Source organism: Juglans regia, chromosome 6 (assembly GCF_001411555.2).
Source record: "Juglans regia cultivar Chandler chromosome 6, Walnut 2.0, whole genome shotgun sequence".
Lineage (NCBI taxonomy): Eukaryota > Viridiplantae > Streptophyta > Magnoliopsida > Fagales > Juglandaceae > Juglans > Juglans regia.
The window spans coordinates 5,637,601-5,708,619 of NC_049906.1; the positions used below are offsets into that span (position 1 = coordinate 5,637,601).

The window sequence follows — 71,019 nt, forward strand, 5'->3', positions numbered from 1 at the left end:
CTTATGCTTATATCCATGATATAAACATGTTAATGAAATCATTGAAATGTTGAGTATTTTTTTACTAAACATTCAGATTCTGCATTAAACTGTAAGAATTAGGTATATGTTCTAATTGTTGTTATTTATTTTCATTAATTATAGAAAATCAAATATCTCAATATTATTGTTTCATGTTAAAATATTTAACAAAATCCACTAATTATTGTTGTTATTATTTACGGATTGCAATGCATATTGTCACCTCTAGGTTACACGTTGAAGTTGTTTTGCATAAGAGAGTTTGATCGGGGGATTGTTTGATGGACTTGGGACGTGGGCCTGGGCCGGGTTACATAAAAAGTCAATGTAGATTACCCCTACAGGGAAAACAACGTCAATCCAAAAAAATAAAAAAATAAGAGAGGCGAATATAAAAATAATTAATATTACTTATAATTATAAAATATATAAATATTATGTAATTAATTAAATTTATTATTAAAAAATTAATTTATTTTTATATAAATTATATATATATATATTTTTTAAAATGATTACATAATATTTAAACACTCACCTATGTAATAATTATTTTTCATACAAATAGGTGTGCGGATAAAAAGTTATTGTCAATATCATTTAATAAATGCATTGTTGTTTTCATGTACATATTTTCCTTGTTGTCCTTAATTAATTGGAATTGACTAAAGTCAAAGCAACCACCAACCAATGAAACATGGAAATCACCCGCTCTCTGTTTAAAGCCGCTTCACTAGTCTGAAATCCACTGCTCGATGCCATGAATCGCATATCCTCCATCGTCGTCGTCCTCCTCCTCCTTGGCCTCTACGGTTCGGCTGCGGCCAGGAGGTACCCAACTGAAGACCATCTCCGATTGCCCTCAGAAGCCTCTAGATTCTTCGACAGAGTCAGCGGTGTTGTTGATGATGATGATGACGACACATCAGGGACCAGATGGGCAGTACTGATTGCCGGCTCTAGTGGCTACTGGAATTACAGGCATCAGGTTAGTTTAATTTCCATTTTTTAATTATTTCTCTTTCTTGATTGGTGTATGTTTCTTGACTTGTATTTCGCAATTATCTAACTTGTTTCCTTTTCTTAATTTTATTTTCGGTTGTCTATGAATTGTGTCTTGAGATTTTATTGCTCTTGTTTCTTATTATTGGTTTGGGATTTAAGAAACTTCAATTTGGTTTCCGAAAAAGTGAGGTTAACCGGAGATTGATTTTTAACTCTCACTTTGTACTGTTCTTATGGTGTCTAAAAGCACCAAAAATTAACCTTCTAGTTACTATAACGCCTTGTTTATTTTCTCCGATTTCAAATTGTTGGAATTTCTTTATTATTTTCAGTTTTGCGCTTTATTTTGTATCCACTAGTTGTACATATTAAGATATGGTCTAGAGTGGTAAAATTCTATGGGAATTTCAGTTATTTGTCTCACTGTGGATGATATCCCAATTAAATCTTATTACCTTGTAATTGGGCTATGGAGTAATAATATTGGTGAATGAACGAAGATAATACAAGATGGAGAAAGAGGATTAACAAGAAAATCATGTGCTTTGCAGCATATATAGTTCTGTTGACTAGTTTAACGAGTTACTATTGCTTGAGTGAAGTATTTTGTTATTGGTTTTTCTTGCAGTGTATGTCTTGGACATACTCATGTTTTATTTAGAGCTTAGCAAGAAATAATAATCTCTTGTTTATAATTTGATCTTATTGTTTTATTGAGTTTGCTAATGGGCGCTTTTTTTTTCTCATTTTTCTTCCCAGGCTGATATTTGTCATGCATACCAGATCTTAAGGAAAGATGGTTTGAAAGATGAGAACATTATTGTTTTCATGTATGATGACATTGCTTTAAATGAAGAGAATCCAAAGCCTGGAGTTATCATTAACAGCCCGAACGGCTCTGATGTGTACAAAGGAGTGCCAAAGGTTGGGTTTCTTTTCTTAAGGCTTTAAAATACTGGTGATTCTGTAAGTCGTAATTATCCCCCTCATGTGGATTTTGTTATGTTAGGATTATACTGGGGAAGATGTTACTGTTGGCAACTTTTTCGCTGTTATCCTTGGAAATAGAACTGCTCTTACTGGGGGCAGTGGGAAGGTTGTTGATAGTGGTCCCAATGATCATATCTTCATATACTATAGTGATCATGGGGGTCCTGGTGTGCTTGGTTAGTATCCCTCTAGCATTGTGTTTCTTCTAGTATTATGTACCTTGCTTTTGTTTGCATTCATCAGATGACTTACTTTTGTGTTACTTTCCTTTTGCTGGTTCCATGACTTCATCAGTATTAGTTTATAAAAGTTGTTCAGAATTCTAATTTTGAAAGACTTGACCAATTAATGAATTTAATACTCTCTTATCCATATTATAATTTTTTTAGGGATGCCTACTTATCCTTATCTCTATGCTGACGATCTGATAAAAGTCTTGAAGAAGAAGCATGCTTCTGGGACCTATAAAAGTTTGGTACGTAATTGATTCAACTATGATTTCCTTGATGCATACTATGTTCCGGTGGGAACTTAAATTTTAGGTTAACTATGTAAAATTATAGGTATTTTATCTAGAAGCTTGTGAGTCCGGAAGCATTTTTGAGGGTCTTCTTCCAGAAGGTTTGAACATCTATGCAACTACAGCATCAAATGCAGAAGAGAGTAGTTGGGGAACTTATTGCCCTGGAGAGGATCCCAGTCCTCCCCCTGAATATGAAACTTGTTTGGGTGATTTGTATAGCGTTGCTTGGATGGAAGACAGGTATGCTCAGCATTCCTCATAGTATAAGGGAAACAAAGCAGCTTGATAATGTCAGGTTCTTGTCAGTTATACCATGATTAGTTTCCTTTAGATACATGTGCAATTATCTTTGCATTGGTGTCAATTTACTTGGCTAAGCAGATTTTGTACGTGCACAACCACCTAAAAATGAGAATTTCATAAAATATAAAATTTGCATGGTAATTGGATGTTTGCTGAAATCTGTAGCCTCTCTTTTTCATTGGTCTATATGTATCACAAGATGCAGCTTTCCTCTCTAGTTATTTTGATTTTTTTATCTGATCACTGTTGTTGTGCTCTTATTACAAAGAACAATATTTTAGTTGCATAAAAATGTTTTTGTTCACGATATAATTTCTTTTACAAGTCTTAACAGTTTGAGTTTGTGACCAGTGACATTAGCAATCTGCGGACTGAAACCTTGCAGCAGCAGTATGAACTGGTAAGAACCAATTGCATTGTTATAGACTGTTACTGGGGCTAGGAGAAGGGGGAAGAGAGATTGAGAGAAACCACTGTCACTTCTACTAATATTTCTCTCAGAGTTGATGTTTATTACCATTTAAATATTTTATTCTAATTTGAGTCTTGGTGGGCCTGAATTTCTTTCACGTGAGCAATGGGTGTAAATACAAGAACAAAAAATATGTGTTTCAAGGGTCTGTTGTATTGAAAGTGTCTAGTTGCTGTCCTTGCTCTTATCAAGTGCTGATAGCATTTATTGGGTTCATTATTCTGGCATTCACAGGTTAAAAGTAGGACTGCAAATGGAAATTCTGCATATGGCTCTCATGTCATGCAATATGGTGATACAAATCTTAACAATGACCACCTTTACCTGTATATTGGTACAAATCCTACAAATGTTAACCTTACTAATGTAAATGAGAATTACTTGAGGCCATCTACAAAAGCTATCAACCAACGAGATGCTGATCTCATCCATTTTTGGGATAAGGTTTGTTTCCCAACTCCTATGCCTTTTGAAATTTATCTGTTGTTTTACCCTTAACTCCTAGTAATGCAAGTGGCTTTTTGAACATGGGTCATCAGATGTAACCTTTGTAGTTTCTATCTTGATGTCAAATTATCATGCTTTCGTTGGAAATATAAAGAGCTCTCCATTATATAGTGGTAACACGTCAACATTTTTTGTTTGGAAGCTTTCATTCTTTAATGGGTAGCTCTTTGGCAGTTCCGCAAGGCTCCAGAAGGCTCTCCTAGGAAAGTTGAAGCCCAAAAGCAGTTTGTTGAAGCAATGTCGCATAGAATGCATATAGATGACAGTGTGAAACTTACTGGGAAGCTCCTATTTGGAATTGAGAAAGGTCCTGTGGTTCTCAATATTGTTCGACCTGCTGGGCAACCACTTGTTGATGACTGGGGTTGCCTTAAGACACTGGTAATATTACCAATTTCCAGCCTCTTGCTCAGTTCTGTAAACACTGTCTTATTTTGTTTCATTTATTCTAACAAAAAATAACCCAGATCACTAACCCCACATCTTGCTAAAAGGTTGGTACTCAAAAATCCCACATTTTTTTTCTTTAAATTTCGTCTAGATACTCCTGCTATATATGTATGGATTAAATGTGCATCCTGAACAATTACCTGTGTAGGTGAGGACTTTCGAGACACATTGCGGATCCCTCTCACAGTACGGGATGAAACACATGAGAGCCTTTGCAAACATTTGTAATGCCGGGATTCAGAAGGAGCAGATGGATGAAGCATCAGCTCAAGCTTGTGTCAGCATCCCTTCTTGGCCTTGGAGCTCTCTGCACAAGGGATTCAGTGCATGATTAAAGTTTAATGCACTGTCTTCGAAAGACCAGAGCTTGAAATGTGTTGATACATATACATATTCATAATCCTGTTGTATTTTGATAATAGTTCCTAAGATTGCTTCAGTGTAAATAGAATCAAGCAAGCTCCTATAAGATAGACTGCTCTGTACTAAGGGAAATGTTTAAAAATAATATGAAAGTGCTTGTACTACTTTTCTGAACCTGCTCCCCAACTAGAGCAACAATTGTAAGAGAAGCAGGGGCCAAAGCCAACAAAAAAGTGTAGAAGTCTCTTGGAAAAGCCAGAGTTAAAAAAACTAACTGCTACAATATAGAAAGAAAAATTCTATTCTTGAACAAGTGTGTATAGAGCACATCTAGTAATGTTCTTACATAATATAATTTGATTTAAAAGATAAATTTTAAAATTTGAATCTCATATATTAAATTTTATCATTTAAATAACGTGGACGATATGTCTATACACTGGTTTGACTTGTAGGGGTATAAATTTTAACCGAAAAATCGGCCCGAACCGGCCTAAACAAGAGTCCGGTCCAAAACCGATTTCTAAAATGCCAAAACCGGTCGGAATCGGACCCGGTTCTATAATTTTTAGGATCAGACTAGTTTACTATAATATATTTAAATAATGTTTTTTTAATATTATATATAATAATTTTTAATATTATATATAATATATAATAATATAAATTATAATTATATATAATACTATTTTTTTCTGACTCTCTTCTACCTTCTTGAATTCCGGTTAAATTCTTCTTGTTGTACTAATTACTACTCACTGCTTATTTTTCCTTAATCATCACAAACTATTGAGATTGCATATAAAATGTTGCACAAGAGTTAATAAACATATATGAAGCTATCAATTCTGGATGTCATAGACTATGAGCAAGTGTTCTAAAGGCACTAAGGGATATACTAAGGAGACGTTTGGATTCACAAGTCATCTCAATTTATCTCAACTCATCTCACTATTATTTATTACTATTCAACAACTTTAATTCACAAATCTCATTACTATTCACAACTCATCTCATTATTATTTACAATTCATCTCAATTCATCTCAAATCATCTTCAAATCCAAACGTCTCCTAAGGGCCAAGATTCAAACAATTTGGTCAACTCCATACTCACAAGACCTTATGGTTTGTTCCTATTTTATCAAAGAAGAATGGAAAAAAGAAAGAAAGAAAATTGATAATTATGGTTTATTTACGATATTTGAAAACTGTCTCAAAACCAACCATGGTTAGAATCTAAGTCCAAGAAAACACCATGGTTAGAACCACTGACCGTAGTTACCACCTATAGTTCCTTCCACACCCGATCCGCGTCATTCATACCCGCCCACGACAAAGTACTAATTAAATTTTTATCGTTAATTTCTACTGTGAGTTTTTAATTTTTTTATTATTATTATTTTTTATTTAATGATTCGGTAGGTATTTTTTAATAATATTATAATTTTTTTATTTTTTAAATATATTTAAATGTGTTAAAAAAATATATGTAAAAAAATATAAAAAAAAACACATTCTAAATACACTAGTTAGAGCTTTTAACGGTTGGAGTAGTATCGCTCTAAAAATAAACAAATTAACAAAAGGAAAAAAAAAAAAAAAAACAGACGACGTTAAGGGTTCTGTTAGTTCGATTGACGGCGTGATACTTGATTTTAGGGCCAACGAAAGCCATTAAAACGCCGTAACGGGATTTTACAAGAGACGGGGTTGACGGTTTAAGATAGGAGCTTAGGAGAGCCCTACGATCGTCAACGGAGGGTCAGGCTTGCTCACCCTTGGACGGTTCAAGTGTAACGGAGAGTGGGAGAAGGGGGTATATAAACTGGGTTTTGAAAGGGGGAGAGAGTATTTCGTTTTATCAGAAGAACAAGAAGGAAGAAGCTCTCTGAAGTTTTGCTCTTTTCTCTCTGATTTTCGCTACGGATTTTCTTTTTCCTTCTGTCGTGTTTTTAGATGCCAAAGAAGGTAATTCGGGAGAGAATTCATGAGAACTCTACTGAAAGTCTGAAGGAAGGTCGAGGATCTGAAGCTTGTGAAGAGGGAGGAAGAAGGAGGTTTGTAATTGAGCACAGGGTGGAATTTTATAGAGGTCTCGTGTATTTATTCTTCTGAGAATAACTCTCTTTTTTGGTGCAGATAACATTTGAAGAGCTTTGGACGGGGTTCCTTAGAAGGAATTCTAAGTGGATTCTGTTCTTATTTGCGTGGCTGATTGCGAAGATCGGGTTCGTTTCATTGAAGATTACAGAGAGACGGTCGAGAATTTCGAGTTCAGAGGTCTCCACTTCGAAGCAGACTTTGATTTCTTCTTGTTTTCATGGGATTTATCATCTGAGACGTTCTTTGTTTGTGTTCAATTTCTGTTTTGCAGATACATTTCGGATAGATTTGAGTGGTTTTTAGAAGAAATCTGGAACCTTTCTATAAACAATAAGGATAATATCTCTTTTAGAGATATTGGATTCTTGCATGGGAGTCCAAGGTTTGGGCTCTGAAATGTCACCGTTTTGTTGAATCCCGGTCATAGATTTGCATTTTTGTTAGTTTGAAGACTCGAGAGGAAGGCCCGTTTTCTGTGAATTCCCTGGGTGACAGTGGCAGAATCTGTGTGGTGCAGGTGAGAAATCATCATCTAATGAGAAGATCGAGGATTTCTGTGTGGCGGTTTTCAAGTTCAGCTTAGGAAATTTGATGTTGGTTCTTGAGGGGCTTTTATACGGTGAATCGGATTTGAATGCCTTCAACGAAGCATTGATTTCTTTGGTTCTTTGTATTCAGCGTGTCCAACTCTGGATTTTTTTTGGGAAAATAATTCCGATTTTGGACTTTTATCTTTTGAATCAGAGTTGATAATTCTCCGGTAATGACCATTTCCATGGCTTTCCTCTCTATCTTTCTCAACTCTTCTCTCTCTCTCTCTCTCTCTGCGACTATCGGATTGCATTGGGTTCCTCTTCTCTCTGAAAAAATCCCGAATTGAAGACTTTTCCTCCATCTATGGCCTTCTCCAGAAATTTCAGTTCTCCCAACCACTTGGCCTTATATGGGATTTATTTGGTCTTTTGTTGTTTCCTCCATATTTTTTTAGTGTTAGTCTACCCTTGAATTTTCTGCAATGGAAAGGAAAAGCCTTGTGGGTCAAAATTCCTCTATTTATCTGTGAAGCTTTTGCTAGGATCTCTCTTTTGACGGCGTCTGAATTGCGAAGGCCATTTCTGACCCGATGACCCTCTGTTTGGCTTCCGAAAAACCTGAGAAAAATAAAGGAGAGTATAATTCTTGTTCATCTTAATGTCCGGAAAATCCAACACTAGCCACTCCTTTGATTCTTCTGTAACCGATTTGAGGTTTCTAATCTTTCTCAAGACTTTCACGCATTTTCATAGTGACCGAAAAGAGCTTCAATTGAAAATCTCGCACTTGCTCTGTTTTTCGTTATCTCCAATTTCCTCATCACCCATTTCATATCTTCTATGTGATTCCCCCATCTCACCCCAAGGGCGAGATTTCCACCATTTTTTTCACAAATCCTGGACCGTCCGATGCGCATCTTCCACAATCTTCGCTCTTCCCTCGTTTTTTGTTTATTATTTATGGAGGTTGCTGGGTAGCCATTTCCAAATCCAATTTCTTCTTCTTTAATTGAACGTTACCCTTTTTTCATACATAGATTAACCTCAATAATTACTAATTATCTTCTATGGAATGGGACAGCTTTGTACGTTAACGTACAGAAGATGGATAAGGACTCTCTGTCTCTGAGGAGCAGCAATCTTACTAATAATGCGAACGCAATCCATACAAACGGTAGAGAGACAACCGGAACGGACGGAACCTCGTTGCTGAGACCAGCTGGTTCCGAGACCATCACACAAACGACGACGTCGTCGGAATTCGTGTTGCAGTGGGGGAACCGGAAGCGGCTCAGGTGCATGAAGGTCCAGGTCAAGGACAACGACCCGACCGCCCCGGCTCAAAGGACCACGGTTCGGGTGGACCGGCGGGTCGTGAGGGCCGATAAGGACTCGTTGAGTCAGCCCGGCGGTGGTAATCATGGTAATGGGTATTTGAATCTACGTCAGCGACACCCTTCCCCTCAGCCGCCGCCGCCGCCACCATCGCAGCGAATTCTCAGGTACTCTATACAACTCTCTCTCACTCTTGACTTTTCAATGCATGAACACGCATATAATTCTGTGATGTTTCCTGCGCGTGTGGCACACGCTACGCCGAGTCGCCCTGCTCTGCCTCGCCGGTGGGATGGGTGCTAGGCACTTTCATTGGCTGTCGAGTATATAACTTGTTGAAATCTAGATAAGTGACTCGTGGGCGTGCTTTTCAAACCTTTTCTGTAACACTGTCGAAATCCTGTTCGGATCGAATTGGAGGACCCGAAGAAAAGCATCGCCGCCGGATCTGTTGCATAGAGTTAGGAAAGTGGTAAAAAAAATGAATGATAAAATACTAATCCCAATCATCGACAGTGTTGTTTTAAGAGACTTTGAATCATAATGCCATAGAATTTTGTCAAAAAAAGATATTTGAGAATTTGAGACAAAATACAAACATTCATATATTTATGGAATGATATAATTCAATTCCCCCCCCCCTAGGATGGGCTCAATCATAAAGCACGCCAACTTGGACGGACTGTTTAGTGGTGACACAATTTAGGTCTCTAACGTGTGATTTCAGCTACGAACCGTCTTGTTTGGGGTAGTTAGTTTGGATGGACTAGTTTTTTAACCTCAATGCTACATTTTGGGCTGGATAATATCCATAAGGCTCGTTTAGTCATTTTCACCCGCTTTTGTTATTGGGATTACCTATCTAGATATTGGCTAATGAGTTCTTTTAAATTAAATTAAATAAGATTTTTATTTACTAATTGAGATAGCAAATATGAAAATTAAAGAAATATTAAGCAAATATTTAATTCATCTCTGTACCTTATAGCTTGTTGTGTGAACCTCATCTTTAGAAATCAGATAAGGTTGAGCTTTTGGAATCTTCAGCTGCCTTTATTTTCTTCTTTGAGTGTGACTTTGGTTTTATCACAACTGGACATCTTTATCATTTTCTTTCTTGCTTGTACTTGATTTTGCCTAGTGTTATTATGTATGGTCAAAGACTCAAATATTGTTGATGATAAGTCTAATAGTCTTGTGCTCTGTTGCTTCTCTTGCGTGGAAATGATTCTGTTCTATCCTGTCTTCTCCTTTAGGTCCTAATTATAATTGAGACTTTCTAGTTTCTAGCATTTAATGCTCGAAGATCAAATTTGAAAGATTTTTTTTAATAAATAAACACATCATTTAGGCATCATTTAATTTAAAATTAAATAAGATGAGATTAAAATTAAAAATTAAATAAAATATTATTAAAATATATTTATTTAATATTATATTTATTTTAATATTTAAAAAAATTAAATTGTTAATTTTATTATATGTAAAAATTTTAAAAATTATAATAATAAAATAAAATGAATTTAAAAGAATTATAAAAACAAATGAAATGATATTATTTTATTATTATTTTTTATTTTTTTACTATTATTCCCCTATCTTATGACCTCGACATAATCCTATGATTAACAATTATTTTTCGTGTTTTTCTTTTTTGCATTCATTACTAATTAGAGATCATATTCGGGCAAAGTAGAAGTATTCTAAGCAGTCTTTAGGTTTCCAATTAGGCACTTACACGTAGGACAGCTTTAGTCTTTTATTGTTTTCTTACCCGCACCTGATCACATCTCCACTGCATCTGATCCACTATGCCCAACATCGCCTCATGACCTGGACTCGTTGGAAACGTGTAACGGTCAGTTCCGATTCCACGCGTCCTTCCAAAATCTCATTTTTCCATCATCTAATCCATTTCTAGCCGTCAGATGAAATACGATTAAGAATACCGGTCCACCTCCATTCCGCATCACTGTCCACTTTTCAATAACACCACCAAAAAGTTCACTCTCAAATCCAACGGCTTAAAACCTACGGGAAAACCAGGCGTGCCCATCTTATCTTAACCACTCCCTTTCTTAACACCCGACGCGATTATGCCTGCTTCCCTTTGCTTGCCCGCACCAATCTAGATCGTCCGAAGGTCAATTTCGTAATTGTTGTTGGTTCTTTGTGTTGCTAATAGGAACTCGGAGGCATCAGGTGCGATGAGAGGACAGAGCAACGGAGTCGCGAGGGGAATTGCGTCGCCCGACAGGGGTGGTGCCCACGATAAGAGAGGGAATCAGGCCAATAACCATAGCATCAACCTTCACCACCACCACCATCACAACAATCACAATGAGAATAACAAGTCTGCGGCGTCGTCGGAGACTGCGCACGACAGCAAGAAGGGCGGCGGATCGTCGTCCGGGAGCGGCGAGGCGATACCCCCGGTGTGGCCACCGAAATTCGTCATTGCTTTGACTAACAAGGAGAAAGAGGAAGATTTCATGGCCATTAAGGGGTCCAAACTGCCTCAAAGACCCAAGAAGCGAGCAAAATTCATCCAGCGCACCCTCAATGTAAGCTTCAATTTTCTCCTCTCTCTCTCTTTTTTATTAAATTATTAATAAAAACATATATTTTTTAATCACACCGAGAAAAAGTCAAGATTCAACGCTTGGAGCACAAGGCAAAAGGTTCCGTCGATTGCAAGGCCATTTTCCTTTTTTAACGAGCGTCTTTTGGTAGTATAGGATGCGGTTTTTGAGGAGTTTGTTTTGATGTTTTATTCAGGAAGATAAGTCCATTTTTTTTTAGTCTTGGATCTGCTTTGCTTAATATTCTTTGCTCTCGGAAAAGCAGAGAAAGTTTGTGAGGGGACAAGATCCTCGCATGAAAAACTGGGATGCGAACACGTGTCTCTTAGTCCCATGATGCGTACCCAATAGTGATACCGAAAGTTTAGATCATTCGAGTCAGACAAATTAGGTTTACAAAAACAAAAAAAATATATATATATATATAAAATAATTATTTTTTCGTCTTATTGTAAATTTTGCACACTTTTTTTTATATATTTAATAGTTTCGTAAAAAAATTATTTTTTAATAAAAAAACTTCATTTTTTTAAGTAAGAGTATGCTAGACTTGTCCTAAGACTAACTATATTTTTTGTTTTTTAATTTAAAAATTAGAGTATTGAAGTTTAAGAAATCTTGCACGATAAATATTAGTCAAGATGATATTAATTTTATGATTATTTAATAATTATTTCTAAGTAATTAGAAAATTATTAAATATTTGAAGCTATAGATATAAAATGTTATGTTCGGTGAGATGGAAACCTACACGTGTCGGTAAATTCTGATAACACCCGGTCATCACTGGCCCAACAGTGGAATAGAGGACCGGGATAGACGGTGCATAGCGGGCCAGGTGTACGGTTACAATATAATTGAATTTTATATTACAAGTTGATGGAAATTGTATTGTCATTTTGGTTGAGTGTGGCCGACATTAAAAGACATCGACCAAGGAGCCAGTGGGGCCCTTTCTTGTCCATTTTCGTAGAAAAACCCTTTTTATCTTTGAGGATATATTTGGTATTGTGCAGACCCTTTAATTAATCATGTGGTTGCAGAATTGTTTTCCAAGTTGGACCACACTAGCTAGCTAGTGGACAAGTGGAAGAGGCGCATGATTGCCTTTTTTTTATTCACGTTATCTCTGTTTATTATTATTTTCTTTCACCTCTGTTCAATTTAGTGTACAGGAAGAGCTGTCTTTTGTTTGTTTTGTTAGGCTAAAAAATTAAAAATGGCAAGAGCAAATAATTAGAGTGTATTTAAAAAAAAAAATAAAGATGCATCGAATTAAAATAGAAATACAACGCCTTGCTTGTTTTCACAATCTTTATCTTTTTATCTTATTTAATTATTATAATTTTTTTAAATTTTCATATAAAATAAAATAAATAATTTAAATTTTTCAAATTTTAAAATAAAAATAATATTAAAAATATATATTTTAAAAATATCTTATTTCAATTTATCTTATCTCATTTATCTATTCTTATCTTATGTGTGAAAACAAATAAGGCCCGTAGAAGGTGAGGTGCTCATAAAATACTATTACTTGTCCAATAATTGTCGGATTATTTAATTGTATGCTACTAATGAGTTCCATGTTTTGCCCCCTCAAAGTTATCATTAATGTGAAACTACTTCCATGTCGATTGATAATCACTTCCATGTCGATTGAGTTTCTTTTCCCTTGAAATAAAAGCTGAGAATTTGGAAGTCAGTCCCGTAGCTGAAGCGTGAGGAAGAAGTTTTATTTATTTATTTATGGTTTCTCTATAATGAAAGGGTGCAAGATATCTTACATGGCATCTCATTCTGTTTTGTTTGGTGCAATTTGCTTCACAGTTGGTTAGCCCAGGAGCATGGTTGTGTGATCTGACTCTGGAACGATACGAGGTCAGGGAGAAGAAGATATCTAAGAAGGTACCATTTCTTTTATTTATTCAACCTTATTTTGCTTTTCTACAGAAACTCATTTGAATTTTTAGGTCTCGTTTGTTTTCACAATCATTCTCATCTCATTTAATCATTATAATTTTTTAAAATTTTCATGCAAAATAAAATAAACAATTCAACTTTTTTAAATTTTAAAACAAAAATAATATTAAAAAATATATATTCTAACAATATTTTATTTAACTTTTATCTCCAACTCATCTCATCTGTAAAAACGGTCGAGGCCTTAGTTTCATTCTTTTAATAGAGGAGTTTACAAAGTGGACTCATGTGCAAACCAAATTTGAATTTATTCACTTGCTATTCAATCTGTACAGAATTTAAATTTGAATGACAAAAGATCAAGACTTTTAGAAAGAAAACAATATCATCTAAAAGGGTTGGCTTTATTTGGTGCAGAGACCAAGAGGGTTAAAGGCGATGGGCAACATGGATTCTGACTCTGAGTAGAAGATAAATTCTCCTTTGGGAAATGAGCATTGTTGTGGTAGGATTGTGCGAGGAAGATAGTGTTTAATATGATGAGAAATATGTAAGAAAAGAAAAATGTAAGAACTGTGTGAATCATCTTCACCTTTCACTTGTTGAAGGAATGAAAAGAATTTAATTATTTATTCCTTTTATTCTTGACTTCTATCTTTTTCCTAATTATTTTTCTTGTTTTGGTTGGGTTGCAAATGATAAAGTTGGAACGAAGCTTACATTGGCCTTTGCCTTCAATTTTGTCTAAAGATAAAATAAATTGAATTTTAGAATATTTTCAAGTATTATTTAATGATATTTAAACAGCTTGATATAATAATAAATATTGTATGGTTTATTATATGTATCTATTAGTTAAGTTTTTTGAGAATAGTTATCTCATCTTATTATTTGTTGCAAAACATTTCTTGTCAAGAGTCTGTGCACTCATGGATTAACTTCCGGTACCAATATTAAAAAAAAATAAAATTATCTCATCTTATTTCAAGATGGTCTAATGCAAAAGGAAAGACACATATCAAATGCTCATAAGAAGCTTACTTTATTTGAAAATCTTGTACATAAAGTATAAAATGAATGATTTTGTTGTGGGTGGCCTTTTTTTTTTTTTTACATTCTTTATGGTTGGCACATGGCCAGGTCCACATGAAACTTTTTATTTTTCTACTTTTATCGCACATCAAACTTAATAGAAAGGGAGCCGCTATAGCCACCGAAGAAATTTCTACCGACTGTAAATTTTTTTAAAAAATATATAAAAAAATAAAAACCACAACAAATATAAATATATAAGAACTGATGCATATATAAATAAATTATATAAAATAAAACAATAAATTAATATAATTTTATAGGATCTATTAGATCTACGTTATAATAAAAATAATTTTACAATTTGATATACAACATCAAATTACATTAATTTATAAATTTATTTTTATATAATCACTTTGAGACTAAATAATTTTTTTTTTATAATAGAAATTGGTCTCTACTTAGATGTTATTATTTTAGTATGAGTGCTGCTACACTCACCCCTCCCAGTTACAGCTGTGAGCTATTGTTAGTTATAAAGTTTTATTTTATTTTTTTAGTATTTTTTAATATTTTTTTAAAAAATAAAAAATATTATAATATTATTAAAAAATATTTTTTTAATCATTACGTAAAAAAAAATTAAATAAATAAAGCGATAAAGATGAGCGGTAAAATAGAAAAGAAATAGTAGTATTATCCTTTTAGTATATTTTACACGTTAGGCTCGAGTAGGACCCACACGAACAATTTCTCATAAATAACTTATAGAATAGACGACCAAGGTCTTGAAATATAAAATAAGCAAAACTTTGAATCTCCTGATTTTCAAACTTTATGCCCTTTAATTACTTTTTTGTCTGGTCCCATACGCCGAGAAAAGTTTGCAAACCGCGTTTCTTTCCCAAAAAGAATTGAGTTTCGTTAGGTATAATTATTTTTATATATTTTATTAATGTGATTAGTTAAAATAATTATTTTATATTAAAAAAAATTATACAACCAATTATATTAATAAAATACATAAAAAATACATAAAAATAAATACACAAAATTTTTTTAAAAACAATTGTTAAGCAAATTAGAGTGCCACATCAAAAGCTTGCCCAACAAATTTTTTTTTTTTTTTTTTTCGTGGTCCTATCAGTTGCCTGACTGAATCTTCATCACGACTTTTTAGTGAGCGGGGGATACCAATACGGCAATACCTTCAAATCCTAACGCAGCTCAAGGAACAAATAAAAAGCAACCGCCCAAAATAGTCTACATGTCATATGATGTTTCAAAAATTGAATCAATCTTATAATTGTAATATCGTAGAATTATCATAAATATAATTTTTATTTAATAAAATATGTTGAATCTAATCATTACACTCTTATATTCCGCTCGCTTAAATATTACATTATCTTTTCTAAATTCTTAACATTCTCACCTTTCGATATAGGTAGTACGACTCAAAGTAGCACATAAGGAGAAGTTTGGACAGTGAATTGAGATATTTTGTTAAAAAATTTGTGACATTAGATAATAAGAAATCTCATTCACCATCTTTTTATACTCAATTTGGCATCATATCTAAATAAACACCTCACAAGGCACACATCAAGAGCTCGACATCCCTCTTGTGAAGTAATTACATTGGGATCAATCACAAGATTAAGGTATCGTTTAGTTACACAGTTCAGATAAGATGAGATATTTTGTTGAAAATTAAATAAAATATTATTATAATATAATTTTAATATAATTTTTATTTTAAGATTTAAAAAAATTAAATTATTTATTATATTTTATGTAGAAGTTTAAAAAAATTATAATGATTATACGAGATAAGATGAGATGAGATAATTTAATTTTATGTAACCAACGCAGCCTAAATAAAGTTTTCTTGAAAAAATAAAGAGAAGGAAGAATCACACACTAACATATGGACCAATTTAAATCAATCACCAAAAGTCTTCCCTAAATAATTCTTGAAGATGACTAATGTGCCAACTCTTAACAGTGTAATCAATTATTGAAGAAAATAACTTAGGTTCTACTCAATGATTCCAATCTCCAAAAGAATCGCAGTCCAACCACATGAAAGTGCGCCCCCCAAAGCGTTATTCTCCTGTACCCACCACCAATCTTGAGGTTTCTTTCTTTCTGACGGTCAGAAAGAGGCTCAATCGTGTTGGATCTCCATGTCTCTTTAAATGCTCAACGATTTAAAGCCTCAAGGGAATTAATTACTTGAAATATATTATTAATAATTACTTTTTGACATAAAAGTATTCCACTTTCTTCCCCCCCTCTCTGTAAAGAGACAAACTCGTATGACTTTCCGGTGGAAAACCATGTGACTGTTTCAACGTGTCTGGCAAGTAAGCACTTCTGTGCGGAAAAGCATGGGATTTGCTTCGCTTGCCAACAATGTTAGTGCGCACGCATTTAGCAGTGTAGCACCATTCTCGTGCTTTTTTCTCTGAATATATTTTAAGATAAGAAGAGAAAAAAAGAAAGAGATACAAATGCATGTGCGCATTCAAGATCAAGATTCATGGAGATAGAAAGGCAGATCTGTATAAGAAAAATCCATTATTTACTGACAAGAATAATAATAATAATAATAGTCATAATTTCTCAAACCACAACAAAACCCATAACGCATTATATATGTATCGTTTACTGCGTTACTCGTCAAAAAGCTCACCACTAAGAACCATTCTCATCCCTAAAAAAGTAGAACAAACTCTAAAGCATAAAATCCCAATCCACCCTATACGATCCATCCATCCACGCCGTGAAACAATCCACAAAGAGAATGACATGCCTCGAGAGAGAGAGAGAGACTCTTAGACCCTGCGCGCAGATCCGAAGACCAGAGCCACGACGGAGCAGAGTAAAGCCCACCCCAAGGACGGGGAGGTGGAGAGGGCAGCGGAGGTGGGGCTTGGCGCCGGGGCTTCAGCTGTTTGAGCTTGAGCGGTACCGACCAATGCGAGAATAACGGCCATGAGAGTCATCAACAACGTAGCCTTGGAGATAGCCGCCATTGGTGAGAATACCTCTCTTCCTCTAGATCTTTGAAAGAATGAATGAAAGAGAGAGTCCGATGAAGAGGGTTTGTTGCAGTTGTGTGTGAGAGAGATTAATTGTGGAGAGTATTTATATAGGAATAGAAACGTAGGAGGTTAGGGCAACGAGCCACAGGCTGGCGATTCGGGCCGTGACAGCTGTATTCCTTGTGGGCCCCTCGTTCTTACGAATTTTCCAAGCCGAGAACATGTTTTTAAACTTTGAACAAACGGCGCCGTATCTGCCAACAGGATGCGGGTGGGGGAGTAGGGAGCCCCTGACGCGCATGTTTGAATACTCGCGTACGAACGAACACGTTTCCAGAGCGCGTTGTATTAACGGGAACAGGGCCGGTGTGGTGCTTTGTGGAAGGTGGGGTTGTTAAGAAAAGGAGGAGAAAAACGGCTACACAGCGCATGGTAGGGGTTTCCGTTGGCTGGAAAGAAAAAAGGTGGGGACCATGAAGACCAGCCTGTAATGCGGAAGGTAGCGAGTCAGAATGGGACAAGTGGATGGTGGGAACGGAGAGGTTTTTTTAAATTGAGAGGAAAAGATACGACAGGTGTACGTGTGGGATTCGGAGCTGGTTATTGAGGTTTGCTGATTCTTTCGCTTCGCTTCTCTTCTCTCTATGTGGTATTGGTTATGGCAGACAGCTGGCCATCTGTATAATGGGGTCCATTTTATTTCAGTCTATAGGAAAGATAAATGAAATTACCATAATGGACTTGTCGTGAATGATGGTCTCTCTTCTGGATATTAGGGTCCGCAATATTTGAACTAGATATTTATGAGTTTTAAATTAAATAATTCGTTTAGATCTGGAAGTGATATCAATTTATTTTATTTTATTTTTTTAAATTTTTATATAAAATATAATAAAAAATTTAAATTTTTTAAATTTTAAAATAATAATAATATTAAAAAATAATATTCTAACAATATTTTATTCAACTCATCAAAAAATATCTTATCTCATTTTATCTCATCTCTCAATCTAAAGAGGGTCTTAATATATTTATTTTGAAAAAAAATATAAAAATATAAGATTCATGTAAAAATAATAATTTTTTAATAATAGATCTCACTTTTTTTAAAAGAAATATGACAATTATAAAGAAATCTCATAAAAATAATTCTACAAACTAACGTGACTTTATATGATACGTTAGTTCTACTTTATAATAAAAGTATATTTATAATTTAATATATTACATTAAATCACATTAATTTATAAATTTTTTTTTATAAAATATTTTTATATCTAAAATAATTTTCTTTTTCAAAAATAACGTGTGAGAGTTATATAACTAAAAATTGTATCTAGCATTATTATTTTTTAATTTATATATATATATATATATAAATATATATATTAACAAAAATGAAAGGAAAGAACAAGTCAGTCTAGTCCACACGGCTTGTAGTACAAAAATTTCTGATTCTAAAATTTATTGCCTGAATGATATTGGACTGCCCTGAGAAGGTATGCTATGGTTGTCATTGAAGTAACTGACCACCAAATATCTCTCAATCAATGCGCTGGGGAGTCACCAGGACTGCCAATAATGATGTGGTGGAACAATTTTACACATATGTCAAATGTGTCATTCATTTTGTTTTATTAAGTACAAAAGTTCATAATGTATATGAGCATTCATTGCATAGCTTGAGTCCCCCCACCCAAAACAATGTTGCCTTTCAATTTAATGTACTTTTGTTTGAAGGTGAGTTTATTTTGTATACAAAAAAAAAAAAAAAAAAGTTTGATTATGTTTCATTTATCTATTTGTTGGTACTAATTAAACCCATAACATTTAGAGTAATATTATATGTAATCGTAAAGTGTATAAGTATTGTGCGGTCGTTTTGAAAAAGAGCAGGGTCTATTATTAAAAAATTAATTTTTTTCATGTGCATCCCGTATTTATTTACTTTTTTTAAACTGATTGTACAATACTTATATACTCACGACTGCAATTATCATTTCTTTAACATTTATTTGTTATTTGTTTTATTTGCTTTCTAAAAATTTAACTTTAATGCATGTGGCAATACTATGATCGAGATTAGTACATGTTATTTGGGGTCCAAATACGGATTTTCGCTTTCAAATTCAGTGATGCATATTTTGTCATATTTACAACTTTTCATTTTTAGTAATTTTACATTTTGTTACAAATTAGAGAAAGATGATGTAAAACCTTCAACTGAGAAGATAATTTTTATTCTGTATTCAATGTGTTCTGAAGTTACAATAGAACTCTATTTTTATACATGTAAAAGACTAAAGGCTATAAAGGTAAAATCAAGGTAACCGAAGTAAAGTAACTAACTAGTAAAAACAGAAAATCAGTTAGACTTAATTGAAAATAGCCTAATTAAATCTCCAATAGCCCCCCTCAAGATGATGTGTATATATTCATCTTGGACAAAAGAGAAAAGAAAGAACTAGATCCCAATGGTGTTGTTAGAATATTGGAAACTGATGGGCTGAAGACACATGTGGAGTTTGAATAATTCTAGCTTGTATTTTCTCCCTTATGATGTGACAATCAAACACAATATGTTTTGTTCTTCCATGAAACACAGAATTGGCAGCAATATGTAATGCAACTTGATTAACACAGTACAATAATGAAGACTTAGAATGTGGTTGATAAAAGTCTGAAAATAGAGAGAGAATCCATGTGATTTCATACACTCCACATGTCATGGACATGTACTCAACTTCAGCATATGACCTGGATACAATTTTTCGCTTCTTTGACTTCCAAGACACAAGTGAATCTCCAATAAATACATAGAAACCGAAAACTGATCTTCTTATGTCAAGGCAGTTAGCCCAATCTAGGTCTGCAAATTCCTTTATATGAATGGAAGAGGATGCTGAAAAAAAGTCCTTGTCCTAGAGCCTTTTTGATGTACTTCAAAAATCTCAAAGCAGCTTGCATGTGTGGTACTCTAGGTTGATCAAGAAACCAACTTAGATGATGCAAATAAAAGTGATGTCTGGTCATGTGTTTGTAAGATACAATAATCTGCTAATAAGTATTCTATAACTTGTGCTATCTTTAAATAATTCCCCATCTTCCTTGTTGAGTTTACAGCGAATATCCATCGAAAAGTTTACTGATTTAGAACCAAGTAAACCAGCACCATCTAACAATTCTAAAGCATACTTTCTTTGACATATAGAAATGTCTCTTTTTGTTCTAGCAATCTCCATATCCAAGAAATACTTGACAGGTTCAAGATCCTTCAATTTAAACTGATCATTGAGAGTAGTTTTAATTGATTCCACAATTGCCATGTCACCACTAGCTAAAAGTATATCATACATATACTAATAAGGCAACAAATACAGTTCCTTCTTGCCTTGTGAATGAGGAATAATCTGACTTGGACTGTTGAAACCCAAGTTGAAGTAAAACTGTTGTAAATTTCGAATTCCATTGTTTAGAGGCCTGTTTCAGGCCATAGAGTAACTTCTGCAATTTACGCACTCGAGTGTCCCCCTTTCGAAAATACCCTGGTGGTAACTACTTGTAAACATCATCATCTAAGCCTCCATATAGAAATGTATTGTTGACATCAAGATGAATAAGATGCCAACCATGGACTGCAGCTAGTGACAAAAGACACCTTATTGTCACCATTTTAGCAACAAGAGAGAAGGTTTAAAAAAAATCAAGACCTTCCTTTTGATTATACCATTTTGCTACTAGCCTTACCTTGTAGCTCTCAATTGAACCATCAGCATTATATTTGATTTTATAAACCTACTTACAACCATAGGGACTTTATTGGGTGGAAGTTTAGTAAGTTTCCAGGTATGATTTGATTCTAGAGCAGTTAGCTCAAGACACATAGCTTCTATCTAATAAGGATGATGTACAACTTGATGGCAAAATTCAGGTTCTATTTGAGATGAGATGGATACGCTAAAGACATGATGAGAGGATGACAATTTTGAGTAAGATACACAATCATAAATGTTTAAGGAGTACCTGATTGCTTACAAAACATACCTTCAGGAGATGCGTTATAGGTAGAGATGTTGGAGATGTGTTACAAAACATCATCAGAGATGTTGGTGTTTGCATTTTGTTGTTGTGTTTCCACATAATATTTTTTTATGAATAATACTTTTTGAAGAAAAAAAATCTAGCATGTTAAATTCTAGACTATTATCAGTTCTTACATATTGAATTTTTGTTTGGAATTGTGTAAAAACTAAACTGTAAAAGGAGATGAATATGTTCCTCACATTTGATTTACACCATCAAATACACCCATGTTGATCAAGAATGATCATCAACTTTTGTAAAAAAATATCTAAATTCATCATGAGTAGGAATTGAGAAAGGGCCCTATATCACAATGCATTAAATGGAAAGGAAAGATAGCATTATAAGTATAAGTAGGAAATGTCAATCTTTTCTGTTTTGCTAAGGGACATACATAACAATGGTTCATATGTACATCTTTATTTGGAAAAGTAACATCTGAAATTGACTTAGAAAGAACTAGTAACCTAGCTAAAGATGGATGGCTAAGTCTACAATGCCAAAGATGAAGTTTTGAGTCTATCACCGAGTTGATGTTTGGCAAGCTAGAAAAACTGTCAACAACATTAGTTTATGGTTGTTGCAGTAGATATAGACCAGCAATTCTTCTATCCTTCTCAATCATCCTCCATGGGATAAAGCGTTGAATGTAGCAATCATTAGAAATGAAAATAAAACAACAATACTAATTAGATGTTAATTTTAGGGGTGTCAAATCATGTTAACTGGTCGTGTTCATGTCGTGTCAAGACATGTATATTATACTATGTAGGTCAACCTGAACATAACCCGTTAAGCTTATTGTGTCAAAATCTCAAACTCTAACATGACCCATTAACATAACAAGTTGACAGGACATGACCCGTTTTGACCTGTTAGTGAATACTATGAAATAGATTAACACAACACAAGTCGATCCGTTTCAACTCGTTTATATAAATGGGTTGAACAAACCCGAAATTAACTCGTTTGACCTGATTAAGTTTAACATAATTTTATATAAATGTTAAAATCACAATATCTATAAAAATATAAAACTAACTACAAATCTAAAATTACAATCCAAACAATAAAAATATCGAAATTAAAACCTCAACAATTTTATTTTTAGGTATAAGGGTATAATTGTAACTTTAACTTTCTTAACGGGCCATAACGGGTTGACCCGTTAAGCAATCGTGTCTTAACGGGTCAACCCGTTTTGACTCAAACTTGTTAAGACTAAATCCAAATCTGCTATTATCGTGTTATATTCGTATTGGGTTAACAAGTTATGTCACATATTGCCACCTCTAGTTAATTTGCTAATAAAAATCTGATTGTATGAGAAAGATGGCACATACACAACACATCTTTTAGAATTAAGTGATAATATATTTGAACACTTTCAAGATGTGTGATTGGAACACTCATTTGGAAGTTTTACATACGAATTTAGTTTTTGAGTAATGCTTGTGAAAAAATCAATAGAATGTATTATATGGTCTGTGGCACCTGTATCCATGATCCAGGTGTTTTGAATTGAATTATTTGGCATGCTATCACTAGAAGTAAGGTTAGAAAGACATATATGTGATGAATATATACCTGGCAAAGAAGATAACAAGTTTGGAATGGAAGAGACAGTTGCTACTTGATGATTACCATTGGATGATTGTTTACTGTGGATTAAAGCAAGTAATTGCTGACATTTTTCTTGAGAGAGAGACAGTGAATTTTTGGATTCAAAAGGAGTACTTGTAGGTTGAGCCACGACTTGATTGGTTTTGAAGAATTTCCCTTTTTGTTGCCTATAGTTTGGAGGGTACCCATAGATCTTGTAACATTTATCAACCGTATGGTTGGTCATGCCATAATAAGTACACATCAATTTTTCTTTTCTTCCTTGCTACCTCCCAAAATTCTATCTTGGATTCTTTTTTTTACTCAAGAATGCTGCAGTTTCAACTGTAGAACTACGTACAGATCCAACTTCTTGTTGCTTTTCTTCTTGAATTACTAGAGAAAATACTTTGGCAATCAGTGGCAGTGGATCCATGAGCAAAATCTATCCTCTAATTTGGGAAAATTTTTCATTCAACCCTATAAGAAATTGAATAACGTGCTATCCATGTTGATATTCCAAAATCTTTATAGCACCACAACTACAAGATTTCATTGCTCCACACGTATAAGTGGGAATTTGATTGTAGTTAAGAAATTCATCCCATAAGTATTTAGGACTCGTTTGTTTTAGCAGATGAGGTGAGATGAGTTGAAATTAAAGTTAAAAAATTAAATAAAGTATTGTTATAATATATTTTTTAATATTATTTTTATTTTGGGATATGAAAAAGTTGAATTGTTTATTTTATTTTGTATTGGAAGTTGAGAAAGTTGTAATGATTATATGAAATAAGATGAGATGAGATGTTTTCTGAAAACAAATGTGGCCTTAAATTTTCTATAGTAAACACTTACTGACAATTGATCTTGTGACAGTGAAGCAAGATCCTTTTGCAATCGGAAAATTCGTGGCCCATTTCCTTGAGAAAACCTACTCTTTAACTTTTCCCACATTTCTTTTGCAGTTGTTACATATACAATCGTCTCTGCAATGTCCTTCGATACTGAATTCAAGATCCAAGACAATATCATGTTGTTACACCTTTCCCATGCTTTATACAAAAGATTAGAATCAACTAGTTGATTTATTACTCCATTGATAAACCCTATATTGTTCTTTGCCTTCAAAGCAATTTGCATCGGCCTACATCATATGTTGTAATTATCCCCCCGTGAGGACTTGAGAAACCAACACAAGCCAGTTGAATCTCTATTTTGTAAATGATAGGGATTCGCTGATTGATCATCACCATGCATTTGAATATAATTTGAGTTTGGCATCGTAGCAGCCATCGCAGCGAAGAAAGAGACGAAATCCCCTAGAGTTTTTGCTCTGATACCATGTTGCAAATTAGAGAAAGATGATGTAAAACCTTCGACTGAGAAGAGAATTTTTATATTGTATTCAATATGTTCTGAAGTTAAAAGAGGACTCTGTTTTTATACATGTATAAGTCTAAAGACTATAAAGGTAAAATCAAGGTAATCGAAGTAAAGTAACTAGTAAAAACAGAAAACCGGTTAGACTTAACTGAAAATACTTCAATTAAATCTTTAATACAATCTGAAGTTAATTGTAAACAATCTGTATCATTTTAAAACATCTAAAAGATCACGATTCGTCTGAATAACTATGAATTCAAGACTTTGTGAGTTCGAAAATGACTTTTGACTGAGATGACAAAATGAGTACACTTTTCATTTCTCTTCTTTGGGAAGTCGGCTCCGCTTGAGTGCAAATTAGAACACCACATTTGTTTGGACTGCTGAAAGAACTTGGACTTGAAGCTATGTACAGTAGAGACTAGAAGATCACTGGTAAGATCAAAACACACAAAAACAAAGTATAACTATACAAAAATGTATATATTCTGCTAAATGCTAGTCTTTGTACATCTAAAATTGTTCTACACTGTGGCATTGCTAAAGAGCTCAATGGATGAAGGAGAAAAAGAAAACATATTATTACAAATAAAGTTCAAATTTATGATACTATTCAACATGTATGACACAGAATTTAGTCTTGCAGTCTCTGTTGGAGAACCTTTTCGGATCTAATCCATTATTCACTTCAAGATTAAGCATTCCTTGTGGATTTTGTTGTCAGAAGGCCAAAAGCTTTGGTAATAATTGTAATAGAGGTTGCAAGGCACTTGGAGCAAATTTTCTTGCAAATAGGAAACAAATTGAAGAGGTTCCATGATTGTATGTGCAGTTGTGACCTTCTAAAATTCTCTTGAAGAACTCCTTTGTGATATCTGATCGTCCGAATGTAGCTGGGTGAGCACCACCCCTCGACCAATCCACCCAAGTGATGCTTCTATTTGCTAATAGATTCCCTGCTCGGATGGTTAGCATGGTGGGGAAATAATGCTCATCTACGTAACATGCTGGTCTGCAAAATTGTTCGAATTTGGGGTAAAATATGGTATCTTCCACAATATTGATGGCAAGATTCCGGTTAACTTCGAACCATTGAGATCCTTTACGCCACTGGTTAATATGTACCTCTGGTGCCATGTTCGGATTATACCGCCCTCTCCCAAATGGCCCATGATCATCGAACGCACCCATGTAGCTATATCTGGATTTCATTACATAGCGGTAGATGACACTGAAATTATAGACAGGAATGCATGATTCAGACAGGAGAATGAACCATTCGTTGGAGATATCAAGCAAAGCATTAGCAAGGAGTCTTCTCTCAGCATCACACATACTCATCCTTCCCCACTCAGAGACCTGCAGATGAAAAATAACAAACTCATTAACTCCTAAAATCCCAATGGAGGAATGAGCTGGACAAAAATGTTTGATGACCACTTAAAACGAAGATAAGCATTCAAGAGTCTGTTGGTTGGATATTGTTGAGACCAATTTAAAAGTAAATAATAGTAGAATTAAGCCTCTAACTTATGGCGTTGATACTGGTGCTCTCTGTTGAAGTGGGACCTCAAATTGCTACCTGCCTACCCCATTCAATAATGACAGTACGGTTACCATTCACTTGCTACACCATTGCCCTTGCAGTCAGTTGCCTCTAAGTAGTATCTAATTGCTGCTTGATATAGGGATGTGTCAATTGTTAAAGTGCTTCCCATAGCAGCTTACAAGGACAAGCAGCATCTATAGCTGAACACGACCATCAAACCACCACTCCTTAACTATGTCGTGGACTGTCTACTGCAGCACGGGCACAGCATAGCATTCATTCCTAGGTATCCTACAAAGCAAGCTCAATAATATTTGTGTTGGCACGCCGCATGCGTGTGCTCATAACATAACTTGTTTTCCTAAACAATGGAAAATTTCATAACCATTAGTCAACGTCATATACATCCAGCTCACATATGCAAAGCTACATTCTGATATAATCCTACAAGAGGTGTGATCTTGTTTTGTTCTTCAGAAGCAAACACGACTCAGGTAATGCAAGTATCGAAACTTGCAGAAAAGCTATAAGCCCATATTCCTACATCTTTATATGGCTAAACTTCATTCTTTCTCAGAACAGAGCGCTATATATTATTGAGAAAACAAACCAGGACATATCATTTCACCTAAAAATCCGGATCATAAGGATTTCTAGGAAAGATTGGTAAAAACATCAAGCCTTCTTAGCAGTTAGCTCAAATTGCATGGACAGACACTCATACAGTGACTTGAAAAGGCCTCAATCCAGTAGCCAGCAATAACAATTAGAGTGAAGTTCTAACAATACCCAATAAAAAATTGCGATACTCCTGCTATCCCACATCTACAATCCATTTCCCAAATGTAAAATCACTACCCTCAGTGGTATGCAATCGGATTAATGGAGCTCTAAGAAAGTCTCATCTAAAAATGAGATCTTACAATGATGTTCTTCTAGCATGTGTTTAAACCCAGTGAAGGCTGGGCATGCTTGGACACTGAGAATTCTCAAAACTTCTCATAATCTCATTATCACACATCACTCAAACAAAATACTTTTCAATTTCAAATTTTCAAATTTTTCATCTAATCAATTATTCAAACACAAAAGTCAATACAACTTTTACAAACTTCAAAACAAAAATAATATTAAAAAATAATATTCAAACAATTTTTTAATATTTTTATTCAACCTTTTTTTTCTCCTTTCCCAAACCTAATAAAACATTTTCACTCAACAATTTCACAACTAGTTACAAAATTCTGAGATACTCCAAGTGTTCAAACATGCCTTTAGTCTTTTCTGTTTAATGTGTTCTATAAAGGTAGGATCCACTTGGGCCTGATCCTTGTTTCAATCAGTTTTATGATAAGGATGTGATACTAATAAATTCCATTGAGGTAGAATAGATAGAGCTAATGGATCTTCCTAGTGGCTCTTCTCCATGGAATGTTGCTCTGTACATAACTGAGATAGGGAATATATGTATTTGTGAGAATTAGAATAAATAGAGCTCAATAGCAGAGCTCATGGATCAATCTAGTGGCTCTCCACAATCGAATGTTATCTTCCTTAGAGCTGCCCAAGATTGGGAAATTGACACATTTACATATTTCTTCAACCTTGTATAGTTGTAGAGTGAATGAAGGAGCTAATAAGATCTTGTGGTCTCTGTCCAAGAAGGGGAGGTTCACTGTACAGTCATACTAGAAGTCCTTTATGAAACAATCTACAAGTCCATTCCCATGGAAGAACATATGGAAGACTAAGTCCCCCATAAAAGCTTCTTTCTTTGTATGGACAGCTTCATTAGGGAATATTCTCACTTTAAACAGCCCAAGGAAATGCCGAATCATTATGTTGGATTGGTGTTATATGTGTAAGAAAAGCAGGGAGTCCTTGCATTATGATGTAGCCATGAGCTTGTGGAATGATATCTTTGCTAGAGTGGGGCTCCATTGGGTGACGCCACGAAGGGTAGTTGATTTTCTGGCCAGCTAGTGAGGCATCCGAGGTAACTCTTGTTGGGTTTGTGGAGCTTGGTTTATTCTTGTGATGGCCCGAATTGATGACCCAACCCGACAATGATTCGTCACGTCTTTTCTTTTGGTGGAGTTTCAATGAGACTTGGGCTAATGGAAGATTTTTTGACTAGAGATACGCCAAACAGAAAGTTTGCTCGACATTCGTGTGATAGGTCGCTCGAGCAAAGCTCAGGCAGAAAGTTCGCTTGACGTCCATGCGATAGGTCACTCGAGCAAAGCTCAAACAAAGAGTTCGCTAGGCGTTCGCTCAACAAGTCGCTCAAGCGAACATCAAACAAAGAGTTCGTTCGACACCTCGCTCCAGCGAATAATACGATAATTGAAAAATTAGGGCTTCCTCCGTGTAACCTTACATATATGCTTATTATGAACAATATGGCCGGTTCTGAGCATTGTAATTTCGCCCCACAATGTAATTTGACATTCCTCAAGAGAATAAAATCCTCTGCAGCTCCGTGGATGTAGGCACGTTGCCGAACCATGTAAATCTTTGTATCGTGTGGTTGATTTCTCATTCCGCTTTACTTTTCTATCATTGTTTTTCACAACAACTCTCAAATAGCAACTATGTGGAAGATGATTTCGATCTATTTATGGTGGTGCATATGTATGGAGAGGAATGATCAGAGTTTTGTGGATCGTGAATGAACAATGGACGGGTTTAGAACATTTTTTCTTAATACTTTATTCGATTGGTCAATTGTAATAGACTTTTTATTTTTTATTTTTTTGATAAGTAAAAATGTTATATATATCAATAGGAATAACCAAGTACACTGAATGTATACAAGAAAACACCTTGCCCATATTAAAAAGCCCTAATGACCCAAAAAGCCAGTGAAAAACAACCCAAAATACACCAAACCCGACCCCAACCCCTCGTTCCCGTAGAACTAAAACTCTACCTGAAAACCCAACCCCAACCCCTTGTTTTCCCATCTTCACAATGCCCTCCTTTTAAACTTCCCTCTAGTTAAGCTACCACCCTTAGCGACATAGTTGATTGCCCAAGAAAGACACTGTAACTCCCTGCTTTTCTTGAAACTTGATTTGGTTTCAAGCATGTGTCTTGTCTTAATTGCAGTGATTAGTTCTTTAAATTGGACTTCACATCCTCCATGTGAAATTCTCATGAACTGCTGAATCTCGTTAACTTTAGGCAGAATCCAATCCGCTATTGGAGGAAGGGAGACCAGGGGAGCAACATTATCCCCAGACACAATATTCAGCTACACTCCCGACTCTAGACATCCGTCTACACAAGGCACCAACACCAAACCCATATTCAAATCCCATACCTCTTCAGCAACTCCATTGGTTCTCTCCAATGGTATTAGGGTCCCCATTGGAATAGACTTTAATGGCATGAACGTACATGATTTCCTTGTATCTTTCAATACTCATGCATAGTTGTTGCTCTTGTATATGTCCCCTGTACTTGGCTATGCATATTTAATAAAGCAATTATTTACTAATTAAAAAAACAGTGTCTGGTTTCCCTGAAGCATTTAAAAATGGAGCTCCTTTATACGGAATCTTTCAGCGACAATCATAGCTCTTTATGATAATGTGATGGGGAACTGATACTTGGAGTAAGTCAACTTTCTCTCTAAGTCTCACAAATACAGATATTCCCTATCTCAGTTCTGTACAGAGCAACTTACTAGCACCTCAATCTTTGATCAAATGCCTAATCCATCGTACTTTTCTATCAATGCATTTATCCAATCATGTGTTCTTAGGCTGTTTGTTTTAATGGAAACTGCTTTGCAGAAAAGTTTCCGTATTTTTCAGCGTTTGGTAGGGTCAGAAAATGCTGATTAATGGAAAATGGACTACATGGTCAACAAGAAATAAAGCTTCTAAAGCAGAAAATGGCTAACCCCTTCTTAAGGAGGTGAGCCCTTTTTAGACCCAACATAGAAGAACTATCATGAAAAGAAAATCTAAATAAATGTGGAGTCGAATATGGAATAATTGGAGAAAGAATTTAATGGACATAAATTATGGTCCTAATACAAAGATGGAGGAGGGATTAGGATCCTCTAGAGTTCCTGCAGGCCAAGGATTGTGAAGGTCTTACAGCTTTTATTGCTCGTGTGAATCTCCCAAGGCAACACTAACTCAAAAAATGTTGAAGGACCCATGCTTTGAGTCTCTCTCTCTCCAACTCTAGGTTCTAGAGTTCAATCAGGAACAAAATAATGGTTTTTTGGGACATAACGAATTGTTGAGAGAATATTATGTTTATAGGGTAGATTTTTTATGGACACCAGTGGTAAGATGCAAATGATTTCCTGGTCAGCCAAACAACGGGAGATCTTTACCAAATAATGAAAACCGAGTGGTTCACTTTGAAAATATTTTCAAATGTTTTTTTTTTCAGTTTTCCTCATTTTACCCCAAAGCAAACACAGCCTAAATCTTATTATCATGTTTTGTCAGCATCTCTTTTGAAATTAATTCGGGTCCAGTTTGTAATAATATTTTTTTTATTTCTTTCTTTTCCTTTTTCCCTTTTTCTTTCAATTACGCGCTATATTCAAGAGTCATTTTCGCATCAACTTTGGATCTATACAAGCAAGTCTTACAGAGACAATTTAAAAATTTGCTGAAAATCTCTAAACCAGAATCGTATATTCAGCCACCACTTTAGTGAAGAAATTGATGATAGATCAAACCAAAAATGGTGCAGCCAAACAAAATCATTCTATAAAAAAATGAAATGGAAACAAATATGCAAGAATCTGGTACCAAATGCAGAATTTAACTATGTAACCTCATAAAAAGGAAGTTTAACATAAATATTGATACCTGGCTAGGGATCTGTCTCCTATAAAAAACTGATGAAGGTGGGAAGTTGGCCTGGAAAGATGGCAGCGAGTGAACATATATTGAGTAAAACCCTTCATGGCTCTTCAAAAACCTCTCCCATATCGGTGCCAGTGGCAATGGCCCCTTAGTCAAGAACATAAATGCAATCTTACGAACTCTTTGGAAAGGATACTTCTTTATCCGAGGCACAAGAGAGGCCCTCCATAACAGTTCCGTATCAGTCATGTTATGCATTAAATTCGATGGTGGCGTAATCCATTGCTCCAAACTTCTCGGTTCCTCATAGCACGGCCGGAACGTGGACTTAGCCGTTGTTACCACACTATTCATTCCGAAGTACCGAATTGTGTGTATACTAATGATAGAAAAGGCAATACACAGAACCAGAAACAGCACAAGTACCCGAATTGGCCTTAGCGTTGAGGGCTTAGATTGGTTTGTCCTGTTTATAGGCGTGGGTTCCTCGCCTTCCTCTAACGGCACAACCCGCGACTGCATAGTGATACCAAAAGTACACTACAACTCAACTTCTGAGTCTTCTGTTTTCTCTAAAACCGAATCGAAAACAGCCTTTTGGGTCAAACAAGCTTCAAAAGCTCCAAAATTTAGGATAATTACCAACTTTTCCAGTAAAACTGGAAATCCTAAGTCCTAAATTGCATTTTAGATTATAAAACTCAAAAGCACTCTGAGTTATACAACAGGGGTCTTCAACCAAGAACCGTTCTCGGCAGCAGAGACTGTTGCAGATCTAGAGCTGATACTACAGAACCCAGAACCGATTTTTAAACCTTTAAATTAATTGAAAACCAAGCATACAAATATCATGGGTATTTAATGAATACATATTCTCTTGAGGTAAGGGACAGTGTCGAATCCAACAAGGGGTTAGCGTAACGTACCAAGTGGCAGTTGATGTACCATGAACTGCAGATCACGAAGGTTCACGATTCTGACAGTTAACCGAGCGCTGTAAATTGTGTTATCCAAAACTAAAACTGTCACAGAGACCCTGATCGTATGTGAGAAGAAGATAACAAAGTCCGGTAATGGCTCTGCCTCTGCTGCTACAGAAATATAGGGGGCGAGAGAGAGAGAGAGAGAGAACCCAAAAGTGCGGGGAGTGTAACGAGAGGAAGATATAGAGAGAGAAGGGCGTGCGTTTTGGTTTCCTTTTATTGCCTTTGGTTGCCATGTTCGGTCCGGCAACCGCAATGCCTTGGTTTTTCTTTCGCTGTTAGTTTGCTTTCCTTTTGGTTTTGTAATTTCCTTTTTTTATTCACTAATTCCTCTAATAAAAAACTGCCACGGCACCTCTCCATAAATTCTTCAAATTCTAGAAGCATTTGATCATGCCAATACAAATTAAAAAGTCAATCACATTGGAATATTAATCCCCTCAGAAATAATTAATTTTTGAAATCCGGAATATTCTATAATTAAAACTCATTTTTTCAATTCATCTCCCAGCAAAGCTTTAATTATTTAACAGTAAAAATAAAATCTAATTTATTTTTTTAATTTAAAAAAACTAAAAAAAACTTTATTAAAATTGTAAGAATTATAAAATAACTGTGCATGTATGATGTAAAAAAAGTGTTACAATTATAAAAAAAATATATAAAAATAAATCTATAAATTAACGTGTCTTAATGTAGTACGTTAGATTTATCTCAAAATAAAAATAATTTTACAATCTAATATATTAATCAAATTACATCAATTTATAACTTTATTTTTATAAAATTTATTTATAGCTAAAATATTTATCTTTATCCATAATTGGAATGGTATAATTCAATAGTAGATTTGAAGACAAAAAAAAAAATTGCTTGAGATTAGTGATAAGTACACGAAAAAAACACATAAAAAACAAGAAAAATCACTATTCATGCCTCGTTGATCGCGGTTGTTTAGACACATTGATCTTCAACCACCCTACACTCATTGTACAAATTCTTCAGGGGGAGGACACTCTTCCCCATCCTACCAAATATTTATCATTCCTCACTCTTTCCTTTAAAGATATAGGCATAACTATTACACATTTTTTACATAACTCATGGATAATATATATGAGTAATTCTACGTACAACCGTAAAGTGCGTAACTGTCGCGTAATCGCTTTGAAAAAGAGTGGGGTCTACTATTAAAAAATTAATTTTTTTCATGTGGGTCTCATGTTTTATTCATTTTTTTCAGATTACTCGGCGGTTACGCAATTCACGGTTGTAAGTATCTTTTCTCAATATATATAACCTTTTTTTTTATATAATTTATTTGATTTTAATAAGTTCAGATTCAAAAAATAATAATTTTATATTAAATAATATATAATAATTATGTAATGAATTGTTCTATTTTTAAATAAGTGTACAAAACATACCATTTGCATCATTTAAATGTTAGGATTTAATTTGTTTTGTAAAATTTAAAATCTAAATTTTATCTTTTAAATTAAATTATATCTATAAATATTAAGTTTACTAAATATATACAGAATCAATAATATAATTTTATTATTTTCCTATTTTTCAATCTACTACGTTTTCCGCACAAATCCTTTTCCCTCTTCTCCTCACTCTGTGCTACTTGGTTCGTACTGTCACCTTTCCCATAGCAAACCCAAGAGAGCCCTAAGGTCCAATATTCACTGCATCATTCTTGTCTGAATGATGGAAGTATTTCATTTCACTTTATTTTATTTTATAATTATAATTTTTTAAATTTTTACATAAAATATAATAAATAATTTAACATTTTTAAATATTAAAATAATAATAATATTAAAAAATAATATTCTAGTAATATTTTATTCAATTTTTAACTTTCATCTAAAACCATCACATCTCATCTCATTATCCAAACCGCACTTAATTAAGAAAAAAATTCAAGCCATAATAATTAATATATATATTTAATCTCATTTTATAAAATAATAAAAATTTCAACCAAAAAAAGGAAAAGAATAATTGAAAGGGAAAAAACGATTATCATATACACTGATATACATTGTAATCATCAATAAGTTTATTGAGAATATGATAGAACGAGAAGAAAGGACGATCTTTTACATCATCGATCATATATATATATATATATATATTGGAATCATCGATAGCTTTTATTGATGAGATGATAGAACGACGACACCCTCAAGATCGATCTTTTTTTTTTTTTTTATCATCAACCTTAACAAGAAAAAATGTAAACCATTAATGCGAATGCTTCCTTCTATCTTGGCATCCAACAAACAGCGGCGCTTGGACTATTGCTAGCAATTTCATAGGGCATAATTTAGTTACCAAACCCATATTTGTTACTCATATTTTTTAAGAAAAATTCTATTCCTAAGCCTCATACACCACACACCAACCTTTTTATCATTTCTTTAATTTTATTTTCTTATTAAATGTGTAGTATATGGATTATGAGTAGAATAATTCAATTATTTTAAGAATAATAAAACCAAAAAAAACTTAAAAAAAATTTTAAAAAAATAAAAAATTTTTGGTGTGTGGTGTATGGGCTTATGAATAGCAATGCTCATTTTTTAATATGCATTTATCAGTGTATGGTGGCATAAATGTTAAAATTAATGAAAATAAACTCATAAATCGACGTGATTTAATGTGATATGTTAAATGGTAAAACTATTTTTTATTATAAAATAAATTTAACGTATTATATGAAATTATGTCAGTTTAAATTAACTTTTATGAGATCTATTTATAACTGTAGTACTTTTTCTCGATCATATGCCGTATAATTATCTCATGAGGTGTTTTGATCATTTCATTTGTCGACCCAAGTATTTTTGGAAACACGAGGACCTCCCACATGTTTTGCATAGATGCTCTCCTTTTCACCACCCTCCAAAATTAAAGACAAAACAAAAAACAAAACTGACTAGTGCAGCTCATCCATGGGAACACTGATATGCATGCATACAGCATATTCCACAGCCATATCTTATTTGTCTATCGTGGAAAAGGTTCTGCATTTTCTTCCAACACCCACATTAAAATACTTTCATATTCTACCATTCTCCGTAGAACCCGCAACTCCCCCACCTTTATACACATGGCTTGTCGCCGATGTGCGTAAAATCAATAGTACATATTGTTAGAAATATTAGACCATAATACACAGCAAAAGCGATATTACCTTGTCAAAAATATCTTGAATCTAGTACAATTGTTTCAAGAATTTTCCATCATCTTTGGTCATCCGAAATTTTCATGTATCGATAGTAGAATGTGCTATGTGGTAAAACCAAAACAACACCACATATTCCATAACCTAAATACTGGGACTAGAGAGAGAGAGAACCATATTTGAGAGAGAAATTTTCACTTAGTTTTTATTTTATTTTATTATTATATGTAATTAAGAATATATTAATAAAGATAGGTAAATCCCAAGTACACAATATAGTATACAAGAGATAAGACCTATCTAGGTCGAAGTAAGGGAAACTAAATAGTCATGAAAATTCAAGTCATTAAAATCTAAAGCAATGACCCATAGAAATAACGTGCTAAAAAATAGGGTTCGAAGTTCCTCTGGAGACCGCTCCTTGTTTTCGAAAGTCCGATCATTGCGCTCTTGCCATATACACCACATAATACAGATCGGGATGATTTTCCACATCGCCTTGATTTGTTGAACTCCACTTGGAAGTGTCCAGCTAGCCAAAAGATCTACCATAGAAGCAGGCATAACAAAAGATAGTTCAATCCAACTAAATACTTCCACTCCCAAGGCTCTAGATGTCTCGCAATGTAGCAAGAGGTGTCCTACTGTCTTGCCAGATCTCTTACACATACAACACCAGTCAAGTATAACTATTCGACGCTTCCTCAGATTGTCGGTAGTCAGGATCCTCCCCAACGTTGTTGTCTAAGTAAAGAAGACCGCTTTAGACAGCACCTTATTTCTCCAAATTCTCCTCCACAGGAAGGGAATGTTTGCGGCTTGGGAAAGAGACTTATAAAAAGATCGAACTGAGAAAATGCCCTTACCCGGGGGAGTCCACCACATCCTATCACCTTGCAGTCTATTGGGCTTCACAGAATATAGAAGGCTGAAAAAAGCCTCAAAGGTGTCCACTCCCCAATCTTGCGCTGCTCTACTAAACGTAACATTCCACTTGGTCTCCTAATAGAGTCATAAGGTCCTCTATTGAAGCATCCTGGTTACGTGCCACTCGGAAAATAGCTGGAAATGCATCGTTTAGAGCCTCATTCTCACACCATATGTCTCTCCAAAACTTAATGCGAGAACCTCTCCCTAACACCAATTTAGAATGGCTACTAAATACCCCCCACCCCTTCCTAATGTGTTTTCAAACCGCCACACTGCTGAGCCCATATATCTCTTCAGTGCACCAGCCTCTCCCCACATGCTTTCATATTTACAATCCATCGCCAATTTCCAAAGGGCTTCGGGCTCCTTGTTATACCTCCATAGCCACTTCCCAAGTAAAGCCTGATTGAATGTTCTCAGATTTTTTATACCCAGACCACCTGACGAGATTGGTCTACACACTTTATCCCAGCTGACTAGGTGAAATTTGAATTTTTTTTCACTTAGTTGTTACACATTTCATCCAAAAGGGGAAGGGGCTACAACCAACCAATTTTACAGTGCTACTTCATACAATATACCCATTTTTTTTTTTTAAATAACCGTCCGCCATTTAAATTAGACACCTAAAAAGAGTTGCAAAAGAAGTTGTATATGTTGTATTAGTCATTATGAATACTACATGCCATTATAACATCAGTATGATTGTTGCAAAGAATAATGCTTACATGAGCACAAGCTGAACACATTTACACGCTATGTCCAAATTAGCCCCTTTGGAGCAGTCGTGAAATCCTGCTGGTAGAAACCCTTTCCCAGAAGGGCTGGAGTTACAAGGGTTAGCGTGATCTTAACAGATCTAGGTCATCCTCAACCATTCAGGCATTTTCTATGTTATGCAAAGAAATCCATTACTCCTGTTGCCTATATGTCACCATCAATATATCACATGCATGCTACCCGCAAAACATAATTATCAACATAATCAGTTGATAGCTCTAGTCAGAAATTTCATGAACAAATCCAAGTCAAACATGTCACATTCAGCCAATTTCAGTGATAAACCGATCCATAGATTATATAAAGTATCTGAATGCTTTCTACCTCATCCAGAGAAAAAGTGTTATTCATATATACGAAGACATAATGCTGATAAGAGAGTACTACTCTCTACCTCACCACATCAAAAGTAGAACGAAGATTAGATATCATAACTGGGCACTCTCCCTTCTCATCATATTCTGCATATTCCCCTTCTGACAAGTCAATGCTGTGAAATTTAGTTCCTGCAATCTACAAAATGAATAGCACTGTAAATTGACATCAAGCAACAACAAGATGCGTACTTTCAAATGGAGGGTACATAGGAATATATAAAAGATTGTATACAGGTATACTAAATTGCGCAAGGGGAGTGCACTCCAGCAACAGCTGAAATCATTTAGTCATCAAAACAAATATACTGACATAACCATTCAATTTTAGTGCAGAATCGAATATGCAAAGATCTGACACATTATAGGGTTATAAAACAACAGGACATGATCATCCAAACTTGGAAGACATTAAATTGTCAGCCACTGGTAATCATATCAGGAAGTAACATTTCCAAGAGAAATGTATGTCTAGGAGCAGCGTGATAGAATATACAGTAACTTTAGCTTAAAATAATGAAAATCTACGTTATTCAACACATTCATTACGCAAGACCATCAAACATAGATGTGACTTTCTCAGAGAAAAGTTTTCTGCATTTGAGAAAACTCACCATGGTCCATAGGAATCATAGAGAAAAAATTTATTGCATACACTGAAGAATATCTATAAATTCTTGAAGTGACTCCTGCAACATAATTTCTGTTTTCTTATCCATTAGTGACTTACTGATAAATAATCAGACCTTTCTTAAAATATCTGGAATGCTTATGAACAATGAAGGATATCAAGACTTTGAAACAATGCATGCAACTTCATAAGGAATCTGTGTAGAATATATATATATATTTTTTTTAAAAAAAAGAACCCAAAGACATTAACTCAAAACCTTAATAAAAAAAAATCTAGATTGAAGAAGTTGACTCCCACACACATGAACTGATAAGAAGTGGAACACATTTATGAAGCCATTTGTGAAAATGTACCAGAAGTATAGGTTCCCATTCTTATGCAAGAAAAAATGCAAATGCAACAACAATACTGTAACTCCAAATCAAATGCGACATTACAATGGAATATGAAATATGGTAAGAAATGGAATAATATGCTCAGCATAATAATAGATAGGGGACAAGACGAGGAGAGAACAAGAAGAAGCAATTAGCCCTTAAATGGCAACTCCAAATCAAATGCAAGGGAATATTCACCCACTCACATGGTCTCTTTCAAGTTCAATAGGAAAGCATATAACAGTCTTGTATACACCAAAATATTCTCAATTTGTCATGTTCAATAAGAAAAGAATGGAAAAAATGGAGGCTGAAAGAGGGTGGGGAGAGGGACAAACTTACTGATTCAGCTTTCCAGTCACCGCTGAATACATATCCAATAGGCTCATAACCCCTGCAGTCAAACAACATCAAGGGGGCATGCTTCCCAGATTCACTTACTTCTTGAGTCAGTGGTTTACCACGGCCTGGGATCATTGTTACAGTACCATCCCTTCCACAAAACTTGCACTGTAGAAAAAAGAAAGTGTAAAAAAGTAAAATATCCGAATGCCAGATGACAATCACTCAAAAGAATACATAATAAAGAAGAGAGAGACAATCACAAATTGAAGCTACACAATAAAAGTAATTTATAGCCACCAGACTAGATCCAATCATTCATCTTTCATGACACAAGCACAAGTCTGATAGTATCAAGTTGGTTTAATTTCTGTTATCTCATTAATTTACGAAGTTGATTCCACCAAGTCAAAAAGAGTAAAACAAGAGGCTGCTAAGGAAAACTACAGTCTCCAAAAGTTCAATGGACAGAATGAATCCCATCTTTCACAATAATAGTTGAGTGGTTATAAATGGAATCAATTTGGTTCCCTCTCCAATGCTTTGTCATAATATCAACAAATATACCAACCAACAAAATTTGTTGCATCAAAGGGGTTTGAGAGTAACATGGAAAAAAAAATATAGAAAATTAATACTTTTTTGGGTATGAAGAAAAGAAAATTAACATTATCGATCTTTAAGACACAACAAAATCTAAAGCATTCCACTCAACAGAGTTCATGATAGTTTCAGAATTAAAAACTAAAGAAATGATAGAGAATGAGAAATTTTCAGAATTTTATACCTAGAAATTTCATTTTCTTTCCCTTCATTATCAACAACCGATTGAGAGAAAATATGCCAAGAATCTCAATAAACCCATTCAACAAGATAACCCACCGATGCATTAGAAGAGTGAACAATAAATTGAGAAAGATAAATTACCTTCTGAATGAGATTAGTGGTTGCTTTACCAGCTGGGAGAGCAACGGTCTCACTCAAGGTCACACTAGTTTCTTTCTGGCTTACCTCTCCACACCTCCCACATTTCAACTACAAAAGTTAAAAGCTTACTCATAAAACAGAACAAAGAACAGTTCCAAATAAAAATAAGCTAATAAAAAAGCATCACAAACGCTACAAGAACACATGCTTATATACCCACACATGCACAAAAATATTAAACAAAATGTTACCTCACACATAAATGACACGATTTGAAGAATAACAATCTATTAGTAACAACACTGAGTGAGAAATACAGTAAAAGAAAACTCTTAAATCATAACTATAATCAACCATTATTTTTTTTTGATAAGTAAATCATAACCATAATCAACCATTATACCCACAAATGCACAAAAATAACACATAAATGAACACGATTTGAAGAATAAAAATCTATTAGTAACAAAACTGAGAGAAATATAGTAAAAGAAAACTCTTAAATCATAACAATAATCGACCATCGGCAAAAATATCATCAGCATCATCAATAACAAAAATCAAGAACCAGAAATAAACCACGTAATCGAAACCCCTATAATATAAACATTTGCATACACAAAACGATGCAAGAGGCAAGGCTAATTACTCCTAAAACAGTAAAAACTAAAATCCATCAGAAATAAAAACAAAAATAAAATAAAATAAAATGATAAGTGTACCAATGCCAGTCGATTTCTACACAGAAAGCTAAAGAGGAAGATTCAGCAAAAATGATTTTGGATATGAAGCAAGAAACGTAAAATCTGAAGAAAAAAATGGAGACCTTAAAGAGGTAGGAAAAGTTGGGGTCGTCGCAGCCACCTTGGGGCTCAAGGTTGGTGAGGTTCTCGAGCTCCGCAGCTATCATCAGGAGGTAGTTCACCATTTTTGGGCTTCAAATATTCCAAGCTCTCTGCTGGGTACTGAAGGATGACTTTCGGCTTTGGCATCGGAGAATATATACATCCCCAAGCAAAAATGCACAGAATTCTATCAAAATCACGAAATCGTCATCGTTTTCGTCTTATCAAATCTCATTAAGCTGTTAACGTTTTGCGGCGGTCTTTGAGCTATTGAGTCGGAAATGGTCGACGTGGGAAACCACTTTGGTAATATTCCACGTCAATGAAATTTGTGTGTCCTTCTCAATCTCATATCTCTGTCCTGAATTGATGACTTCAGGAAGATTCTAATAGATATATAAGATAGTAAAATAAAATAGAAAAATATGGATAAATTAAAAAAAGCTATATAAATATATATGTTGAACCATATAAAGGGCATAGTTTTTGTTTCGTTATTTATTTGAGATCATTTTTTCTTCTAATTTTACATAATATTTTAACATAGAAATATAAGCAAAGTTCAATTTTAATAACATTATATTATATTGATACTAACCTTTTCAGAGACCTTTAAAAAAAAAAAAAAACAACACAGCACCATTTCTATGACGACTGAGATTCATTCATGTGTTCTTGTAAGATCCATATTACATGAAATTCGAAGATGTAAATGGAAATCTGATGATTGGAAAGGTGAATCATGCAAACTTTGATGATACTGTCCCTCCATATCACCAATAAATTTGAATGTCTAAACTGTAATCCAAACTACATATAGAATTTGGTTTTAGAATGACTAAGTACTGCCTGTGAAAGCTTCATAAAATGTACCTTCTTGGATGCCAGGACATTAAGCTACTTTGAAAGATACTTTCATAAATTTTCCATTAGAAGAGTTTCAAGGATCAATGTTTTTCTGAAGTTAGTGTCAAATTGAAGAAGTTTCTTGTGGGGATAGATTAAAAAAAAAAATGGGAAAAAGGTTCTCTTCTCATGGTTTAAAGTTGAAAGACATGGTTAAGTTTTTCAGGGTGTTACTAATCTGTTATGGGGTTGTGAATGGTAAGACAGTCTCTAGGCAGAAGGTTTTGGAAGTTGAAAGGAGAATAAATCGCATCAGAAGGCATGCGGTAAAAAGTATACTACAGGTACTTTTGTTCTTGTTAACTCTTCCTTCCTTTTCTTTTTCTTCCCTTGTTGGAATGATTTGTTAAGCTCATGGCCAGAAAGTAATATGAGTAGAATACCAGAGGTTAAAAGGCTTGAGAAAATTTGATAGCTTTTGAAAAAGGGGAGTTGAAAAATATTGTTTGAAAAAGTATACCATTTGAAAGCTCATCACCAGCATTGCAAAATGGACTTATTGATTTTAACTTTTGCTTCGATTTTTGGTGGAATCTGGAAAGTATGCTTAATTAGCAGATGGAGATACTATTGATTATTACATAGACATCTATAAGCATATGGTTACAGATACTTGGGAGCAAAAGGAGATATCAAAGTTTGGAACCCCTACGTTGAGTCTGGAGTATGTCTTGTCAGTGGCCCTAACCATGATTTTGAGAGCATTGAAGCTGGATGGGCGGTAATTAGCATAACCACTCTAGGATTACTTGAGCATCTAAGGGTTCCTTGAGTTGCTGCACTACTGCTAATATAGTTGTATTTACTTGTGTATCATGATGAATCCTTAAGTATTTTAGCCTTTTCAGCTCAGTGTATATCTTTAGTATGTAACCATTTGTTACTCTTCAGGTAAATCCAAGCATATATGGGGACAGACAGAGTCGTTTATTTGCATATTGGATGGTAAATTACAGCAATCATATGTTAAAATACCATAAAGCTCTAAATCAGATGTAATGATGAGTGTTTTTGTTCAGAGTACTTGAGTTTGAATATGGACTCCACACTCCACCCCATTTAATGATTTTGTAGTAGTTTCTTTGGAGACAGACACGTAAAAAATATGATAATTCTGTTCTTTTAGGCTGATGCTTCGAAGACAACAGGTTGCTTTGATCTCACTTGTCCTGGTTTTGTTCAAACCAGCCATATAATTTCTCTTGGAGCAGCAATTCATCCAATCTCATTGCCCGGTCAACTTCTACATCAAATAACCATTTACATCTTTAAGGTGAGGAAATGAGCTTCACTACTTCTACCTTTTTTTTCTTTTCGAGTAATGTTATTCATCATTCTTTTAACCATCTTGCTATTTACTATCTTACCTTTTGACTTAGGATCCGAACACGGGTAATTGGTGGCTGCAGTATGGAGAAAGAACCAACATTGGTTATTGGCCACCTGAATTATCCAGAGATTTGAGCTCCCAAGCAGTAGCTGTGGAGCGGGGAGGTGAAGTATACAGCTCCAAACTGGTCATGCTCCCCACACTGCAACAGCAATGGGTAGTGGAAACTTCCCAGAGCCTGATTGGGGCAATTCAGGTTGGATAAAAAGAATGCAAATTCATGACAATTTTGTTGCCTTGAAGTTCCCAGATTGGGTTGAAGCTTACTCGGATGAGTACAACTGTTATGATGCTTATTATGCGAGTGATTATGTTGAAGATCCTGAGTTTTATTATGGAGGGCCTGGAAAAAATTATATATGCCCATAATTAAGGACATATTTTGCTCCACCACATATTTGATATTTTTATTTTTATTGTCATCTTTTGGTTTTGATCAATTTGGATTTATCAATTTTATCCTGCTTGATTAAGGGAAAAAGACATTTAAGACTAAACATTTATAAAATTTAAAAATATAATTTATTCATGTTATTCGGGTTCTGCGGGTTGAACCGCAATTGACACGCTCATTTCTCGTATCTTGTCAAGTCAATTTGTTTTGATACAAATCTATTTTTATCAAATTCAAACCCGCTTAGTTTGTATCGTGTTTGTATCTGGTTCACGAGTCGACGCGAATATTAAAATGTATTGGCCAATAAAGAAAGACTTTTTTGTCTCAAGAATGAAAAAAATTAAAAAAATTTATTTACAAAATGAATTCGTACAGCATTTTTTTTGTTTGGTTTCAATTAGTATAGTTTAAATTTTGCAGCTCATATTTTTGTTTTTAGAAGGAAACAGATGTAAGATTACTCAGGAGAACCAATTATTGATACTCAGTTTTAATGACTTAGTCAACTCAATTAAACATATTATGTTTTTGTGTAATTAATGAGCCACCTCCAATCCTTCATGTTAATTGATTACTGAGCCAGGCTCGTAATTATATCAGTTTTGGTGACATCTCTCTTTCCAGAATTGTTCCATCTAATTAATTGTGTATATCCAATAATCTACAAATAATGGCAAGAGTTTAACTATCCTGACCTTCTATATATCTCCATCTCTCAAGCTTAAACGTCACTCTCATTACATTCTGTTTGTTTGTTTGTGAGAGAGAGAGAGAGAGAGAATGGGGAAAAGAAAGATAATGATTTTGTTGTTTTCAATGGCTTTGCTTGTCTTGAGTTGTGTAGTTGATGCGAAAGCTGAAGCTACAAAAACTTTATCAGAAGTTAATAGGAAACTGAAGCTACTCAATAAACCTGCACTCAAGAGCATTAAGGTATGTGTGTTCTTTTCCTTTATCATTCATTGTGTTACCTATTTCCATGCCAAGATTGTTCTCAATCCAACTATATCTACCTCTCACTACAACATAAATACTGTTTTTGTCCCAAAAAATATCATTTTTGTAGCAAGTAACTCTGTATGGTGTAACTTGTTTCATGTAACTCTGCGATTTTATGTTGTAATTTGTTCTTTGTAACTCTGAGGCTTTATGTTGTAGCTTGTTATGATTAATGATATCGCCCATTGAACCATATAAAGGGTATAGTTTTTGTTTCATTATTTATTTGAGATCATTTTTTTCTTCTAATTTTACATAATATTTTAACATAGAAATATAAGCAAAGCTCAATTTTAATAACATTATATTGATACTAACCTTTTCAGAGACCTTTTTTTTAAAAAAAAAAAAATACAACACAGCACCATTTCTATGACGACTGAGATTCATTCATGTGTTCTTCTATGATCCATATTGCATTTTGAAATTCGAAGATGTAAATGAAAATCTGATGATTGGAAAGGTGAATCATGCAAACTTTGATGATATCGTCCCTCCATATCACCAATACATTTGAACGTCTAAACTGTAATCCGAACTACATACGGTATTTGGTTTTAGAATGACTAAGTACTGCCAGCACTGACAAGTTCATAAAATGTACCATGTTGGATGCCAGGACATTAAGCTACTTTGAAAGATACTTTCATAAATTTTCCATTAGAAGAGTTTCAAGGATCAATGTTTTTTTGAAGTTAGTGTCAAATTGAAGAAGTTTCTTGTGGGGATAGATAAAAAAAATGGGAAAAAGGTTCTGTTCTCATAGTTTGAAGTTCAAAGACATGGTCAAGTTTTTCAGGGTGTTGTGAATGGTAAGACAGTCTCAAGGCAGAAAGTTTTGGAAGTTGAAAGGAAAATAATTAAATCGCATCAATAGGCATGCAGTAACAAGTATACATGTACTTTTGTTCTTGTTAACTCTTCCTTCCTTTTCTTTTTCTTCCCTTGTTGGAATGATTTGTTAAGCTCATGGCCAGAGGTTAAAAGGCTTGAGAAAAATTGATACAGCTTTTGAAAAACGGGGTTTGAAAAATATTGTTTGAAAAAATACTATTTGAAAGCTCATCACCAGCATTCCAAAATGGACTTATTGGTTTTAACTTTTGCTTCAATTTTTGGTGGAATCTGGAAAGTATGCTTAATTATACTGGTGTATAGAGTGCAGATGGAGATACTATTGATTGCATAGACATCTATAAGCAGCCAGCCTTTGAGCATCCTGCTTTAAGGAATCACACCATTCAGGTCCCCCCCCTATTACCTTTCTTGGGTGTGTGCTCATGTGTGTATATACATATCATTCTCTACACTGCTAGCATGACAAGATTTAATTTGTAAAAGAAATTAAAAATTAAATTATCCTGCAAATCAAATCCTTTCATATTAACAGTGTAGAGTGTGTTTTCTTTCCAGATATACAAGTAAAAAAGCTCTTTTGTAAGATTAGGTAGCATTACTTGGACTCACAGCATTGCCTCTTCTTGTAGATGACACCTAGCTATGATCCAAGCGAGACCAAAACAAAGTCAAAATGGGATCATGAAGTCTCTTCCGTGACTGTTACATCACAACTATGGCAGAAAAGTGGAAGCTGTCCCAAGGGAACAATCCCCATTAGAAGGATTCGAAGAAGTGATCAATTTAAAGCTGGCAATTCAGTTGAGAACTATGGAAGGAAGAAACCAAGCTTTCTGCATCAAGTTGCTCAGCTAAATGGCAGTCAGAACTCAAACCTTCTACAAATGAATCACTCGGTACTAAGCCTTACTCTCAATTTTGAGAATTACAATTTCTTTCTGTGCCCCACAAACATATTTTTTTTATTCTAGAATACTTCTGCAATATTGCTCTTTCGATAGTCTGACTCAGGGTTACGTGAATCAGAAGGCAATATTGGTGACAGATGGTTACAGATACTTGGGAGCAAAAGGAGATATCAAAGTTTGGAACCCCTACGTTGAGTCGGATGATGAGTACAGTACTTCTCAAGTTCGTCTTCTCAGTGGCCCTAACCATGATTTTGAGAGCATTGAAGCTGGATGGGCGGTAATTAGCATAACCACTCTAGAGTTACTTGAGCATCTAAGGGTTCCTTGAGTTGCTGCACTACTGCTAATATAGTTGTATTTACTTGTGTATCATGATGAATCCTCAAGTATTTTAGCCTTTTCAACTCAGTATATATCTTTAATATGTAACCATTTGTTACTCTTCAGGTAAATCCAAGCATATATGGGGACAGACAGAGTCGTTTATTTGCATATTGGACGGTAAATTACAGCAACCATATGTTAAAATACCATAAAGCTCTAAATCAGATGTAATGATGAGTGTTTTTGTTTAGAGTTCTTGAGTTTGAATATGCAGGACTCCACACTTCACCCCATTTAACGATTTTGTAGTAGTTTCTTTGGAGACAGACACGTAAAAAATATGATAATTCTGTTCTTTTAGGCTGATGCTTCGAAGACAACAGGTTGCTTTGATCTCACTTGTCCTGGTTTTGTTCAAACCAGCCATATAATTGCTCTTGGAGCAGCAGTTCATCCAATCTCATTGCTTGATCAACTTCCATATCAAATAACCATTTACATCTTTAAGGTGAGGAAATGAACTTCACTACTTCTACCTTTTTTTTTTTTTTTCTTTTCGAGTAATGTTATTCATCATTCGTATAACCATCTTGCTATTTACTATCTTACCTTTTGACTTTAGGATCCGAGAACGGGGAATTGGTGGCTGCAGTATGGAGATGGAATCAACATTGGTTATTGGCCACCTGAATTATTCAGAGCTTTGAGCTACCAAGCAGTAGCTGTGGAGTGGGGAGGTGAAGTATACAGCTCCAAACTGGGTCATGCTCCCCACACTGCAACAGCAATGGGTAATGGAAACTTCCCAGACCCTAACTGGGGCAATTCAGGTTGGATAAAAAGAATGCGAATTCATGACAATTCTGCTGCCTTGAAGTTCCCAGATTGGGTTGAAACTTACAAGGATGAGTACAACTGTTATGATGCTTATTATGTGAGTGATTATGTTGAAGATCCTGAGTTTTATTTTGGAGGGCCTGGAAAAAATTTTATATGCCCATAATTAAGGACTTATAATGTCTGCTAGGATGGTAATTTGATGAAAAGTTATTTCTGGGGCTTGTTATATTTTTGTTGAAAAATTCTAAACATAAACTCCACACTCTTGCACATCACTTAAAAATATTTGATTTTACTCTTTTACTCTCACATCTCATAAAATATGAAATATGAAGATAAAAAAATAAAATTACATATTTTTAAGTGGTGTGCAGAGTGTGAGACTTCTGTGTAGTACGACTCATTTTTGTTAAATAAATGTACCAAACTTAACTACCAATTATAATCCCTTTTTACAGTTGGAATGTAATAGATAGGAGGGAATGGAAAAAGATACTTTGGCATTAAGTTCTTGTCCAAACTCGAGCTCTTCAATAAGATACATGAGATAGACATGTGAAGTGAGACTTATTTCAATAGTACATGTTCGAAAAAATTCACACTATTAGTAATAAATGTTGTAGAGTTTACTTCATCGGATAGTACAAACTTTAGGGAGAAATGAGATGAAGAGTGGGGATTAATGAGAACTTGACCAAAACCTGCATAATATCCTTTATATTTTGTTAAAAATTCTAAACTACTCCCTTTTTATTTTCACTGTTAATTTTTTTTTTTTCATTATCTCTTTCTCTTCAGTCTTTGATTAATCTAGTTTTGCTCCACCACGTACTTGATATTTTTATTTTCATTGTCATCTTTTTGTTTTGATCAATTTTATCCTGCTTGATTAAGTACATATCGATAAACTACAAAAATTAAAAAAAAAAAAACACAGTACGTTTGGTTATCAAACTCATCTCAACTCATCATTACAATTTTTTTCAAATTTTAACACAAAATATAATAAACAATTCAACTTTTTCAAATCTAAAAATAATAATATTATTAAAAAATAAAATTCTAACAATATTTTATCATCTCAACTCAACTCAGTTTAACATCCAAACGCAACCTTAATGACTTGTTAACTATACGAAAAATTTTATATGGAATCCACCACATACCTCCACTTAATCAATATTTGATTTTTCATGTTTGTTGTTTTATCTTAATGCTTAAATATTTGTGTGCTAAAATAGAAGGGTAAAAATAACAAATTATATGTTGATTTGATGGAGGTGTATGGTGTAAGACTTTCTTGTAGCATTTCTCTAACTATATATTTATTAAAGTTATAAACTCATCAAGTCTTAATTAGAAACCCCAAAAATGATATTGACTGCTAAAGACAGTTTCCAAATATGGCTGACGAGTTTAAAATGTTGATTAGTATCATGATACCAAGGATTAAATATTTTGGAGTTTAGTTTTATTCGAATTATTGGGCATACACTGAGAGATGGTTCTATAATATTTATTTATTGTTACTTATTTGAGTTTTTTGGATAATATTAAATATTTAATAAAACTGCAATTTATTTATCTAATAAATCCCTCACATTCTAAACTCTAGCAGCTAAAAGAAGTATGCATTAGTCCTATTGAGATAGTAGAGTTGGACTAACTAATATGGGTTAAAGGTATCTCTTTAGTTCCCCGTCTCGAGTATTCAGACTTTGAGCTTTTTTCAGTTGAAAAATGAATAGCTAAAATCTTAATAACTAAATCCTAGAGTTGACCTAAATTAAAAGGAAAAAAAAACTCTATAATCCAACCCATTTTGGTAAAAAAAAAAAAACATTCATGTAGATGTGTCAATTAATTCGTATTTGTGAATCATGTTCGTATCGTGTCAAATCATGAGTATTAGACTTTATGAGTTTACTCAAAGCCAACCAATTTAATTAAATAGGTTAGATCCTAAAAACTCAAATCCAACCTGTTTAATTAACAGATGACTCAACACGATCCGTTTAGTATATTAACTAATTTTATTGGATTAACTCGAACATGAACTCGTTCCAACCTGTTTAGCCCACTCCAACTAGCTTCATATAAAAATATTGAGTTGACTCGTATATTTATTTTTTAACTCAATCAATATAATTTCATATATAATACAAGAATAACTATATATAAATAATTTACAATGCTTGAAAAAAAATTTATAATTGGAATTGGATTCATGGTAAAATATTTTATTATCAATATCCAAACCATTAATATATAAAAAAAACTAATATTTTTATAAAATAAAATTACATATTAACAAAACAAGTTTATAGTTTGAGATATTACATAGTCAAATATTAGTATCAATATCGCATACTCCCAACAACAAAAAAAGACATTTAAGACAAAACATTTATAAAATTTAAAAATAAAATTTATTCATGTTATACGAATTTTGCGGATTAACTCACAATTAACATGCTTATTTATTGTATCTTGTCAGGTCAAGTCGTTTGTTGTATTCATATCTAGTTTACGGATCGACCCGAATATTAAAATGTATTGGCTAAAGACTTTTTTGTCTCAAGAATGAAAAAAATTGAAAAAATTTATTTTCAAAATGAATTCGTACATCATTTTTTTGTTTGGTTTCAATTAGTATAGTTTAATTTTGCAGCTTTGAAGGAGATTTGCAACTGGTAATAGAAGTCATAAACAATAGAGAAACCTCTACTTAATGGCACATTGACCCCATCATTGAAGACATCAAGCACATCTATGTCCCTCAAAGGTTTTGGAATTTTGTCAAAATTCATCGATCTATAAATCGATGTGCATATTCTGTGGTGTAATGGGCAACAACTAACCTTATTTTTGGTTATATATCAACAAACCTTTTATCTAGATGTTTGTTGTTTCTTGATAGCAGAAAATATCCATCCAATCTTGCTTAGAAAAAAAAAAAGTTTAATTTTGCAGCTAATATTTTTGTTTTTATATGGAAACAGATGTAAGATTGGTCAGCTGAACCAATTATTGACACTAAGTTTTAATGACTAGTCAACTCAATTAAACATATTATGTTTTTGTGTAATTAATGAGCCACCTCTTTCTTTTCAGAATTGTTCCATCTAATTAATTGTGTATATCTACAAATAATGGCAAGAGTTTAACTATCCTGACCTTCTATATATCTCCATCTCTCAAGCTTAAACGCCACTCTCATTACATTCTGTTTGTTTGTTTGTGAGAGAGAGGGAGAGAGAGAGAGAGAGAGAGAGAGAGAATGGGGAAAAGAAAGATAATGATTTTGTTGTTTTCAATGGCTTTGCTTGTCTTGAGTTGTGTAGTTGATGCGAAAGCTGAAGCTACAAAAACTTTATCAGAAGTTAATAGGAAACTGAAGCTTCTCAATAAACCTGCACTCAAGAGCATTAAGGTATGTGTGTTCTTTTCCTTTATCATTCATGGTGTTACCAATTTTCGTGCCAAGATTGTTCTCAATTCAATTATCATGATCCAAAGATTTCTACCAATGCTTTAATGGTTATTGCAGACTGAAGATGGAGAGATTATCGACTGCGTGGATATCTACAAACAACCTGCTTTTGATCATCCTGCATTAAGGAACCACACCATTCAGGTGCATTTGCTTTCTTGATCATAACCCTTTTGTCTCTTTTACTCAAATCATAGTTGAATTATCCGACTAATTATCAAATAGTTCCGGAATATATGGATATGTGATTCCATAAGATTACTATGTCATTGAGTCTCGTAACAAATGTTCCAAGTCAAATGCAGATGAGACCCAGCTTTACTATCCAAGATGAGACTTCAAGCACGAAAGGTGACTCCTCTCCGGCACCGGCGCTGTCTCAGACGTGGCAAAAGAGTGGAAGTTGTCCAGAGGGAACCGTTCCCATTCGCAGAATACGAAAGCAAGACTTGTTGAGGGCTGCTTCGCTTGAGCACTTCGGAAGAGATGGCCCTCGGACTTCTTGGGCAGTGAAAGCAGCAGCAAATGGCCAAAGTAGGCATTTTGTTCATCTTAATGGCTCCAAAATCCCAATTTTTCCCATGCCCGATCATTCGGTAATTTTCACATGCTGCCAACGAATCAAATGTTTATACCTAATTTGTCTTGAAAATATAATCAAATACATGATATACATACATGCTCATTAATTTGTTCAAATTCTCAACCATAAATTTGAAGTGTCCTATATATATATATATATATATCTATGGATCCTTTTAGCTTGATCTAGTGCTGATTTGTTTGGCGATTTTGTTTATTGAACCAGACTGCATTTCTGGTCACGAAGGGATACAATTACGTTGGAGCTAGAGGGGGAATAAATGCTTGGAGTCCAAGAGTTGAATCTGCCGATGAGTATACTACTGGCCAAATTTGGATTAAGAACGGACCCCCCGGCATCAATTTTGAAAGTGTAGAAGCAGGCTGGATGGTTTGTGCACTGACCCAAGCAAATCAATTGACCTATCAAATTGGCTAGTTTTAAGATAGAGTAATGCTAGAGAGAAGTCACTATAACAATGCACATTTTGCAGTCACCGCGTGGTTGCTTCTAATTGATTATTTCCAACACTCACTTGGAGAGATGTGTGGTCTACATAATGTCACATCATATATGTAAAATGGATGCTTCCAATAGTAATTTCTATCTATATTTATTCTTTAAGATATAAAGTTCTGTGCATTTTCTATGAAAAAAAGTAGAAGATTACATGAAAAAATTAATTTTTTAACGGTAGACTCTACTTTTTTTAAAAAAAAAAATGTAAAAATTATATATTCTAAGATTGTCGATGAATCTGCTTAACATTCTGTGCACTATTTATTTATTTTTTTTTATTTTTTTTTTCAGGTCAACCCAGAATTATTTGGTGGTGCAGAACCTCGGCTTTTTGCACGTTGGACTGTGAGTATACTTTCTTCTTGGAACAAATGGTAATTAGCTACGAATTTATGAGAATTTATTGGTTTCTTCTTGTTTTGTTCATTTTTGGTCAGTTGGATGGGTACGAAAAGACAGGTTGCATTAACCTCGTTTGCCCTGGGTTCGTACAAACTAGCAAAACCATCTTATTAGGAGCAATTCTCCGACCTTTGTCACAGAGAAATGGACCGCAATATCAGATCAACCTCATGATGGACCATGTAAAAATTCTCTCCCTCTCTTTTGCATGATGATCGGAGTTATCTATACAAATAATTTGCATCTAAACCCTTGATTGTGCATGACATGACATAAAATCGATGACAATTTTGGGAGTAAAGAATGTGACTACAACGACGATAATTTCATCGCAAATAGTAGATATTTTTTATTTTTTTCTTAATATGTGTATAGTGTAAGGCTGTTGAATAGAATTTTTCTTACACCGCATCGACTTATGTGTTTTTTGTTTTAGGATCCAAGTACTGGAAATTGGTGGCTACACACTAGTCAGGATATAATAGGGTATTGGCCGGGATCTATCCTGTCTTATTTGAAAAAAAGTGCAACCACAATTGAATGGGGAGGAGATGTTTATAGCAAGAAGGTGAAGGGAAACAACCCCCACACTGCAACAGCCATGGGGAGTGGGGATTTTGCAGCCGGGCGCTGGGGATCAGCAGCTTATGTTGGGCAGTACATGATTGTGGATAGTTACCTAAGGTTGAAGAATCCTGAATGGGTAGATGTTTTTGCCGAGGAACCCAACTGCTACACCGCCACCAACTTCCCGGCAACTCCTAAATCGGAGGCTATTTTCTACTATGGAGGGCCTGGTCGAAACCCTCAATGTCCATGAGGTCAATCAACCATGTTGGAAAAAGGTTATGGTTGGATATGCATATATGCATATATGCATGGCTAGGCTTGTTTTAGCAATTTAAGCATGTATTAATAATGTTCTATCTCGATGAAACTTAAAATTATAAAACTAGTTTCATTAATATATATGGTGCAAAAATCTGCTATTGATACTTTTGCTAATGATACTTTCGCATAACTCACAAATAAAGTAGTGTTTGTTGAAACTATCATGTTATTGATCCACTGCCATTAACCAAGCCTTTGTGAGATGAGAGTTCATATTTTTCCCTGTTGAGCTTGTTAGCTTAGCCAGCTCATATCATGTTAACATTTGGCTGCGGCCACTACCTTGTTGAACGAACACTTTGTGGTGAGGAGTTTTTTTTCCCATCTAACATATGAGAGTTCGTAAGTAAGAGGATGAAAACCATGGGTTATGTGCACCAAGTTTGCGCAGAAATTATGAAGGTTAAAGACATAATGGTGCTAAAGAAGGAATAATAATTCTATTTAAAGATAGAACTCTTTCATTAAGTGCGATGGGATGTGTATTCAGATCCAAACTTGGACTTTTAAAACTGAGCAGATACCCGTAAAACCCGTTTCAATCTAGTCAGGTATCTTTTAGAATTGGATATCAGGATTGTAACCGATATTTGGTTTCAACTCTATTTTTTTTTTAACTCTAGCTTTTGTACATACAAAATAATGTCATTTTGAAACAAAAATTCAATTTTTTTTTTTTAAAAAAAAAAAATACCTGGATTTCTGAGTTTCAAACTAGACTAAAAAAAATCTGACTGGATGTATACTCCCTAAAAGGCGTGCGCAATGTTAAGGTAGGTTTGGAGAGTGAGATGAAAATTTTGTGTTTTATTTTAGTGTTTAAAATATTATGTTTTGGTATTAGTATTGTATTGAGATTTAAAAAAGTTAAATTGAGATTTGAAAAAGTTAAATTGTTAATTATATTTTGTATGAGGATTTAAAAAGGGTATAATGATGAAATGAGATGAGATGAGAATTTTGTGTCTCATCCTACCCTCCAAACCTGCCCTTAATATCCATGATTTATTGTCAAAAATATTATTTAAATTTTAAGACTTAAAAGAAGAAATAAACATATAATTTAAGCATCTAAGCTAATTATTTGGTGAACCGTAGAAATTATAGATTTTTTTATATGCCTAATTTCTTTGCAATCCTAAAATTTGGATAAAACATTTAAAATATCTAAAAAGTGTAACGTTGTTTGTAATCTAATCGACCCATAAAAAAAAAAAAAAAAGATTTGCTACACAACCTCCACCACACTTCACACTCTACACTTTTTTAAAATTTTTAAATTTTTAATATTTTTAAAAAATTTTTTTTTTGAGTTTATTTTTTTTAAATTATTTTAAATTTTTTATTCATTATTCATATAATAAATATTTAATAAAAAAAAATAAAAATTAAAAATAACGTGGAACGTGGAGGTTGTGTGAATAGTAAAAAATTGATTAGATTTTTTGAAAAAAAAATAGCTATGCTTGTCCACGGGCCTCATCATTCAACTTCAGGGTGTTCCCAACTTCCCAGCATTGCCTCATCCGAATAGGCCTGATGGCCTTGTGAAGTAGGTCGAATCATGATCTGGGCCCACCTTTTTGTGGCTCACAAGTGAATCCAGCTGTATTTGGTAACAAAAGTACACTGGTTTTTACCTCATCTTGCAAAGTATTCACTGTTTTTGGTCCAAAGGTCCAAAACCTTGAAGTAAAGACAAAGTGACCAACTTTTTCAAAAGAGTATAAAAAACTTGTTAAAAAAATAGTATATTATTTATATTATTTTAAATTTTATTATCTCTAATCATACCAATGACACGTGTGAAACATGAATATTCTTAAAGTCACGAGCATAACATGGGAAAAAGAGTTAAATTTTGAGATAAATAAATATTTTAAAAAAAATAATTTTATTTAAAAGCCTTTTTATACTATATTTTATTTACGTGACATAATTTTATTTAAAAATCTCTTTATAGTACATTTTTTTATTTTGGGAGATTTGTTGAATCAGCACTGCTATATACCACTGACTCGTATTCCCTTTGCGGTCTCGCGGCTGATGTGGCACAGCCGTTAATATTAAAGAAAAAAATAAAAAAAAAACAAAAGAAAAATAACCCAGAAACATAACGCGGGAGGGAGGGAGAAATTTACATTTCGAAGAAGAAACTGAGCCCCAAACCAGAGCATTTCGCTTGCCGTCTTCCGAGCCCCAAACCAGATCTTTTTTTGCTGCAGTCTTCCGAGCCCCAAACCAGAGAATCTTCTCTTGCGGTCTTCGATCCCTTGTCAATTTCTCTTGCAGTCTTTGGTGCCTACGTGCATTTTCTCATCTGAGTTTTAAGTGTAGTCTGTCATCTGCATTTCTGAGTAAGAGAATGGCTTGTTGTTGGCTTTTTGGATTTTTCTTTCATAAAACATTTAGCTGGGTTGTTGCTCTAGGTTGCTTTTTTCTTTTTTGTTTGTTTGTCTGTGAAAAATGGCTTTGTTTATTAGTGTTATGAACCCTCTTGAAATCTAGTGTTACGGTAGTCTGTTGCAATGTAATGAAAGTTGGGCTTTGTTTGTAATGAGATGAAGCTACTGTAGAAAAACAAAGAATAAAATTGCAGCAAAGATTTTTGAGTGCAGTATAAAAAACTAAATAGGAGTATAGGTGTATCTATTTAAACTGTAGAGTTGCAATTATGGCTTTGAAGGAGCGAGAGCTCAGTGTGCTGTTCCAAGATCCCAACGAAAGTGGCATTTTTTGTGTACAAATACCCTCGATAACATTTTAACAGTGCTGGATTATCTTACAATAGGGAGATGTGCGATCCTAATAGAGTTACTTTTCACTAGCTGACCCCCGAGACAGTGGATCATCTGATTATTTATTGTCCATTTGCGTCTGCATTTTCGGATATATACCTGTCTCGGGTTATTATTGCTTCAAATCCTACTGAACACAGAGGAACTATTCCTATAATGGCAATCAAGGGCATGGAGCAAGAGGAGGAGCAAGCGATGGGCATGATCCTTGGAGCTGTTGTTGGGTGAATTTTGGATAATGTTGAAATTGTAAGATTGTTAGTAGACATGGCGACAGGCGAATTTCTCATATGTAGTATTTTGGTGTTCTGCATTGGAGGTTTTTCTGGGGTTTCCATTCATATTCTTTTTATCTGCACTCTGAGCATACATTCTTAGATGTTCTGTCCGTGCAAAGAAAACTAAACTGTACATGTGTACATGCAAATTGTTGAGCTTCACCTTGCTCATCTTGTTTGGTTTCATTGTACTGAGGATTGAATCTAATCAAAAGATTGTATCTGAGTGACTAACAAGTGATTTAGACATTCTTGTTGTAATAATTTTAATGCTTTATTTCTTCGGAAGAAAGAAGTGTAAATCATGTACCTTGTTTGAATTGCAAATTGTTTATGCTAGAAGCTGCATCTTTCATATAGCTTCCTATTTCATTTGTCTGCACTAAATCTTTTATATAGCTTCCTATTTACTTTAGTTAGTAGCACACAGATACTTTGTGTTCCGAGAACCTTGTCTCTCTTTCTGCTTTGTTCTTTCTTTTTCAGCAAATGGTGCAGGTTGTGATACTTATAAAATAAATGGCATAGGTTGTGATATAGTCATGTGTGACATATGGATTATAGTAAGGCATTCCTCTAAAATAAATACACACTAAGCTTTGTGTTTTGAGTGAGGATATGTGAGGGACTTCTTAAACTACAATTCAACCCACTAACCACTTAAGCCTCGTTTGGTTATACAAATGAGATAAGATGGAAGTTGAAAGTTGAATAAAATATTGTTAGAATATAATTTTTTAATATTATTTTTGTTTTGAGATTTGTAAAAATTGAATTGTTTATCGTATTTTGTGTGAGAGTTTGAGAAAGTTGTAATGATTAGATGAGATGAGGTGAGTTGAGATGGTTTGTGTAACCAAACAAGGCCTTAGGACAGGTTTGGGGGATGGGATGAGACACAAAATTCTCATCTCATCTCATCTCATTTCATCATTACACCTTTTTCAAATCCTCATATAAAATATAATAAAAAATTTAACTTTTTCAAATTCAAATTCAACTTTTTCAAATCCCAATACAATAATAATACTAAAACATAATATTTTAAACACTAAAACAAAACACAAAATTCTCATCTCACCCCCCAAACCTGCCCTTAGTCTCTAATTGCACCTCCATTTGTGTGGGTTGCTTTGGTCTATGTGATGGTCCTTGAGTTGATGCTATCTGGTGCTTCATTCTGCTCTATTGTCTGGCTTATTTTCTTGTATTACCCTTGGTTGGTTATATGTTTATGGAGGCTTCATTTGATGAAGAGTGTTTGCCTTGCAAGTATTTGAGTTGCATAGACTGATAAAGGTAAGGTGGCCTTTGACTCTGTTGCTTAGCTTTTTATGATCTTAAAACGCTTTGATTATATATATTATTCACATGAGAAGAATGCAACTTAGTTATTTATATTCAAACAGGTCCAACAACTGATTGCTGGATCACCGCATGTTTTGCTTGAAAATGATGCTTTTCTTGGCAAACCTTCGTTGAAGGATTCTCCTGCAAAGAAACTTCCATCCAAGTATGTTGTAAAACTGCCATCATACATTTCAAAGTGCAAAGACGATTCCGAGAAGGAAAACCATAAAATGGAACGTTCTGCAGAAAATACAGTTGGGAAGACATCTGTTTCTTCCGCTAAAAATGGCAATCAGCCTTCAAATTGTGGGCCTTATCTTGGAAACTCGCAGCCAGCTCCTGTGGCTACTGATAATAAAATGGGTTCGTGGTACTTCCATCAGTCACCTGATAATCAATGGTTAATCCCTAATCCCTGTAGTCTCTCCATCTGAAGGACTCATATACAAGCCATATCCTGGGCCTGGGTTTATGGGAACTGCTTGTGGGGGATATAGACCTTTCATCCCGGCTCCCTTGACGGGAAACTTTATGAATTCAGCATATGGGGTTCCAACTCATCCTTTTCCTCAAGGAATTGGTAATCTTTCCAATAATTCTCCAGTTTGTCATTTCCTCTGTAGTTTTTTGTTATGATATTTGTAATGGGCTTCTCTATATTTCAGTGTTGTGACCTAGTTTTTTTCCCTTTTTTTTTTTTGTTAAGTATAGTGACCTGTTATACAGTATATTCATATGTTAAGTTTCTGGAGAATTAATACCTTTTGAATATATGTTGTCTTTCTCAATTTTTTTGGTTGGACTGAGTACTTTTGTGTGGGGGTGGCATTTCTTAGTGCAGAAGATTGGTTTTTACTTCTCACCTTTGAAACCGCATCGTTCGCTTCATTTTCTTTTTAATGTTCAACAACCCTTTATAATTGTGTTTTATATATACAACTCAAGTGTGATTATTGTACTGTTTTTGTAGTTAAATGTTATTTACCTCAAGAAAAATGAAACTAATTATGCCTCAGTATTGGGATATAGTTTCATCTCCAACATTGTTACACAGAAAATACTATATATGCTACCAACTTAAGAAGATTTATTGAAGAAAAATATAGCGCTTTTCCTGCCAAATCGTAGGTTTGGCTTATAAATTTTAAAGCTGATTATATTTCAAAGATATTGACATGTTACCAAGTCATGAAAGTTTCATAAAATTATTTGTAGCAAGATTGAGTGAATGTCTTTTAGCATGTGTTTTTTTAATGATTTTATGGACACTTGGATTGGATTAGGGGTGGACTCTGACTCTGACGGAGTTGAAATGCCGACCTTTGAGGTCAAAACTCCCTCCAGCTCGGAGTCAAAGCTCTGATCGGAGTAGAAAATGGACTCGAGTGAGCAATCTGTGTAACATTCGCTAGAGCCATACTCGAGCGAACAATAAATGTGACGTTCGCTCAAGCCATACTCAAACGCCACTCGAGCAAACATCACTTCAAAAAAAAAAAAAAAAATTTACAAAAAAGTCGAAGTTCAAAGCCCACATAGGCTTTGACTCTGACTTCGAACTTCGAATACTGGAGTTGGAGTTACTCTGAATCCGACTTTAAATTCCTCAAACTCCATTGGAGTCGGAACCAATGTTTTGAATATCGTACCGGATACCGTACCGGTCAAAGTACTGAAACGAAATATTTCGATACCGGTACCATTTTGTGTATCGTTTCGGGATAGTCGATTTATGAATAAATTATATTCTAAAATAATAGTCTATAGATAAATACATTATATATAAATATATATATATAAATTATAAATAGCTTAATCTGAATTGGGGGTCAAAAAATAAGTTTATAGTTTGAAAAAATGAAAAAAAAAAATTAAAAGCTGAAATATCGGCTGGTACAGATCAAAATACAGGCCGGTACGGCTGTTTGGACAAGTATGAAATACATATGATACATATACCGGCCACTGGGCCGGTACGGAAGATTTCAACTGTACCGACCAGTATAGTACGAAATTAAAAATACTAATCGAAACTTGCCGAAACTTGGGCAGAGTCCAGTACTTGAAAATTTTGCCCACCCCTAAATTGGAATTGAAAATTCAACTAAAGTAATGATATGCGAACAATTATTTTACAATTTCATGAGCAATTATGTAAAATTAAAATACTCAAATTAAGAAAACTTTAATCATTTTAATGAGATGGTATCTTCATATTGGTTGATTGTAAAAGAGTTAGTTATACATATACGAAGATCTAATCTATTCTATTATTGGGGGCACCTTCGGATTGTTTAGATAATGAGTGATCTCAATCCATTTCATTTAATTATTATAATTTTTTAAAATTTTTAAATAAAATATAATTTTTTTAAATCTCAAAATAAAAATTATATTATAATAATATTTTATTTAACTTTTAACTCTAATATCATCTCAACTCAACTTAATTCACTATTCAAATATCATTTAAAAAACTCTTCCGTGACTCTCACCATTGTCACCACCTCATCATCTTACCTCATCATATCCGTCATGCATTGTCCTTAACCCATGCAAAAAGATATTCACATTAGCACTCTTCGATCGTACCATTTTCCTAGGTGATTAAGGTCTAGTTTGTTTTTAAGATTAAAATTTAAAATTTTAAAAATTTTGAAAAGCCTCTCATCTTATTATTATAATTTTTTTAAATTTTTATATAAAATAAAATAAACAATTCAATTTTTTAAATCTCAAAATAAAAATAATATTAAAAAATATATTCTAATAATATTTTATTCAATTTTTTAATTTTAATATCAATTTATCACATCTCATCTATTAAAACAATTCAATTTTAAGAGATTCGCTCTGTCCTGGTCCTTTCACGGGATATCTTGCTCAGCCAACCATAGAAGGACTCTTGTATTTATTTCTAATTTTAATCATACCATTACATTTGGTGAGAACAAAATAAAAAATAAAAAATAAAGATGATTTATGGCAGCCATTGAAATAGATCTAATGAGGATGGAAAGAAACAAAAAGATCCATGAGCAATTCACCCCAATTAGTGCAATCCAACTAGCAACCAACATGAAAATAAATAAATAAATAAAAAAGGGTTTAGTGGAATGCACTTGAGAGCTTGCAAATCCACAAAGCAACGTACACGGGTTATCCACTCATAGCATCAGCATTGAGTAAATTTATCTTTAAATTTTAATAAAAAATACATATTTTTTATATATATCTAAAACTTTTTTATCCATAACTTCACATTGAATTAACTATTGAATTCATCAAAATAATAATATAATATTATTTTTTTAATAATAATATTTTTTTTTCATATTTTATAATTACACTTATCATATATTAATTAAAAATTTAATTTAAATCTTACGTTATTATGACAAGATAGTTAGAGATTAAACGTGAATAAAAATGACTAATGGAAATTAAAAGTAAATAAAAAATAAATTTGATTAGTGAACAGTAGCTCTTCAAATTTAAAAAAACGTATAAATTTATTGTAACTCAAAGTTTTACATTTATCTCTTTGACTAATCCAATACAGCTCTCTTTTAATAAAATTCATCATATTTTATATTTGATTAAACTTTTAATGAAATCAATACCAATGCTCTCGAGCGTTTACCCAGCAAAAGTAACCTTAAAAAAGCTCAATATTTTTTATACTTCCAAGTTCTTCAATCTGTGTGGGCCATTATCTCCAAGTTGAGTGTGCAAAGAAGTTAAAAGGATCAATTCTCCTTGACTAGTCCTTGACATACTTTAGTCATCATCGAAGAAGTTAGATTGGAAAAGAAACGAAAACAATTGAAAGATTGGATTTTCTTTTCGAGCAAGAGAATCACTAAATGATTATTAGATATCTACAAACAACCTGCTTTTGATCATCCTGCATTAAGGAACCACACCATTCAGGTGCATTTGCTTTCATGATCATAACCCTTTTGTCTCTTTTACTCAAATCGTAGTTGAATTATCCGACTAATTATCAAATAGTTCCGGATTCCATAAGAGTACTATCAACCATGTCATTGAGTTCCGTTTGAAATTTGGATTGAACTATTCAGTTCAGTCTAATTTTAAACTGAGTTTAACATTTAAAAATTCAACTCTCAAATCATTAAACTCATATTAACTAAAAAACTCTTTACACGTAAAATCTATAATATTTTTCAACTCAATATCTTTTTACACATGGGATCGACAATTTTTTCAACTTCCTATAAATATATCTAAACTCATTTTAACATCCAAACACATCTAAACTTATCTTAGATGGGTTCTACAAAATTCAATCCACCATCTCAACTCACAACTATTCACAAAGAACTGAATTCATTTCAACTAAACTCAGCGTAACAAATGTTCCATGTCAAGTGTAGATGAGACCCAGCTTTACTATCCAAGATGAGACTTCAAGCACAAAAGGTGACTCCTCTCCGGCACCGGCGCTGTCTCAGACGTGGCAAAAGAGTGGAAGTTGTCCAGAGGGAACCGTTCCCATTCGCAGGATACGAAAGCAAGACTTGTTGATAATTTGTCTTGAAAATATAATCAAATACATGATATACATGCTCATTAATTTGTTCAAATTCTCAACCATAAATTTGAACCAGACTGCATTTCTGGGCACAAAGGGATACAATTATGTTGGAGCTAGAGGGGGAATAAATGCTTGGGGTCCAAGAGTTGAATCTGCCGATGAGTATACTACTGGCCAAATTTGGATTAGAACGGACCCCCCAGCATCAATTTTGAAAGTGTAGAAACAGGCTGGATGGTTTGTGCACCAACCCAAGCAAATTAATTGACCTCAAATTGGAAATTATATTTACAGTTTTAGAATGTGTAAATTTTATGTATTTTTTATAAAAAAAATAGATAAATTTATAGACCATATGAAAAAATTATTTTTTAATGACAAACTCCACTTGTATTCAAGTAAAACGTGTGAAACTTACATATTTTAATATTGTATCTAACAATTTTTTTTCAGGTCAACCCGAAATTATTTGGTGGTGCAGAACCTCGATGTTTTGCACGTAGGACTGTGAGTATACTTTCTTCTTGGAACGAACGGTAATTAGCTACGAATTTATGAGAATTAATTGGTTTCTTCTTGTTTTGTTCATTTTTGGTCAGTTGGATGGGTACGAAAAGACAGGTTGCATTAACCTCGTTTGCCCTGGGTTTGTACAAACTAGCAAGACCATCTTATTAGGAGGAATTCTTCAACCTTTGTCACAGAAAAATGGACCGCAGTATCAGATCGACCTCACGATAAAAATTCTCTCCCTCGCTTTTGCATGATGATCAGAGTTATCTATACAAATATTTTGCATCTAAACCCATGATTTTGCATGACATGACATAAAATCGATGATAATTTTGGGAGCAAAGAACGTGACTACAATGATGATAATTTTATCACAAATAGTGGATTTTTTTGCTTAATATGTGTATAGTATAGAGCTGTTGAATAGAGTTTTTCTTACACCTTACCGGCCTATGTGTTTTTTGTTTTAGGATCCAAGTTCGGAAATTGGTGGCTACACTCTGGTCACAATATAATAGAGTATTGGCCTAGACCTATCCTGTCTTATTTAAAAAAAAAGTATCACCACAATTGCATGTAGATGAGATGTTTGTAGCAAGAAGGTGAAGGGAAACAACCCTCACACTACAACAACCATGGAGAATGTGGATTTTGCAGTCGGGCACATGGCAGTACCTAAGGTTGAAGAACCCTGAATAGGTAGATGTTTTCGCCGAAGAACCCAATTGCTACACCGCCGCCAACTTCGACTCCTAAATCGGAGGTTGTTTTCTACTATGGAGGGCCTGGTCGGAACCCTCAATGTCCATGAGGTGGAGCAAACACGTTGGAAAAGGTTATGGTTGGATATGCATATATGCATGGCTAGGCTTGTTTTAACAATTTGAACATGTATTAATGTTCTATCTCGATGAAACTTAAAATTATAAAACCAGTTCCATTAATATTAATATATATGGTGCATGAATCTCTCATTTTTTAAATAATTCCGAACATAATTAAAAAATGCATGTAGCACATCCTTTTATTAAATACGTGCGTAATATCTTGATATTCGTAATTTATTGTCAAAATATTATTTTAATTTTAAGAGTTAAAAGAAGAAATATAAATATAAATTAAGCATTTAAGCTAATGTATTAGGTGAACCGAATAAATTATAGATATTTTTGTGTCTATTTTATTTGAAATCTTAAAATTTGGATAAAACATTTAAAATATCTAAAAAGAATAACGTTGTTTGAAACCTAATAGAGGCCATGCTTGGGCTCAAATATGAGCTCCACGGGCCTCAATATTCAACTGCAGGGGGTTCCAACTTCCAAGCATTGCCTCATCCGAATAGACCTGATGGCCTTGTGAAGCAGGTAGAATCATGATCTGGGCCCACCTTTTTTGTTGCTTTCAAGTGAATCCAGCTGTATTTGGTAACAAAAGTACACTGGTTTTTACCTCATATTGCAAAGTATTTACTGTTTTTCAAATATGAAAAAAATACAAAAATCTCATTTTATCTTATTATTTTTTTAAATTTTATTATAAAATATTATAAAAAATTTAAATTTTATTATTTTTAAATTTTAAAACAATAATAATATTAAAAAATAATATTTTAAATTTTTATTTATAATTAAAAATTCTCATTCCACTTTTTAAACTTGCGAGATCCAAAACCTTGAAGTAAAGACAAAGTGACCAACTTTTTCAATAGAGAATAAAAAATTTGTTAAAAAAAATAGTATATTATTTGTATAGCAGAAAAGAACAAACCATGTGACCAATTTTAATTTATGTGGGCCAACAATAAAAACTATTTTATACCTTTTATCTCCTTTTCTCTCTAAACTTTTTAATAAATGGATAATATTTGTGTTGAAATCGAAAGTGCAAGATGTTAAACACTTAGCTCATAATACAACGTCACAAAAAAATATATTATTTTAAATTTTATTATCTCTAATCATACTAATAATACGTGTGAAACATGAATATTCTTAAAGTCACGAGCATAACACTATAAAAAGAGTTAAATTTTGAGCTAAATAAATATCTTTTAAAAAATAATTTTATTTAAAAGTTTTTTTATATTACACACTATTGACATGATATAATTTAATTTAAAAGATAAAAATTTAATTTTATAAATAAAAATTTAATTTGATAATGTGGAGTATAAAAATACTTAAATATCATTACTACTCCAAAACTAAATTAAATATGATCAACAATTAAAATTAAGATAATTATATAAGAAAAAAAATAATTTGTATTGATGTAGAACGTGCGTCCGAAAAAAATAAAATTCACTTCTAAAGATATATGCTTTTAGTGAGAATTGTTTGAATACGAGAAGTCTTTTAATTTATTTTATATTATCTAATTATTATAATTTTTTTAAAATTTTACATAAATTATAATAAATAATTTTATTTTTTAAAATATTTTAAAAAAAATAATATTAAAAATAATATTCTACATTATTTTATTTAATTTTTAGATCTAAATCTCCTCTAATCACATTTTCCTATTCTGTGCAGGATTTTGTGCTCTAGTCCGTGCATATAGCACCACTCGCAAAAAGCAGGTCATTCTATAATGGAAAAAGAGCTTCCAGCTCTGTCCAAAGAGGGCCCACAACTCCGCGCTTTTCCCTTTTTCCAGCTCTATCTTCACAGGAAATCCCTAAACACAAGCCCACCACATCCTTCTCACTACGAATCTCTCTCTCTCTCTCAAGTTCTCAACACCACCTCATCCTTCTCTTCACAAATCTCTCTCTTGCTCTCTTCTTCACTTGTAATCCTATACTTGTTCCTTAATCCACGCTTTATTGCTCTTTCCTCCATCAATTTCAGGTCCACATCAAAAGCAACTTTTTCTCTGAACCCTGACTTCTCTCGTAAATCCCTCAGCTTCCGGAAAAGATTATTCCGGAATCGCTTCTTGTTCTGAAGAAAGATTTTCACTTTGTTCTTCTGGAAACGTCGGTTGACTCCGGGATTTTCAATTTTCTGCAAGTGCGTTTTGATCTAAGAGGTCTGATTCGATTCTGGGTTTCCGAGAAGTCGGTCAATTTCCGAGAAAGTAAAGGTTGGTGGTTTCTGGACTTGATTAATATTGGATTTTGGAATTAGAGCTGCAGAACATAAAAGACTAGGTTTTTTTATTTTTTATTTTTTATTTTTTTATTTTGGGGGATTTGTTGAATTGTAGAGACGGAGAGAGGATGAAAAGAGGGAGAGATGACGAGAAGATCATGGGGCCTATGTTCCCAAGGCTTCATGTCAATGATACGGAGAAAGGAGGGCCAAGAGCACCTCCAAGGAATAAAATGGCTCTCTATGAACGGCTAAGTATTCCCTCTCAGCGGTTCAATCCCGGGGTCTTGCCTCTTAACCACACAGATAACACTAGCAGCCCGGTATACCCAGCATCGTCAAGCCAGGTAATTCTTAGAACCAACAACTTGTGTCTTTGCTTTGTTACGTACGGTTTCATGTAGAGTAGTACTTTCTAATTTCTAAAATCTCTGACATATGCCTCGGTTTTAAGTTAATAGGCTGGAGATAGATTGTGAAGTCTTTGTGTATTAGTTGATGACTCAATCGTAAATATATGGTAGAATGATAGTGGACTGTAAAATCAGAGTGTGTGAGTAATTGGGCGGAGTCGTTATTCATTGAATAGCTTATGATTTAGGTTTTTCATGTGCTTGGATTGTTCGGGGAATGCTAGGTGGGAGCAGATTGTTTAACATGCTTATAAATTGTTCCTGTTTTCTTCTCCACTCGAATGGGAAATTGCCTTACCATTAGGGAGTGTTTATAGTTGTATTTGGATGCTATTCTAAGTTCTTGCTCTTGCATTTTTTTTAACACATAGCATACTTGCATCTGTGAAGGGAGCAAGCATATTTGCATTTACCAACTCTAGGGTAGTACCATTGGTTCTCATATTTCTGCAACTGATTACTAGGAGCAATAAATATTGTTTTTCAGGGAAATGGCCTTGAAAGAAATTACAACTTTCCACTTCATGTACCTCCATCAATACCCACACATCAGGGTGAGAAATTGCCTGTTCACCGTTCTGAAGGATCAGGTTTGAATAATTCATTGGCACAACTTGAGCAGAGAAAGAAGGTAGGAGATGAAGATGATTTTATTGTTCCTATATTTGTTCAATCAGGGACTGGGCAATCCCATAGTAAAACTCTGAACAGTAATGATAGGGAAAAAATTGCCTCCTTCAGCCCTACCTATTATGGTTGTTCCACAAAACACCCAAAAGATTGTGGTAAGAATCCCAAGTTGATTACCTCCCCACATATAAATTTGGGACAAGAAGTAAGATGTGAGAGTGAAGGGGACCCAAGATTGAGAGTTTCAAGTCATTCTGTACTATCTGCAACAGATCTGTCAACCAGAGAAAAGTTTGAAGGGCTCGTAAAGGAAACTAAGGCAGCTCCAGATCAGGAGTATCGAGATTTCCCTGTGACTAACATAAGCAGTTCATATGATATTGATGCTTCTTTACAACAAGAGTTCAGAACCAGGTCACAGCTGGTTGACACTGGATTTGCTGATTCTGTAAGGGATGAAGACGATGGAAAAGTTGCCCACCCAAGGAGCATCACTCACTTGGGGGAGGTGAATAGCAGTCCCAATGAGCCTAATAATGGCAATGAATATTGTAGAGACAGGACAAATGTGTCACTACAAGTGGGAAATGTAGACAGAAGTGATGATGTTTCGGAGACCTCAATGGTAGATTCGATAACAGGCTTTGATATCTCTCCAGATGATGTTGTGGGGATAATAGGTCAGAAACATTTCTGGAAAGCGAGAAAAGCTATTGTCAAGTAAGTGTGAATTCTTATTGATATCTACTCAAATGTGTTGCCTCCTGGTGGTCTTAAATCCAAGGATACCATGTGAAACTTTCCTTTCCTGTTTGTTGTTAAAGTTAAAATATACAGAATGATCATATATGCTTGTATCACTAATAACTGTAGCATCCTCATGCTATCTCATATGATGTGGAGAAACAGCCAGACAAAAGACGAAGTTAGGGTACTGAAGCATCGCGTACCCCCCCCCCCCCTTGCGTTTTTTGTTTTTGGGTTACAAGGTCAAGCACAACAATGAATTTTGAGAAAATTATGAAAATGAATTTCTTGTAGATTATCTATTGAAACGTGATTAACTTTTCTCTCTCAATACTACTGAGTTTAACTTAAGAACTTATGTTGGCCCTCTTCTATGTCTATGTTCATTATGTAAATTAAGGAATGTCTTACTCTTACTTTCTATTGGAGAAGTGAAGTGATCATCATTCTGGAAAATCTGAAGTGTTATATTGGAAGCTGCTGACATTTAATATTTTAGGAGTTTCGAATTTGTCCTTTTCCCTCAACTTAAATCTGCAAAAGATTTTTGAGTGCAGTATAAAAAACTAAATAGGAGTATAGGTGTATCTATTTAAACTGTAGAGTTGCAATTATGGCTTTGAAGGAGCGAGAGCTCAGTGTGCTGTTCCAAGATCCCAACTAAAGTGGCATTTTTTGTGTACAAATGCCCTCGATAACATTTTAACAGTGCTGGATTATCTTACAACAGGGAGATGTGCGATCCTAATAGAGTTACTTTGCACAAGGCGATCCCCGAGACAGTGGATCATCTGATTATTTATTGTCCATTTGCGTCTTCATTTTCGGATATATACCTGTCTCGGGTTACTATTGCTTAAAATCCTACTGAACACTGGGGAACTATTACTATGATGGAAATCGAGGGCATGGAGCAAGAGGAGGAGCAAGTGATGGGCATGATCCTTGGAGCTGTTGTTGGGTGAATTTTGGATAATGTTGAAATTGTAAGATTGTTAGTAGACATGGTGACAGGCGAATTTCTCATATGTAGTATTTTGGTGTTCTGCATTGGAGGTTTTTCTGGGGTTTCCATTCATATTCTTTTTACCTGCACTCTGAGCATACATTCTTAGATGTTCTGTCCATGGAAAGAAAAATCATGCAAATTGTTGAGCTTCACCTAGCTCATCTTGTTTGGTTTCATTGTACTGAGGATTGAATCTGATCAAAAGATTGTATCTGAGTGACTAACAAGTGATTTAGACATTCTTGTTGTGATAACTTTGATGCTTTATTTCTTTGGAAGAAAGAAGTGTAAATCGTGTACCTTGTTTGAGTTGCAAATTGGTTATGCTAGAAGCTGCATCTTTCATATAGCTTCCTATTTCATTTGTTTGCACTAAATCTTTTATATAGCTTCCTATTTCATTTGTTTGCACTAAATCTTTTATATAGCTTCCTATTTACTTTAGTCAGTAGCACACAGATACTTTGTGTTCAGAGAACCTTGCCTCTCTTTCTGCCTTTTTCTTTCTTTTTCAGCAAATGGTGCAGGTTGGGATACTTATAAAATAAATGGTGCGGGTTGTGATATGGTCATGTGTGACATATGGATTAAAGTAAGGCATTCCTCTAAAATAAATACACACTAAGCTTTGTGTTTTGAGTGAGGATATGTGAGGGACTTCTTAAACTACAACTCAACCCACTAACCACTTAGGCCCCGTTTGGTTATACAAATGAGATGAGATGAAAGTTGAAAATTGAATAAAATATTGTTAGAATATAATTTTTTAATATTGTTTTTGTTTTAAGATTTGAAAAAGTTGAATTGTTTATTGTATTTTGTGTGGGAGTTTAGGAAAGTTGTAATGATTAGATGAGATGAGGTGAGTTGAAATGGTTTGTGTAACCAAACAAGGCCTTAGTCTCTAATTGCACCTCCATTTGTGTGGGTTGCTTTGATCTATGTGATGGTCCTTAAGTTGATGCCATCTGGTGCTTCATTCTGCTCTATTGTCTGGCTTATTTTCTTGTATTACCCTTGGTTGGTTATATGTTTATGGAGGCTTCATTTGATGAATATTCTGCGAGTTAGTTCTTGATACACTCCTGTTACTCTCCACAGTCAGCAAAGAGTGTTTGCAGTGCAAGTATTTGAGCTGCATAGACTGATAAAGGTAAGGTGGTCTTTGACTCTGTTGGGTAGCTTTTTATGATCTTAAAACGCTTTGATTATATATATTATTCACATGAGAAGAATGCAGCTTAATTATTTATATTCAAACAGGTCCAACAACTGATTGCTGGATCACCGCATGTTTTGCTTGAAAATGGTGCTTTTCTTGGCAAACCTTCATTGAAGGACTGTCCTGCAAAGAAACTTCCATCCAAGTATGTTGTAAAACCGCCATCATACATTTCAAAGTGCAAAGACAATTCCGAGAAGGAAAACCATAAAATGGAACGTTCTGCAGAAAATGCAGTTGGGAAGACATCTGTTTCTTCCGCTAAAAATGGCAATCAGCCTTCAAATTGTGGGCATTTTCTTGGAAACTCGCAGCCAGTTCCTGTGGCTACTGATAATAAAATGGGTTCATGGTCCTTCCATCAGTCACCTGGAAATCAATGGTTAATCCCTGTAGTCTCTCCATCTGAAGGACTCATATACAAGCCATATCCTGGGCCTGGGTTTATGGGAACTGCTTGTGGGGGATATGGACCTTTCAGCCCGGCTCCCTTGACGGGAAACTTTATGAATTCAGCATATGGGGGGGTTCCAACTCATCCTTATCATCAAGGAATTGGTAATCTTCCCAATACTTCTCTAGTTGGTCAGACTTACTTCCCTACATATGGCATGCCAGTCATGCACCCGGCCATGCCAGGTTCAGGTGTTGAACAAGTTAACCAATATGCTGGACCTGGCTTACATGGTCAAACTCAGGTCTCTGTTGGCGGAGCCAACTCTAACATGCAGCATCAGAGCTCATGTAACATGCCAAATAGTACAAATGGAGCTAGTCCACAAGTTGGTAAGTTTCAGGCTGCAAAAGACGGTGAATTGCAAGGAAGCACAGCAAGTAGTCCATGCGAGAGACCGCAAGGTGTTGGGACAGGTTACACTTCCAAGGGGGAAGATGCACTTCCACTTTTTCCTATGGCTTCAGTAGTCCCAGAGGCAGCTCCTCAGCTTCATGAGACTGACCAAACAGCGCGAGTGATCAAAGTTGTGCCACATAATCCTAGAACTGCTACTGAGTCAGCAGCTCGAATTTTCCAATCCATTCAAGAAGAGAGAAAGCAGTATGACTCAGCGTAGCTCATTTTTGCTAATCACCTGCGAGTTAATGATCTTGGGCTCATCTTAAGCTGGTGTGGTGCTTGGTCATTTCCTCTGTAGTTTTTTGTTATGATATTTGTAATGGGCTTCTCTATATTTCAGTGTCGTGACCTAGTTTTTTTCCTTTCTTTTTTTTTTTCTTGTTAAGTGTAGTGACCTGTTATACAGTATATTCATATGTTGATAAGTTTCTGGAGAATCAATACCTTTTGAATATATGTTGTCTTTCTCAATTTTTTTGGTTGGACTGAGTACTTTTTGGTAGGGGTGGCATTTCTTAGTGAAGAAGATTGGTTTTCACTTCTCACCTTTGAAACCGCACCGTTTGCTTCATTTTATTTTGGAAAATTTTATACATCATACTATTATTTCACTTTCATCCCACTAAGTAAGATGTGACACATTTATCACTATTAAATGATTATTTATTTCATTTTTTTTTTATCATCTAATAGTGATAAATATGTCACATGTTACTAAGTATGATCAAAATAGGATGAGAGTGTGGTGTATAGTATTACTCATTTTATTTTTAATGTTCAACAACCCTTTAATTGTGTTTTATATATATACAACTTAAGTGTGATTATTGTACTGTTTTTGCATTTAAATGTTATTTACCTCAAGAAAAAAGAAACTAATTATGCCTTTGTATGGGGATATAGTTTCATCTCCAACATTGTTACACAGAAAATACTATATATGCTACGAACTTAAGAAGATATTTTTGAAGAAAAATATAGTTCT

At 34.2% G+C, this 71,019-nt stretch overlaps 7 protein-coding genes and 2 pseudogenes across 9 annotated transcripts; 7 read left to right on the top strand and 2 right to left on the bottom strand.

The window, feature by feature from the left end:
* Positions 1-650: 650 nt before the first annotated feature.
* On the top strand, positions 651-4,808 carry LOC109014534 (vacuolar-processing enzyme-like). The gene is made up of 9 exons (XM_018997032.2): positions 651-1,009; positions 1,786-1,950; positions 2,036-2,192; positions 2,406-2,491; positions 2,580-2,779; positions 3,194-3,242; positions 3,549-3,758; positions 3,996-4,202; positions 4,420-4,808. The coding sequence occupies exons 1-9, from the start codon at positions 782-784 to the stop codon at positions 4,600-4,602; spliced, it is 1,485 nt and encodes a 494-aa protein (XP_018852577.1). The 5' UTR covers positions 651-781; the 3' UTR covers positions 4,603-4,808.
* A 1,678-nt stretch (positions 4,809-6,486) lies between these two features.
* LOC109014533 lies at positions 6,487-13,751 on the top strand. Of its 2 annotated transcripts, none has more exons than XM_018997030.2 (7): positions 6,487-6,693; positions 6,776-6,916; positions 7,011-7,256; positions 8,354-8,774; positions 10,793-11,171; positions 13,020-13,097; positions 13,530-13,751. In XM_018997030.2, the coding sequence occupies exons 4-7, from the start codon at positions 8,377-8,379 to the stop codon at positions 13,578-13,580; spliced, it is 906 nt and encodes a 301-aa protein (XP_018852575.2). In that variant the 5' UTR covers positions 6,487-6,693; positions 6,776-6,916; positions 7,011-7,256; positions 8,354-8,376; the 3' UTR covers positions 13,581-13,751. The 2 variants fall into 2 exon arrangements, with proteins under 2 accessions (XP_018852575.2, XP_018852576.2); XM_018997031.2 differs by having other exon boundaries at positions 6,493-6,693; positions 7,011-7,499.
* Positions 13,752-24,725: 10,974 nt separating this feature from the next.
* On the bottom strand, positions 24,726-31,902 carry LOC109014531 (glycosyltransferase BC10-like). 2 transcript variants are annotated; one of them, XM_018997028.2, is made up of 3 exons: positions 31,582-31,902; positions 30,659-31,442; positions 24,726-25,627 (listed from the first exon to the last, which is right to left on the bottom strand). In XM_018997028.2, the coding sequence occupies exons 2-3, from the start codon at positions 31,175-31,177 to the stop codon at positions 24,989-24,991; spliced, it is 1,158 nt and encodes a 385-aa protein (XP_018852573.1). In that variant the 5' UTR covers positions 31,178-31,442; positions 31,582-31,902; the 3' UTR covers positions 24,726-24,988. The 2 variants fall into 2 exon arrangements, with proteins under 2 accessions (XP_018852573.1, XP_035546783.1); XM_035690890.1 differs by having other exon boundaries at positions 24,728-25,627; positions 30,659-31,902.
* A 4,822-nt stretch (positions 31,903-36,724) lies between these two features.
* LOC109014532 (CXXC motif containing zinc binding protein) lies at positions 36,725-40,215 on the bottom strand. The gene is made up of 4 exons (XM_018997029.2): positions 40,028-40,215; positions 39,202-39,309; positions 38,275-38,442; positions 36,725-37,060 (listed from the first exon to the last, which is right to left on the bottom strand). Exons 1-4 carry the CDS (start codon positions 40,127-40,129, stop codon positions 36,938-36,940), a joined length of 501 nt encoding a protein of 166 aa, XP_018852574.1. The 5' UTR covers positions 40,130-40,215; the 3' UTR covers positions 36,725-36,937.
* An 886-nt stretch (positions 40,216-41,101) lies between these two features.
* Positions 41,102-42,711, top strand: LOC109014540 (annotated as a pseudogene).
* Positions 42,712-43,511: 800 nt separating this feature from the next.
* Positions 43,512-46,834, top strand: LOC109014539. The gene is made up of 7 exons (XM_018997040.2): positions 43,512-43,672; positions 44,897-44,983; positions 45,226-45,492; positions 45,623-45,784; positions 45,955-46,008; positions 46,193-46,339; positions 46,454-46,834. The coding sequence occupies exons 1-7, from the start codon at positions 43,520-43,522 to the stop codon at positions 46,832-46,834; spliced, it is 1,251 nt and encodes a 416-aa protein (XP_018852585.2). The 5' UTR covers positions 43,512-43,519.
* A 3,101-nt stretch (positions 46,835-49,935) lies between these two features.
* Positions 49,936-52,595, top strand: LOC109014529. Its single transcript, XM_018997025.2, has 7 exons — positions 49,936-50,104; positions 50,222-50,308; positions 50,470-50,760; positions 50,973-51,137; positions 51,558-51,611; positions 51,704-51,850; positions 52,105-52,595. The coding sequence occupies exons 1-7, from the start codon at positions 49,952-49,954 to the stop codon at positions 52,486-52,488; spliced, it is 1,281 nt and encodes a 426-aa protein (XP_018852570.2). The 5' UTR covers positions 49,936-49,951; the 3' UTR covers positions 52,489-52,595.
* A 2,918-nt stretch (positions 52,596-55,513) lies between these two features.
* Positions 55,514-58,348, top strand: LOC109001575 (annotated as a pseudogene).
* Positions 58,349-64,726: 6,378 nt separating this feature from the next.
* LOC109001595 (protein EARLY FLOWERING 3) lies at positions 64,727-70,505 on the top strand. The gene is made up of 5 exons (XM_018978951.2): positions 64,727-65,149; positions 65,273-65,504; positions 66,058-66,920; positions 69,058-69,109; positions 69,220-70,505. Exons 2-5 carry the CDS (start codon positions 65,286-65,288, stop codon positions 70,249-70,251), a joined length of 2,166 nt encoding a protein of 721 aa, XP_018834496.1. The 5' UTR covers positions 64,727-65,149; positions 65,273-65,285; the 3' UTR covers positions 70,252-70,505.
* The last annotated feature ends 514 nt before the right edge of the window (positions 70,506-71,019 follow it).

Bases quoted from the DNA above. Each gene is read 5' to 3' on its own strand.
- LOC109014534 (XM_018997032.2), top strand. From the start codon at position 782: ATGAATCGCATATCCTCCATCGTCGTCGTCCTCCTCCTCCTTGGCCTC. The intron at 1,010-1,785 runs GTTAGTTTAATT...TTTTCTTCCCAG, and splicing joins ACTGGAATTACAGGCATCAG to GCTGATATTTGTCATGCATA. The intron at 2,492-2,579 runs GTACGTAATTGA...GTAAAATTATAG, and splicing joins CTGGGACCTATAAAAGTTTG to GTATTTTATCTAGAAGCTTG.
- LOC109014533 (XM_018997030.2), top strand. From the start codon at position 8,377: ATGGATAAGGACTCTCTGTCTCTGAGGAGCAGCAATCTTACTAATAAT. The intron at 8,775-10,792 runs GTACTCTATACA...TGTTGCTAATAG, and splicing joins CCATCGCAGCGAATTCTCAG to GAACTCGGAGGCATCAGGTG. The intron at 13,098-13,529 runs GTACCATTTCTT...TATTTGGTGCAG, and splicing joins AGAAGAAGATATCTAAGAAG to AGACCAAGAGGGTTAAAGGC.
- LOC109014531 (XM_018997028.2), bottom strand. From the start codon at position 31,177: ATGCAGTCGCGGGTTGTGCCGTTAGAGGAAGGCGAGGAACCCACGCCT. The intron at 25,628-30,658 runs GTATCAATATTT...TTTCATCTGCAG, and splicing joins GGAGACAGATCCCTAGCCAG to GTCTCTGAGTGGGGAAGGAT.
- LOC109014532 (XM_018997029.2), bottom strand. From the start codon at position 40,129: ATGGTGAACTACCTCCTGATGATAGCTGCGGAGCTCGAGAACCTCACC. The intron at 39,310-40,027 runs GTCTCCATTTTT...TAACTTTTGTAG, and splicing joins ACTTTTCCTACCTCTTTAAG to TTGAAATGTGGGAGGTGTGG. The intron at 37,061-38,274 runs GTAAGTTTGTCC...TTCATTTTGTAG, and splicing joins GTGACTGGAAAGCTGAATCA to ATTGCAGGAACTAAATTTCA.
- LOC109014539 (XM_018997040.2), top strand. From the start codon at position 43,520: ATGGGGAAAAGAAAGATAATGATTTTGTTGTTTTCAATGGCTTTGCTT. The intron at 44,984-45,225 runs GTCCCCCCCCTA...CTCTTCTTGTAG, and splicing joins TAAGGAATCACACCATTCAG to ATGACACCTAGCTATGATCC. The intron at 45,785-45,954 runs GTAATTAGCATA...GTTACTCTTCAG, and splicing joins GCATTGAAGCTGGATGGGCG to GTAAATCCAAGCATATATGG.
- LOC109014529 (XM_018997025.2), top strand. From the start codon at position 49,952: ATGGGGAAAAGAAAGATAATGATTTTGTTGTTTTCAATGGCTTTGCTT. The intron at 50,105-50,221 runs GTATGTGTGTTC...TGGTTATTGCAG, and splicing joins CTGCACTCAAGAGCATTAAG to ACTGAAGATGGAGAGATTAT. The intron at 51,612-51,703 runs GTGAGTATACTT...ATTTTTGGTCAG, and splicing joins GGCTTTTTGCACGTTGGACT to TTGGATGGGTACGAAAAGAC.
- LOC109001595 (XM_018978951.2), top strand. From the start codon at position 65,286: ATGAAAAGAGGGAGAGATGACGAGAAGATCATGGGGCCTATGTTCCCA. The intron at 65,505-66,057 runs GTAATTCTTAGA...ATTGTTTTTCAG, and splicing joins ACCCAGCATCGTCAAGCCAG to GGAAATGGCCTTGAAAGAAA. The intron at 66,921-69,057 runs GTAAGTGTGAAT...TACTCTCCACAG, and splicing joins GCGAGAAAAGCTATTGTCAA to TCAGCAAAGAGTGTTTGCAG.